The sequence below is a fragment of the Lolium rigidum genome, chromosome 6, assembly GCF_022539505.1.
Source record: "Lolium rigidum isolate FL_2022 chromosome 6, APGP_CSIRO_Lrig_0.1, whole genome shotgun sequence".
Lineage (NCBI taxonomy): Eukaryota > Viridiplantae > Streptophyta > Magnoliopsida > Poales > Poaceae > Lolium > Lolium rigidum.
The window spans coordinates 286,686,716-286,758,804 of NC_061513.1; the positions used below are offsets into that span (position 1 = coordinate 286,686,716).

At 47.6% G+C, this 72,089-nt stretch overlaps 1 protein-coding gene across 1 annotated transcript; it reads left to right on the forward strand.

The window, feature by feature from the left end:
- Positions 1-1,763: 1,763 nt before the first annotated feature.
- Positions 1,764-44,844, forward strand: LOC124664307 (cycloartenol synthase-like). The gene is made up of 18 exons (XM_047201855.1): positions 1,764-1,958; positions 13,645-13,836; positions 14,065-14,154; positions 14,230-14,424; positions 14,520-14,604; positions 17,875-18,041; positions 25,183-25,371; positions 36,039-36,152; positions 39,462-39,584; positions 39,705-39,827; positions 40,345-40,443; positions 40,569-40,625; positions 40,720-40,766; positions 40,848-40,991; positions 41,126-41,303; positions 44,172-44,252; positions 44,379-44,462; positions 44,674-44,844. The coding sequence occupies exons 1-18, from the start codon at positions 1,764-1,766 to the stop codon at positions 44,842-44,844; spliced, it is 2,334 nt and encodes a 777-aa protein (XP_047057811.1).
- Positions 44,845-72,089: the final 27,245 nt, after the last annotated feature.

Consider the following 72,089-nt stretch of genomic DNA (forward strand, 5'->3'; position numbering starts at 1 on the left):
GTAGCAGAAGAAGAAGCTACCCGATTTTAATTTGTCCCCGATACCTAGTGCAGACCGGACTTGCTTTGGTCATGCGGGTGTTACATCCCCGCTGTAGTTGCTGTCGTTTTGTTGTTTTCTCGCCGCGATCCCAGTGGTTGGGGTCGCAGTGGCGCACCCAACGACCAGAGTTTGAATCCTGTCAGGAACGAATTTCTGAAATTCTCACGTCGAGGTCCCGCTTCTACTATATCATTTAGTGTCTAGTTCCTCCTAGCACTAATTCATTTTTTCTCGCTCTATTGTTTGGGGCAGAGTCATAATCATGTTCCTGGCACGGCTTCTTGATCGCTGCGTGCTTGTATCTGTATTTGCCAAGTTTTCTGGAATTAACCTGGCAACCATCTTCCTAATTAATGGAACGGGTAAAGGTTTTTGCTTGGAGTTAAAAAAAAATGTTAGCAAGCAGACCCCGAAGCTACTGATAGCATGGGGACACACCAAAACAAACGAACCACATGGGAGCAGTCGAGCACATTAACTCCTAATCTACACCAGGTGCATACTCCTAAATATTGAACACACTTGATCATTGCTTATTTGTCTCCAAATCTAAACCAACTTGCCACGGCGAGGATAGATAACAACTCATGAACCTGTGAATACCAACGTAGATTCTCCTATAATTTTAATTTGAGCATCAATGTCAAAGGTGCATGCACGCGCGCAACCATTAAAGCAGTCAATTAACATCGGCAAGAATATCAACACCGGTATGTCACGAAATAATAACCAACTAGCCTTGTCGACGTCGCTGGAAGCTGAGAGTACAAATTACCATTGTCGAGGACGTTGCAATCAAAACAAAAAAGAATGAGGATAATTCTCCTCGCGACAACCATGAGAAAAAGATCCAAAATCAATCCGGTAAAGAAAGACCTGAAAGGAGAGTGGACAAATGGAGGCCGAGCTACATGTAGCTCTTTATTTTCAAAATTTCGGAAATCATATTTTTAAGTTTCAAAAAATTCTGAAAAGAAATTCTTGATGTAGACAATGATGAAATCTATAAATATGCAAAATCTCAATGTGAGATTCTGAGTAATTTAGGCTACATAAAAATGACAAATGTGTGGACCTAAGAATATTTCAAAACTATAAGACCTGTTAGATTTTGTCATTTTTGTGAAGTCTACAATACAAAGAATTTTACATTGAGATTTTGCTCATTTGTAGATTTTATCATTATTTACATCTACTATTTTTTTGCAGTTTTTTTAAACTTAAAACTATGATTTTTTAATTTTGAAAAATAAAGGACTACATGTAGCTCAGCCTCCGTTTGCAGTTTTCGGACCTCAAAAGCTCATATTTAAAGAATGGCAATCTTTCAACATCACCTTTGAAGACAGGCAGGAGATCTCATCCTAGCCTTCCATTGAATGAACGTGGTGTCCCTGGATTACACAGGAAGTGCGGGTTGATTTTCAAATAATGGAGGGTCCAAAGTGAAACACTGCGTGACGGACCATCATCACGGATCCAAACTTTACAGCAGAGAGAAGAGATTATAGATCCTCTGTTTTATACTTGTCGCTGATCTAAATAAGTGAAACGTTTGAAACCTGATAGCTAACTGACCCAGACAGCCGATCAATTCGGCAGTGAGTCGGTATTCCCATGTGGTCTATAAATACTGGGATCACTAGTTGCTAGCAAGTACCAACCACACCAACGACTCCAGCACCGCAGGAAGCCTGATAGCTAGCTGACCTCCTCAGGCGATGTGGCGGCTAAGGATCGCTGAAGCGACCGGCGGTGACCCGTGGCTGCGCACCACCAATGGGCTCGTCGGCCGGCAGGTCTGGGAGTTCGACCCTACGGCGGACGCCGTACACGACCTCGACGCCTCGCGCCATGAGTATTTCCGCCAGCGGCACCAGATGAAGCACAGCGCCGACCTCCCCATGCGCCTACAGGTCCGTGACTTCTCTCACGCCCACTCAACAAGTTATCATTTTTTGATTACCTTTTAGAGATTTTCAAGATCACTAGAATTTTCCAACCGAGACTAAGAATCGGGACTAAAACCGTTCTCTTTAGTTCCGGTTGCCCATGTACAAACCGGAACTAAAACCGGGGATTTGACTACAGTAGATGATATTTAACCATAAATTCGTACAAAACGATTTACAGGGTTTTGAAAAAGATTTGGAGGTACCTTGTTTTACCATATAAATAAAAAAGATGAGCCCCTGCAAAAAAAAAAAGATGAGCACATGGCTGCAGGATCCGTTTGCTTATTACTTCTAGTAACTAGACCACCGAGGCGCACTTTGTCGGCTCTCGTCTATTATGATAAAACGTAAGAGACAATACGTGAACCAAATGGAGCGGTACGAACATATGATAAAATTTGAATGTTCTTATTAGAGCGAATAAATTCCAGTTTTTACCTCTAGCTTAACAATTTTGATGCTAATTGCGCCATTTAGCAAGTTTTCATTCTAATTATACCATTTAGTTAAAACTATGCCAATTTTTATCTCCTCTAGTTTTCGTTGGTAGTGATTCAATAGAATGGTCCTGGCCACTATGGTAGAGGAGCTTTTTATCTTTGGTGAGACTGGAACCGAGCTTAGCATTAGCTAGCAGAGGCCCGATCTTTTCTTTTTCGAGGGTACGCCAACAGTGTACCAAATCTTTATAGAAGGTAGCAAAGAGTCATATACAAGAAACTAGCACCATCCGCTAACGGATGTGCCAGCACCCACTCACACACCACCTAAGCATACGGACGTAGTGTTCACCGTGTACTTTCCGGCTAGGCGCTCGCCTAGAACAACTACTAAATCATTTTTTATCCAACAAGGGGGACTGCCCAACCTTTACATGAATTGATGCATACGGTTATTGCGCTACTAAGAAAGTACTACAACTTATTATGAATCATGGATTGCATAAATTCCCAAATAATTTGGTAATATTCGTTGGTGGTGGGATATGAAAGTCATATACATAATCTTCCACAACTTTGTTTTTTTGTTGTTGCAAAAGGACAACTTATAAAAAGATGTTATATTGCTTCATCATGATCACAAAAACAACATTGGTATAGCCTTGGCACCTTCATTTTGCTAGATTGTCTTTAGTAAGAATAACCTTCTTATGAAGGAACCATTTAAAAATTCTTATATTAAATGAAACCTTAATCTTCCATATGTACTTCTTAAGGTATACTGTGTGAACATTAAGAAAATATAAATATATTGACTTAATGGTAAAATTACAGGAGGAGATTAAGCTCCAACGAAACATGTCATCTTCATCGATAGATGCACTAACATAAGTCTTTGGACCAAGTTTTGCCATATACCACATCTATTCTCGGGTTCGTAGAAAACTTAAGTTGAGAGGAACCTAGTTCATTACATTTGCCACAATGACATTCGTGTGACAAAAAAAAATCACATCGGCTCGGTTATTGCGCAAAAAGAGGCTTATTCCCTAGCCAGGTGTCTTCCCACCATTACCAACAACGAAGGACCCCCTCGCATATAAATAGTCCTTAATGTTCACAAGACCTTTACACAATGGTGAGTTGGGTTGGTTTAGTGGAAACCTAATATATTTATTATGGAGGATCTTCTGCCATACACCTTCTTCATTAGTGAGTTTATAAAATTAAACACTTGGTAAGTAAACTCTTATATTTTTAATTCTAAACCCTCCACTCCTAATGGAGCATGCTCCTTTGATCTACAGATAATATCCAACTTAGTCAACCAATATTTTTTATCCCATCATTTGGCCAAAAAAACATGGCCTAAAAATCAAGCCTTTTCCGAAGCCCTTTAGGTATCTCCAAGAAAGAGAACAAAAACACTGTGAGACTCATGAGGACCGAATTGATGATAACCAATCGATCTCGATAAGAGAGCTTTACCAAACCAACCACTTAACTTTTTTCTCAAAACAGTCTTATATAGGTTTCAATTCACCATTTCTTAGCTTACGAAAATGAACCAATATTCCTAAATATCTAAGTAGGAAGGACTCTATGTTACACCCAAATAGAGTCTTGTGCAGATCCTCAACATCTTTTTCCTTTTTAAAACAGAAGATCTCACTTTTGTGAAAGTTAATTTTAAAGCCCGATCGTTGTTCGAAGATGCATAAAACTAACTTTATATTTAGAGCCTTCTCTTAGATCATGCTCCATAAAAAAAATAGTATCATCGGTATATTGTAAGATAGATAACGCCAATCAACAAAATTTGGGATCCATCCACTCACTTCTCAATCTTCTTTAGCATGATGACTAGGACATATGCCCGTGCGTTGCATCGAGAGAAAAATATAAAATGCAGCGCTACAACTGAAAACTTACCAGTGACAAAAAAAAAAATCATATATACTTATTCTGGATACAATTGCACCACCGACAATAGTCGTCCGCGGTGTGTATTTGATAATATGCGTTAGTGCTCTTCCCATGACAAAAACTTTGTACTCCCCATAGATTCTTTTCATGATGACAGCATGCGCCTCTCTCCGTGATGACCTTTGGATTGGCATGCTTGTCACCTCGTTGTCGCTCCATGACCCATTGAGGAGCAATGACATTACAAAAAAAAATACTACTACATGAAACAGTTTCTATATTCATAGATCCCAAATAAGATGATGTGGCAATTTTAATATTCTGCTTTAGAAAAGTTATGTCGCAACTAAACAACAATTTGGGAAAAGAAAAAACATGGAGCATAAAAAAAGTGACGTGCAAGGTAGCCCCTCACGTGATTTAAAAAAATGTTGAAGATAATCACAAAGTCTCGTTTCTCCCAGTCCGATCATGTCATCTAACTGATCCAGCTATGAATGTTGAAGATGATATTACGTGTTTTAGCCTGGCCGACGGTGAACAATATGAATAAGTTCAAGCAAAATCCAACCCTCGTATTGAAGCTCATCCTATATGTAGCTTTTGCATGCGAATTTGTTAAGAGCGCGCGCGCGCGCACACACAGAGAGAGAGAGGAAATTGCTTCCAGCAAAAAGAGAGGAAATATAATTGCTTCATGTAGCCAGTGCACACTTTAAGCAGGCAAGCAGCTAAGAGAATACTGAATATGAAGCTCTGAAATTCCCTCGTTGTTCCTAGCCCGCATTGTCTCATTGCTTCGTTTTTTTCCAAGATCAGTGCGAATCCTTCCATTGAGATGGAGTAGCCTTTCAACTAAACTATGATGCAGTGACAACTTCTGTTGTCTCAAAACAGAAATATATTCGTTCCCGACGGAGTCTTGTAATTTGTTCTATTTGGCTTCCCGTGGGCACCAGCCACCGCCCACCAGGTGGAGGTAAAAACGCAAGATGCGGTGAGCCATTAGCGTGGCGCGCGCGACACCATGGTCGCATCCCTCGTTGTTCCCGCGGGGAGTCTCTCCGACATGGATCACGTACAGCCTTCCACGCATCCTGCAAGCCAAAGCTACAGCGTGAATATTGGCATCCGCTTGGACTGTCGTGGGCAGCTGCATCAGATGATTGGTGGCGAGACGCGGAGGCAACGAAGAGGTCGCGATGTCGTCTTCGCCGTGGCCTGGAAGATCCTCCCGGTCGTAGCCCTCGTCCTCCCGGTAAACCGCCGCTTCAACACGACCTCGTGGACGGACCCGGCTGCCGCCACTGCTATGCGCCTCTGATGACGCCGTCGGCTATGGTCAGACTCTCCAGCTCGTATCGCTCTTCCTCCTCGTTATGCGGCCGCCTCGTCGCCCCGCGGGACGGACCCGGCTGCCGGCTCCGCCATACCAGCTGGTAAACCCAGATCGGCGCCCGTTCCTGTCAAGTATCGAATCCAATCGGTTACGTGCGGCCTGCGGGCAGAATTTAAGGACGGTGCTATTTGCTAAGTCCTGTTCGATTTACGCTATGATGAAGGGAGGAACGATTGGCTACAATTTTAGGAAGGAAACCTCGGTATTATTGGCGCGGTGTGACAGTCGTGTGCGATCAACGTTCTTAAGTGGGCCGGTCATCCAGGCGATCTATCGGCCACGAACCGATCTATCGAGGAAACAAAACGAAGCGAACGATTAAAAAAAGGGTTCGGTGGACGAATCGTTTTTCAATAAACGGTGGCATTGCCTGTAATTTTGGCTGAAATATAGGGGCAAAAATAGACGGACCAACAAGAAACCTTATTTTCTTTATTATTAGGTATAGATTAAAACACAAAGGTTCCCTCGTTCGTAGACCTTTTTGAGGTTATAAAAAGTGACATATGTCATTGTTAACTTTAATCCCCCCCCCCCACTCTCTTGTTGAATAAACCACTCAATCCAATCACACCACTTAGAATCAAAACCTTTCATGTGTAAAGCTTGTTGTAATGCCAATTGACATTTATCATACGTCTTTTGAAAATCAATCTAAAGTTCTAAACAAAACCATCCATCTTAAGTTCATGGAGAGTTCCATGAAGAGTAACTACACCTTCTAGTATGTGCCGCTTAGGCATAAATGCTGATTGCATCGGCTGTTTTAACGTTTTCAGCACTGAGAAATATATTCGTCCCTAGTTGGTATTTTAAAGCAAGCGCACACTACGGGAGAATTTCAGTACGCCGACGGCCAGGCGATGTGCCGACGGCCAAATGTCGGGGCCGTCGGCACAGTAGCCTCCGGAGCGCGGCGATGAGGATAACCGTCGGCGTTAAATTGGCCGTCGGCACAGGCTGGAGGTGCCGACGGTCACCGTCGGCACAGCTCTGGCCGTCGGCACAACTTTTTTTTTCTTTTTTTTCCACTACAGAACTGTGCCGACGGTTAAACCGTCGGCATAGCTTTTTCCTATTTCTCAACGGCAGTCTTCAAAAAAGCATAACTAAATCATTCTAACTGAGAAAAATAAGTATAATATATCAAATTTTGCAGAAAAACAAGATCTATCATAGAAAAATATCAAAAATGGAATATTTCAAATACCTAAATAAATTTTCTTATAAATGAGCTATAATGTTCAAGGTTTCATGGCTTACACACACGCCAAAAATGAAAAAATGGTCGCTCGTGGGTCGGATTAGAAATCCGCGTCCAGGGTATTGCTTACCATCCTAGGGCCCACACACGTGCCAAATATGACCTTGTTTCGGAAAATTATGCCATGTCGAGGCCGTTTCCCACCTCATTTCCCCTGAAATCCATAGAACTCCGGACGTGATAGCTCTTTTCGTGAAGGGTTTTCCAAAATAATTGCCACATCCCAGTGTTGACAAACGAAATAGTTACTATGACATATAAAATGACGCCACGCGGCTCCGTGAGATTTTTTGACTTCGTTCAAATTGCCATCTGGCCAAAACAGCCCCCCGGGACATGCGGTATCGCCGTACCGGGCGTGCGGGTGCACCCATTCGCGAAAAAACTAAACGGACAAAAATTAGCACATATAATGATGCATCGTAGAACTAAAAACATTTTTTCTGGAATTTTTTGAGTGACGGATAGTTGAGCCCTAGTTCAAATCCGGTCAGTTTCCAGCGGAATCGGCGGGACACCGTCGGAAGCTGCATGGGTTCTCAAATAGCTAACGCGTGTACATGCCATGTGATAGGTGGTGCGTAGGTGGTCTACTATCATCGCACGAAGGTTTCACGTCATACTAAAATGCGCCCCATGTAGCTGCTTCACAAATAAAAACCGCTTGGGCACGGTAAAAATGAAAATATGGTCGTCCGTGGGTCGGATTAGAAACCCGCGTCCGGGGTCTTGCTTCCCATCCTAGGACCCACACACGTGCCAAATATGACCTCATTTCGGCAAACTATGCCATGCCGAGGCCGTTTCCCACCTCATTTTCGATAAAGTCAACCAGATTTAAACTAGAGGTAGTTGATCTATTGCTCATGATTTTTGGGTAAATTAAATTGTAGGTTCAAAATATGATATGGATTTCATATTTGTATTCCTCTTATTTTTCTGATCAATTTAGACATATTATTTGCCAAATTCGTATTTACTGATATTAATTATTCCATATTAAATAAAAAGACAAAAATTAAATCATTTAATTGTTTTTCAAATTCTATATTATTATTATTTATATTCATTATTGTTTACTTAAGTAATTGTTTAGAATTCAAAAATATAGAGATGTGGCAGCATGGTCAAAGGGTTAATATGATTGATATGGTAGTATTAACAACAAGGGCGTCATTTCTTTCATGGAAGCTCATCCGAAGAGAACAAAGAAGATAAGCGTGCTGGGGCAGGAGTAGTGTGAGGATGGGTGACCAACTGGGAAGTTTGAATACAAGTGCAATTTGACCTAAGATTAGATGTACTAAGTGTAAGTGTGATTGTGAAAGATTAGCAAGTAAAAAAGAATAAGAAGGAAATTGAAAAAAAATATTTTTTCAAAAAAATATTTTTAATCTTTTTTCAAAAAAAAATTGAAAATTTTGAAATACTATGCCGACGGTTATACCGTCGGCACAACAATCTGTGCCGACGGCCAGTCTGTGCCGACGGTGATCGGGCAGTCCCCGACCGGAACTATGCCGACGAAGCTACGCCGACGGTCACCGTCGGCACAGCCTGTGCCGACGGCCTTTCTTGCTGTGCCGACGGCTGGCGGCCGTCGGCATACTGGAGCTCTCCCGTAGTGGCAGGTAGAATCATGCAGCCTGATTTATTCTCGAGAATACAATCACACGGGATAGTAAAACTGTAATTATTGTCACGGGCAGGTATTGCACCTGGTTGCTTTCTTTCTATATTGATTTGGTTCAAAGATTATATAAGGCATACAGGAATATTTCAAGTATAAGCTAGCTGGCTTGGAACCAGAAATTCAATTCGGCACATGGGAGCATATGCTCCTGCCACCCGAAAAACAATTTTGAAATGTCGAAAAAATTCGTACAAAAATTTTCTCGCTTACGTATCGACATTTTACGTGCGCACATCAAGTTTTACGAAAAACCGACATTTTTTGTGACTTCTATGAAAAAGAGAAATAAAACGTCTCGTACACAACCTTTTTCTACATCAAAATTTGTCTTTTTTATAAATGACACTCAAAATGTCGGTTTTCTGTGGAACCACTTTGCGAACGTGCAGAATTTTGAAATGTACCCACTAAATTTTGTGTTTGAATTTTTCAACATTTTAAAAGTGTATTTAAAATGAAGTTTAACAACCGGGAGCATATGCTCCCGGGTGCCAAAACACCATTCCCGCTTGGAACGACCTTCTTACTCCAAATTTTATATACCAGTTGTGTTGTGTATGACTCGTATAATCTTACACCTTGTCAGCTAGCTTATAAAGATCAGCATTGTGAATGTGGAAAAATTCTTCCCTTGTCAAATTGTGCGTTAAAAACTTAAAATGGAAGAATAACTTCACTTTACCAACTTGTGCCCCCACTTGAACATGAACCTGTATTGCAACTTATGCATGGTTAGAAGTCATAGTAAGCGTTCTTTATGTTCTAATATGCGTCCAGGCCTAACTATGAGCTTTTGTGCTTCTTACAGCTTTCATAGTAACCGTTTTTCTCTAGAAAGGCAAAATGTAATAAATAGAATACACAACAACACATATTTTTATCGGAGTTTTATCTATTATTGATGTAAATATCGTACATCAGCAACACAAGTTGCAGAACATACATTCAACTCAACTGGCATCACCAAACAGTGTAAATGTCATCAATAAAAGAAACTTGATCAGCTGGTCGCTCGACAACATGATATATGCCTCACCGACGAATAAACAATAATTACACTTTGTTAGTTCCTTTGGGTCTCCATGATCCATGAGCTCAGTAGCAACTCGCGTGTACAATAATGTTGCATGTCTCAAGTTATAATTTTCTGAAGTTCTTTATAGGCTGTTGCAAGAAAAAACCTTTTTAGCCCTAAAAAAAAACTTTATCAACAACAACAATTTATTCCCAAACAAGTTGGGGTAGGCTAGAGGTGAAACCCATAAGATATCCTAACCAACTCATGGTTCTGGCACATAGATAGCAAGCTTCCACGCGGCTCTTTCCATGGCTAGTTCTTTGGTGATACTCCAGTCCTTCATATCTCTCTTTACGGACTCCTCCCATGTCAAGTTTAGTCCCCGTCCTCTCTTGACATTAGCCGCCACTATGCACTGGAGTTTCTGGAGGCTTGCGCTAAATATGCACAAACCATCTTAGACGATGTTGGACAAGCTTCTCTGCAATCGGTGCTACCCCAACTCTATCTCGTATATTATCATTCCGGACTTGGTCCTTCCTCATGTGGCCACACATCCATCTCAACATGCGCATCTCTGCCACACCTAACTGATGAACATGCCGCCTTTTAGTGGGCCAACACTTAGCGCATACAACATTGCGGGTCGAACCACCGTCCTATAGAACTTGCCTTTTAGCTTTTATGGCACTCTCTTATCACAAAGAATGCCAGAATCTTGGCGCCACTTCATCCATCAGGCTTTGATCCGATGGTTCACATTGTCATCAATATCCCCATCCTTGTGCAGGATTGATCCCAAGTATCGAAAGGTGTCCTTCTGAGGCACCACCTGCCCATCCAGGCTAACCTCCTCCTCCTCGTGCCTAGTAGTACTTAAACCGCACATCATGTACTTAGTTTTAGTTCTAAAACCTTTCGATTCCAAGGTTTGTCTTCATAGTTCTAACTTCCTATTGACCCCCGTTCGACTATCATCGATTAGGACTACATCATCTTCAAAGAGCATACACCATGTGATATCTCCTTGTATATCCTTGTGACCTCATCCGTCACCAAATCAAATAGATAAGGGCTTAAAGCTGACCACTGGTGTAGCATATTCTAATCGGGGAGTTATCGGTATCGCCATCTCTTGTTTGAACACTTGTCATAACATTATCGTACATGTCCTTGATAAGGGTAATGTACTTTGCTGGGACTTTGTGTTTCTCCAAGGCCCACCACATGACGTGTCGCGGTATCTTATTGTAGGCCTTCTCCAAGTCAATGAACACCATAGGCAGGTCCTTCTTTTGCTCCTTGTATCTCTCCATGAGTTGTCGTACCAAGAAGATGGCTTCCATGATCGACCTCCCAGGCATGAAACCAAACTGATTTTTGGTCATGCTTGTCATTCGTCTTAAACGGTGCTCAATGACTCTCTCTCTCATAGCTTCATTGTATGGCTCATAATCTTAATTCCACGGTAGTTAGTACAACTCTGAACATCCCCTTTGTTCTTGAAGATTGGTACTAATATAATGCGTCTCCATTCTTCTGGCATCTTGTTTGCCCGAAAAATGGAGTTGAAGAGCTTAGTTAGCCATACTATCGCTATGTCTCCGAGGCCTCTCCACACATCAATGGGGATACAATCAGGGCCCATTGCCTAGCCTCCCTTCATCCTTCTCAACACCTCCTTGACCTGAGACTCCTGGATTCACCGCACAAAATGCCTACTAGTATCATCAAGGAGTTGTCCCGTTCAATGGTAGAGCTGTCAGTCTCCCTGTTGAACAGCCCGTTGAAGTACTCCCTCCATCTATGCTTAATCTTCTTGTCCTTCACCAGGAGCTGGTCTACTCCGGCCTTGATGCATCTGACTTGGTCAACATCTCTCGTCTTCCTCTCTCGGATCTTGGCCATCCTATAGATGTCCTTTTCTCCTTCCTTCGTGCCTAACCGCTGGTAGAGGTCCTCATACGCCTAAACCCTTGCTTCACTCATAGCTCGCTTTGCGGCCTTCTTTGCCAGCTTGTACTTCTCCATGTTGTCTGCACTCCTATCCAGGTACAGGCGTCTGAAACAATCCACCTTCTCCTTAATAGCCTTCTGGACATCAGTGTTCCACCAACAGATATCCCTAACTTCGCTTCTACTTCCCCTAGACACTCCAAACTCCTCTGAGGCCACCTTATGAATACATGTCGCCATATTCATCCACATATTGTCCGCATCACCTCCTTCCTCCCAAGGACCCTCCTTAATGACCATCTCCTTAAACGTCGGAGCTACCTCTCCCTTGAGCTTCCACCACTTCGTTCTAGCAACTTTCACACGCTTATCCCGATGGACATGAAGTCGAAAGCGGAAGTCAGCCACCACAAGCTTATGCTGATGGACAACACTCTCTTCAGGTATCGCCTTACAATCTAGGCACGCATTCCTGTCTTCTCTCCTTGAGAGGAGGAATTCAATCTGGCTACTGTGGTGGCCACTACTAAACGTCACTAGATGTGATTCTCTCTTTTTAAAGAGGGTGTTAGTTATGATCATGTTGTACGCTAAAGCAAAGCTTAGGAAATCTTTCCCTTCTTGATTCCTGATGCCATAGCCAAAGCCCCCATGCACCCCTTCGAAACCTATGCTAGATGTACCCACGTGACCACTATGAAGAGCTTTTCGCCACTGGGTACACCCCTAACCAAGTCCTCTAGGCCTTCTAGGAACTCCCTCTTGGTGTTCTCATTGTGTCCTATTTGCGGGGCATAAGCGCTAATAACATTGAGAAACTAAGTCCCCAACTACCAGCTTGATCAGGATAATCCCGTCCGCACATCTTTTAACGTCTACCACTTTAGATTTGAGGCTCTTGTTGATCAAGTTGCCTACTCCAGTTTTTTTGGATCCGTTCCCGTATACCACAGCTTGAAGCCGGTATCCTCTACTTCCTTCGCCTTCTGTCCCCTTTCACTTGGTTCCTGGACGTAAAGTATATCAACACATCTCCTCACTGTTGTATCAACTAGCTCCCGAAGCTTACCTGTCAAGGACCCTATGGTCCAGCTACCTAAGTGAAACCTCCTAGGTTCGGCTAGCTTCCTTACCCTTCGCACTCGTCGAGTCAAATATGAAGACTCTTTCTCATCTTCCACTACACCTGGGCGGCGATGTAGCGCGCCACTAAGGATGCGACGACCCGATCCTTGCTCACTTGCCACCGTATCCAGATCAAGATATGGCGTGCCACCTAGGGGTGACGACCCGGCCGTTGACCATTTGACACCACACCCGGGTTCCGATATGGCGCGTCGCTAAGAGGGTTAAGCCCCAATGAAAATCTTTTGGGTTTCATCTCCATAGGAGTGGCTTGGTTTTTTTTACGCTGGCTCACCAAGCCTATCACAACCCTCCTCCTTTACCTGGGCTTTGGACCGGCTATGTTGGGACAACAAAAATATATTTAGATAGAATAAGGGGCTACAATATGTTTAATGATACGTAAAGTCAAGTAGTGAACTAGCATGTGTATGTACATTCATGAAATAATTAGTGAATTGTTGCACGTATATATGACACAAAATTGATAGAGTGTGCAAGATAGGAATATCCAACATAGGAGTAATACAAATCATATGCATTGATGAAATCGACAAGACAAAGTTTACTTCTCAATTTAGTTAAATAACACAAACAATTACTTTTAGCTACCTTTGGAAATTGTGAAAGCGAGAGAAGCTGAAAATGATGGGGCGGATATAAATTCATATTTATGTTGACTTGTAGTTTATATCAGCTCTGATGTTCTTATTAATATTTTACAGGTTCTCCTAATTCAAAAAAAAAATACTTGTTCACAGTTTACATGGAATCAATGTCAATGTCACTCACTGTAAAAACATTTGCTGCATGATGTCTATTGAAGTTTGCCAAGTTGAATCCTCCTATATTGGATATTCCTCCTGCTATCAAGCAGCTGGGTGAAGATGAAGAAGTCACGGAAGAAGCCGTGATAATCTGTTTGAAAAGGGCGATTGGACGCTATTCTACTCTGCAGGCACATGATGGACATTGGCCTGGGGATTATGGTGGTCCTATGTTCCTCATGCCAGGCTTGGTACCTCATCCTTTAGCTCAATATATGCATTTTATAGACTCCTGAGAGTATATAACTTTCTCAATCAATATACCTCTTAATTAAAGTATTACGTATACTTCTTATGGTAGTTTATTGGATGTGCCTGTTACTTCACCCGGACGTAGGAAGTATTTTACCTATATTTAGCTAGGGAAAAGTACGCATGTTCCTTATATTTCTTGTTATATGTATTATTTAATTTCCCAGATTATAACATTGCATCTCACTGGAGCATTGAACACCGTCTTATCATCGGAACATCAGAAGGAGATACGCCGCTATCTATATAATCATCAGGCAAGACTGACTTTGATATCTTCCATCTGACAGAACGAAAATTAATAAATCATGTGTATATGTGTGTGTGTGTAGAACGAAGACGGTGGGTGGGGATTGCACATTGAGGGCCCAAGTACCATGTTTGGTTCAGCCTTGTCCTACGTTTGTTTGAGATTGCTGGGAGAGGGGCCAGATAGTGGAGATGGAGCTATGGAGAAAGGTCGGAACTGGATTCGAAACCATGGGGGAGCAATTTATATAACATCATGGGGCAAGTTTTGGCTCACGGTACGGTAGGAAATTTCTTAATACTGTTTCTTGTATTGCCATCTGGTTTTACGCCCTAATAAAATGTTCCTTCCAATTCTGTCTTTTTGTTCAAGGTACTTGGTGTATATGACTGGTCTGGTAATAATCCAGTGCCACCAGAAGTTTGGATGTTGCCATATTGCCTGCCAATCCACCCAGGTTCTGCTTGCCCACGTACTTTACGCATTTAAAGACACTCTTTACTAAAGTAATAAAAAGGCCATATGCATCATTTTGATGCAGAGGCCGGGGCGACCTTTTATCTAAAAAGACACTCTTTACTGCACACTGGGGTGAGAAGAGGGTATGTGTACTTTGGAGTTTGAGCGAGTTTCTCTACTGATATATGGCCGAAGTTTAAGCGCAGATACGTACCTATATGAATCTGTGCTTTAACACGTTTCTCAACTCTACTTAAACAATTTCCAAACATACTCATCACATTGGCGGGAGGTGGGATATTAGAAGTACACTGAACAAATCTCCAAATAATATGAGCGAAGGGATAATCAAAAAATAGATGGCTGATAAATTTCTCAGAATAACATGAAACACACATTTCTTACAACCATCTAGTTCCTTTTAGCGATGTTATCTGAAACTACCGGACCCGGTAGGGGTCTAGCCTAGCACACATATTTCAATATGTAATATCACCAAACAAAGGTCATAATCTATTACATCACATGATCCAGAAAAAAAATAGTTCAATACAACTTGCGTAGCCAAAGGGCTAGCTCAACACAAATAGAGTTCGGCAACGGAAATCAAATAACATCAGGAGTCCCATTCAGTGCCACATGCAAAACATGCCGAGTGGAGACTCGAGACCCTAACATCATACCTCACTCTTATTCAGAGAAGTCCGCAACATGACAAGTTACACCCAAACGGATTTGGTCAATACTTAGAGTGCATTGGCAAGTTCACAATAGTGACAATAGACATATCATTTACATGCATATTTGCCTAAGTGGGGTTCATGCTTATTTGGCAGAAATGAAGTCTTATCCTATCTTTGCACTCATCATTTACAAAACTTCCTGGACAATTGGATAGAGTGCTCCTAGCCCATATTGAACCCATCAATTTTTAATTTAAAGAAATTAGAATGAGGAGATCTTCCAAACATTTATAGGCCTAGTTGCTCATAGTTGTCCATAACCAGGGACATGACTAAGTACTTAGTTTTCATACTCTATAGAGGTGGTACACTTTACCCACATGACTCAGTCAGCCATCTACCATGATGCTTATTTTGTTCAAATGGTCAGGTGCAGTGCAGACTAAGACAAGACCTTTCAGAAGCAATTCCCAACCACAATAAACGCGTTCCATCCTACCATTTCTACCACCCTCTCTAAGTTTGGTTGGGTTCAAGCAAACATATTTAGTCAAGATAGTACCAGAAGCTACTAAACTAGAAACACGTCTAATTAATCTCCTTACTTCCTGAGTGCTTTCCGCAGGTGTGCATAAGACATGAGCATACTTAGACATAGACTCATAGAGATGGCCACCATAGAAATGGTGGTGCGACTCATTGAAATGGGCCCATAGAGATCGTCTTGATTTCCACTTAACCAAGGATTATCAATGCCATTCACCTAGATGGTTCATTAATTAAGTTGTTTTTTGTCAAAACATATTTTTTATCTAGCACATAACCATGACATGAATTCCCTCCCACCTCACTAATCATCATATCTAAGAGACTTATCCTACGTTGGCGACAATGGAATAGAGTCATGGAATTGGATCTGGCTATTCATCCTAGGTGTCATAGCATAGCAATAAAATATAAAAAATACCTGCACATGCATTCTAAGAAAACATCTAAGTGCAGAAAAACATTAGGTATTCATGGAAAAAGTTTACTTGCCTTAGTTGAGGTTATTGGTATGATGATCCTCACAACAAAAGTGGGTACATTTCAGACAATCTACATGATCAAACAAAACAGCAATAAATACACAATAACAATCAACACACAAGAAAAGTATTATATGCATGCCATGTATGCACAAGGCTTCGTTTTCTTTTAAGATTGTTTAACCAAATCATTTCTCTGCAAGATCCAATTTGCAAAACATTTCGTGCAAATGAGTAATTAAAATAAGGTTTACATAATATTATGTATGATTAAACAAGGGCATTCAACAAGTAAATACAACTAACATTATATAAACTATGAGCCAACATACCAGAGGCATCTCTGGATGCTAGATGATTTTACAAAACTAATGCAACAAGAATTGAGAATATAGATTTTATTTTATAGAAAAATACTCAAACGAGGAATTATAAATTTGGATTAATTTTAGCTCTTTAAGTTTAAATTTTATTGTTCCACAACATTTCTTATGTTTCGACGATTCCAACGACATAAAATTTGTAAATTTTGGAGTTACAAAACTCCAGTTATGATTTTTGCAAGGCTCGGCCTAAAGAAATCCCAAGTTTTAAGGATAATATTTTTTTAAAGTCAAACTATGTCAAGTTTGACCAAATTTTTATCAAAAAACATTAATATGTAAAATAAAAAAATCATTATAATTAGATAGATAATAAAATATATTTTCATATGGTATCTACAAAATATCATATTTGTTGATAGATTCTTCTAAATGTTTGGTTAAACTTTATTTGGTTTGACTTTTCACAAATTATAAGCCTTGGGATGGAGGTAGTAAGGCTTATATGACCCTAACTCTTGGGATTTTTCTACTTCTGTATTGATCCAAGTAAACCCTATAGGGAGGGAGTAGTAACTAAGGCTAGTCATAGTGAGAAGAAACATGGAGCAGTGTGAAGGTAACATGGAGATAGTATATCATATACAGCTGCATTCATTAGCTTGTATAAACATTATATCCTGAAAAATGTAATGTTATGGTAATACAGCTAGTTACCACAAGCGTCTCTCTCTCTATTTAATGATATTTCATGCCATTAAAATGTCTAGTTAACATTGCATGTAATTTTATATTACTACCTACGTTACACCCACCATGGCTAGTCTAGAGTATCGAATTAATTTTGGCACTCACAGAAATATGTGCCAGACTATTTATTCTTACATCCATCCCAAAGCTTAAGGCTTATATTTTTTCTGAAAATTCAAACCAAGTAAATTTTGACCAAACCTTTAAAAAAATCTATCAACAAATATAGTATTTTGTAGATACCATATGAAAATATATTTCATTACCTATCTAATTATATTAATTTTGTATTTTGCATGTTAATGTTTTTTGGTAAAAACTTAGTCAAAATTGATATAGTTTTACTTTCTAAATATAATATAAGCATTAAGCTCTGGGATTTAGGTAGTATTGATAAGGACCATTACCATATAATAACATTTTTTGTTATTCTAGATGTTGATAGGATATTCCTTGATTGTACGGGCTTTACACTATTGTGCAGGTCGGATGTGGTGTCATAGCCGAATGGTGTATCTTCCCATGTGTTATATGTATGGAAAGAGATTTGTTGGCCAAATTACACCGGTTGTATTGGAACTAAGAAAGGAAATTTACAATGTCCCATACAGTGAGATTGAGTGGGAAAAGTCTCGGAATCTATGTGCTAAGGTTTGTTAATATTTTATAATCATCTTTATTATAAATTTTTGTAACTAAATTGTTTGACAATAGGATTAAATACATTCATCTTACGGGTCATATTGGACCAAACTCTATAGTGGAGCTTTTGGGGTCAACACTTTGAATGGAAATTTTGGGTGTGCCAGATTTGAGTAATACTGTTCCCAATAGATTTGTTTTGACGTCAGGTAGTTTACTATGTTGGAGGTTTAAATCATGGCCTTGACTTGTTTTCAGGATACATTTGTTGCATGTAAAAGTATTGAGGAAGCTTGCATTACCTTTGGTCTTTGCATCGACCCATGCATATAGCCTAAATCAAGAAGTGCGACATGCCACACCTAAACAAATCATAGCCCAATAATAAATGTGGCATGCCTAGGGTTTTCTGGTAATGTTCCACCGTAAACAAAAACATGGCCCATCGTTCAGTTTTACCTCTCTTAATGGATATAAAGTGCACCTGCTGGTTGCCCTAACAAAAGTGCCACCCTGCACACAATATAATTATTGATCCTACTTCAACCAAGATAAATATGTGAAAACACATAGCACACACTCAAAAGCATATACGCCGCACAAATTCCAAAAAATACATAAACTCACTGGTAATCCATTCCAGCTTCTTGGTGCCATTCCACATACGTTCCAGGGTAGAGTAACTCCAACAAGTGAATACAAAAGAACACCAGATGTAAAGAAGCATACCACTATATTTAAAAAAAAATGAAAAACTGCAGCTCCCGCATAAAGGGGAGGGTCTCCTTATTACAGATTTGGGCTAGCTCGAACAAAAATATCTCTCTTAGGTCAAGTTGTGCGGCACCATTGGCAAAAACTACAACACACTAAAATCATAACACTGTTCCTATTCATTGTGGGAACCTCAACCTTGATAACATTCTTCATGGTATTCGGTCAATGCGTGCTTCCTTCCCAATGAAGTACCTTGGGCCCCCGTTGTCGATTTGTAGTCTTTGTGGAATGGACTTTCAACACATTGAGGGCTTGTTCCGTTAATCCCCTGCCTCGGGAGACTAGAGTGTATTGGAGTCAATTGGAGTGTATTTTAACTTAAAAGGGATTAAACCTCCATAAATACCTTGCAATCCACTCTCTGAATTGAATAAGTCCCAAGGATGAATGCACCAAGAATCTACCAATTTGGAATGGAAAATTTATTACCATGGCCGGTCATGATTCGCTTGTCAAATTGGTCATCTCATCGCAAGCACTCTACTATTTTCATGCCACTAGTTTTCCCAAAATGAACTTCATCATGAAGCTTGAGAGAGCTTTTCTTTAGTCTCCTAAAGATACAACAAACAATGCAAAATGCAAGGTGAATTGGGACTGTGGTGTGCCGCCCCAAGGAGTTTGTTGGGTATGGAGTGATTCACTTGGAGAACTATGCGATGACGCTAAGGCTTCGTTGGCCTTGGTTAGGGTGGAAGGACCCCCCAAAATTTGGGAGGAGTCGAGAAACCCTTGCACCGGTAAATATACAGAGATTTTTTACACCGCCACTTCAATCACGGCTGGCAATGCTCGCAAGACGCCATTTTGGAAAGCACCATGGTTGGATGAAAAAATCAAATGGAAATTGCACCTCTCATTTTTGAAGAAATAAGTGGAAGGTCTCTCAAGCCCTAAATGTTGACGCTTTATTGGGAAGATAAACTTGGGGGAAAACGTAGACATTGACCATCTTGTGCAATTTGTTGAGCTTCGGGCTCTTCTAAACAAACTTCAACCTGGGGAAATACTAATGATGACATAGTTTGGAGGCTAACGCCATGTGGGCATTATTCGTCCAAGTCAGCTTATGAGGTGCAATTAGAAGGCTCTATATTATCCAACATGATCAAAATGGTTGGGATGGCATGGGATCCTCCAAAATTCAAGTTCTTTTCTTCGCTTGCAACACAAAATAGAATTTGGAAGCAAGGGTGGCAAAATTGCCCTCTATGACCACTATGCAAGCAAACTTCTGAGTCGGTCACACACCTATTCGTTAAGTGTAGGTACACCATTCGTCTTCGGAGTTCTGTTAAGGATTGTCTAGGCATTCAAGATACCTGTCTGCAACAATGGCAAGGGAAAGATCAAACAATTGCAAGTTGGTGGATGAAGATGACGGTTAAACTGATCCCAAGACACAAAGCTATGGCTTCCCTCCCCTTGCTCACTTCTTGGGAGGTTTTGAATGATTGCAATGTAAGGGTCTTTCATAATAAGCATGCACCACCTATTTTTATTTTAGATAAGATTAAGAAAGAAACAGTTTGTGGCTTATCACGGGTGCTAAGCGGTTATGCCAAATGATACTAGGGAGTAGGCATTTGTAATAATAGTTTTAAATTTCTTGTCAATCTCCTTAATAAATGGATTGAGGCAAAGCATTTTCCCCATTAAAAAGAAATCACTTATTTTGGAAATTTAATTTAAAGTAAATATCAGACTTAATAAATGCAATAATATTATTCATCAAATAAAATAAACTCCCATTAAAGTCCCCATGAACTAAAAAAATATCCACCAAGCAATGCATCATAGAAATTTTTATGCATGGGAAGCTGGGAATGGCCTGTCATGGCAGAGCCGATCTGTGTAACCGCTTCTTCAACAGCGGCGCCATGGCAGCCATTCACAATGCATCATGCATCTAAGTTTTGATTTGCATGGCTTAGTGCAGAAAAAACTATGTTTGTGGCATTAAATGAGCAGTGTAATAAGATTGTTTATATTACACTGATTTTGTAAAACTGATCTGCAATTCTCTTCTTAATTAATAGGTTGAGGCAGAAATTTTGCATCCATTTAAGATAAATACTTATCTAGGTATATCTTCCCTGCAAACATGGTCAAAGTCTTTTTGTTTATACACGCCACAAGTCAAGAAATGATGGGATTGGAAAACTATTTTAGTGTCCACAAGTTGGTATCAGGCTTTTTTTTCAAGAACATGCATGAGACTTGTGTCTCCTCTATATTAAAACAAACAAGGTTTTTGTTACAAGATATTTAGTGAAGGAAGTATGCATCCTTCGATGAAGAGGATGGGGAGGATCCATCCAATTTTGAAAAAAAATGTTTCAAAACATTTTGGGGCAGATGAACAAAAGTGATTCATCTCCTCCTCTCCACAACACGACCAAAAGCTAACTACTCAATGCTACCTACCACTCTACGAATCTTAATTTTCTTCCACAACTAGTACTTAGCCTTCATGATCCTGCTCACTTCCCAGGGCATGGTAGCAACATTGTCAAAATCCCTCTTGTTCCGCTACAACTAGAGGCGGGGTGCAATCAGTATGACAAGGGAAATAAGTTCCTTGTGATTTCCAGTTGGTACATCATCCAGAGTCCTTTGGTAACCAACTAGCGATTGTCTCTCCTGCAACCAACATGAACTGATGAAGGAGGTATGGAACCAAAAGCGAGTACCAAACCTACCGTGAAAAGGAGCATTGCAGGGTTAGGTGTTCGTATGTCTCTCACATCTGAAAACACATGAGACACTGGGCCAGGTGATCTAATCCATGAGCTTCCAACCTTTCCACCGTCCACATCCTGTCTTGACCATGAACCGTATGTAAACTTTATGTAGCAGTAGTGAGCCGGTTAAATTTCATTATACAGTGCAAGGGATGTCCCTTTGATGGCAACAACTCTGTGTGTACCAACTTGTTGGAACTCAAAATGCAGAGTGTTATAGCAAGGGTCGTTTTCCCACAAGGGTGACTCAAGGGTTTATATCGAACTCTCGGAGAATTGGCTAGACACAAGGATGACTCAAGGGTTTATACCTGCAAAGCAAAGTTTTTGTCTTGTGTCCCCAACTCCATCATGTGGTTTTCAAGAACTAGATTTCGCAATATGAAATATAAATATAAATAAAAGCAAAGTAAAGCAAGTAAACTAAGCAAGCAAGATAAAAGCAACAAAGGATACTTGTTTTCGACTTTTTATGTGTTTGCAAGTGAAGAAAATATTCTTGTATTTTCAGATCAGTAAATTGCAGAAAATATAAAGTGTGATAATTGTGTTGGAAATGTGTTCTTATTATTTAAAATGGACCGAGGTTCATGGATTCACTTGTCTACTCTATTTTTAAGTTGTAGTGGAGACAAACAATTTATCAAGACATAATATAGGTGGAACTTGAACATGTGTTTGATAAGCATTCATATGGGCATCATGTCCGAACATAGAGATGATGCAACACATCTCTCTTATACTCCTTAAGAAAGGGAAATGTCCAAGAAATCTTGAATTAATAATCAACAGAGTATATCCTTAAGTAATTTAACATGATGTTTGAATCACATATATGCTATGTTGACCAAACAAAATTATCTAACCATCACAACATAATTATAGCACATGAATTCACTTTATCCCGAGTGAGGCAGCAAAATAAAGGTAGATACCATAGTAGATCTTAATTTTTTTAATCACTATTCAATCACTACTGCACTGCTATTCCATCTAATACACACTTCTCCTCACACATGCTCTTGCATACAAGTTGGATCATAACAAGTACTTAAGAATGGGGTAAATGATATGCATCTATAAAAACATCTTACACATAATAGGCTCCAATCTCATATATCAAATCATAGAATAAAGATCCACCACATAATAATTACATATATGACCATAATCATATTGGGAAGCTTATATTGTACTAGATCTATGAAGAACAAGAGAGAGAAATAGATCAAGCTACTGCCACAAACCTATAGCCCAGAGGTGGACTACTACCTCTTCATCATAGTGATGATGGTGGAGATGTTGGAGAAGGTATAGATCCCTTCAGTGGCGGCTCCGGCGGAGTTTTCCCCTCCGATCTTCGCTGGTTCCGGCACCATTTTAGTGTTTCGGCGTTTCCTTTATATAGAGGTTTTTAGATCAGATGGAGTTAGTGGGAGAAATAATCAAGCGAATTGGATGGCCGAGGATCAAAATAGACTGGGTGGAGCGCCCACCCTAACTGGGCGCGCCATCTGTCCTCTTTTGACCCTCCTGTCCTATCTCGTGAGGTCCAAGTGCTTCAGATGCTTCTCTTGATGAAATATTGACATCTCCAAAGTTCTAGCTCCATTTAACTTTGTTTAGGTCCCTGAAAGCTAAAAATACACAAAACAGGGTTATAACTAAAATAAAGAAAATTATTAGTAAATCTCCAAAAATCAATCAAACATTGATATTACATCATATATGTTGCAACTATGTGAGAATATGTTTCAACAAACTACAAATTTCATGCATGTATTTTACATACATCACCCGTCCAGTCTCATCCGTTGATTTCATTAAGTTTGACACAAGGGACATTGGGTCGGGTGATGTAATCCACGAGCTTGCAACCTGCCCGTTTTCCATATCTTGTTCTTGATCATCAACCACATGTTAATGTTGTGTAGCAGTAGTGCCCTGGTGAAATGTATTACTACTATGCACGGGAGGACTCGTTGAGTCTCCTCCATCGATTTCATTCAGTTTAATGCTTTACGATTCGTGCAATATGTTACCACTTAGTTTCATTGTATTTCAAGAACTTGAATCGCATTGGAAGAACCGAATGAAACATGATGATTCAATGGCGGGATGTCCCGTGCACAGTACTTTTGCTACTCTCTGGTGCCCAGCCTTCAACAACTCCTTTGCACATCGAGTCGCCAACCTACCCATGAAAAACTTCTCATATGCGTACTTTATCAAATTTTAGGTGAACTTTTTTTTTTGATAAAGGGAATATATTATTATCAAAAGATATCAATTACACTTATCCTCTGTAATAACGCAACACCCTAATGGCAGTACGGATGCACATAACTAAAAAAGAGAAAGAAAACTAAGAAATAAAAGTCCCGCCACAGTATGTCAGGTCTAGCAACAGCAATACATCCGCCACTAAGACAACACCTGAAATACAGAATCTCCAAAAGCAACGCCTCCAAAAAGGGAACAATGCACCAGCGCCGTCGTCACCCGATCAAAGATCTTAGGTTTTCACCGTGAAGATAGTCTCCACTCTCAAAACAATGCCTCAACCAAGGTCATTGCCAGACACAACCAGTTAATGCCAGAGCTTGGATTTCACCATGAAAGGTAGAACTCTGAACTTCACATGTGCTACTGCCCCCACTTTCATACCACGGCTGCGAATCCCGGAACACCAAGCAAGTTCCTCAACATCGTGAAGACTTGGACCTTCTTTAGCTAATCCCCCAATCCCTTCTTAATGATATTCTCTGCTTATTACTTCACCATGTACCAAAAGTCTTTTGATGTCAACACGCCGCCCCCTCCGGAACTAAACGGTTGGAATAAAAACATGAACCGCTCCCTCCGGAACCAAAAGCATAGGTGAACTTGTCTTCTGAATCCACTGAAACCTTTCTCTTGAGGATCTCCCACAGCTCCATGAATTTGGGATGGTGGCCATGGAAGGAGAACTTGTACCACGCAACACTGTCTTCCGTGAGGGCCTCGGCTACTGTCAGTTGACGAGACGTTGGACGTTAGAAGTTGGAATTACATCAGATTCAGAGCATAAACACTACGCCCATCCAACCACCTATCTCACCAAAAACTGACCCTCTTTCCGTACCCCAACTCACAAGTTGTGCGACACATAAACACCTCTTATGCTTCTTTCGCAATCGAAAACTCCAAACCTGGCCAGGGCTTGTCTGATTCCTCTTTCTCAAACCATATACGAATCTGAAGTGTAGGGCATGATTAAGTAGGCGCATGTTCCTTACTCCAAGGCTGCCCAGGGTTTTGAGCGCACACACTGCGTCCACACGACTAAGTACTGGCATTTTCGTGCCTCATTGGAAGCAGGCCAGAAGAACCCTCGTAGTTGCTTATTGATACAGTTTCTTGATACGGTATATTTTATTGATACAGTTGAACAATCACGAGGGCAAGTCCGGGGAAAAGCATATGATAAATCGTTGTTGCCGAGATAGTTGTGTCCACCAAAATTAACTCCCGCTCCTCTAAGACACATATTAAGATCCTGTATACATATATTGCTTTGTCTAAAAGATATCTTGTTATGATCTATGTTTTTCTGTATTGAGGTTTTAGTTAATATGCATATATTGCAGGAAGATCTGTACTATCCCCATCCCTTGATACAAGATATTTTATGGACCGCTCTCCATAAATTTGCTGAACCTGTTATGATGCGTTGGCCTGGGAATAAAATGAGGGAGAAAGCTTTGAAACTTGTCATGCAACACATCCATTATGAAGATGAGAACACTAACTACATTTGTCTTGGTCCCGTAAACAAGGTAAAATAAACGATAATGTATGATTGCTTTTCTTTTTTACACAAAGTAACTCCACTTGATTCATTTATTTTTTTCGAAATGGGAAAAATCACCTCAGCTTCTACATCCAAGGGATGCACACGGCTTTTTTATTAGATTATTCACAACACCTTACAAGAGCAATACAAAAGATCAAACTCGAAGCCACATCGCTAAACCTACAGAAGGATGACGGGGGTGACAAAATACCAACTCACATCATCCAAAAAACTAAATGTCTTCCCAAGCCGCCCAATAGCAGGTGAGAAGCACATCCAGTCAAGCAGACTTTCAGCGCATGCCAACACACACACCACAGAAGTTGCTACCGCCATCTTCCTCGACCCCATCTTCCCGAGGGATCATCGCATTAACCTTGCAAGACCTGCCGTCGATGCCACCATGACGCCAGACGACTCCACAATCCTGCACGCACACATCATCCCGCATCCGTCGTCGATACCCCGCAGCACCATGCCACCGAGACTCAGCGCCATCGATGTGGTAGATGAATAGCACTCCACCAACATCCACCAACATCTAGCAGCTGGTCCAAAAATGATGCCCCAAGAGGTAGAACGACGCAGGTAGCGCCGCCATCGTCCGGTTCGGGAGACCCAGATCTAGGGTTTCCTCGGGAGCAGCACGAGTGTGTAGATGCAGGCTGCGACGACGATGCCTTCAAGAAGGTTACGACATGTGACGCCGCCATCACCCGCCAAGACCAGAGTCGGAGCACGGTTTTCACCGGTATCCGCGCATCCCCAACTCGCCGAGTGTAGTGCCAAGGCAAGCAAAGATGATGCCTTCTACAAGGTAACGACGCCAATCGACGCCACCATCATCCGTCAACACCGAGATCGAAGCACGGTTTTAACAGGCTGCCACAACACCCCCAACTCGACATCGACTGGATCTTCACCGCCAGAGATCGATGTGGGATCCCGAGATCCTCCACCCAGATCCTAAGAAGGTCGTCCACCTCCGGAGAGGAGGAGGACGCCACCGCCGATTCTGAGGCCGTCGCCCCGACGCCCAGGTGATGTGGGCAGAACCACCCTCGTTGCAAGCCACGGGATACCGCAGTGCTCAGGCCCTCACGAGCCCGCCCCACCGCCGCATCACCGTCGCCGCGCCTCAGGCAGTTGCTGCCGCGCACCACCGCTGTAGGAGATGGAGAAACGGGCGCCGCCGCATCTCCGCCTAGCCGCTGTAGCAAAGTCCCCTCCGCCGCCACGTCGCGCGGGCTTTGCCCAGCAACGTCACCAGCGGCGGTAGTGGAGAGGGAGGTGGGAGGGAGGGTCGGAGGCGATGGGTTGGAGGGGCCCCAGTGTGGGCGGCGCCGCCGCACGGGGGCTAGGTCGCGAGAGGGTTAGGTCAGCTAAGATGTGATATGTGCCTATCTCTGACTAGGTAAACGATAGAATGTGATAGTTTATGAATTTTTTTTAAAATAGAATGTGATAGTCTAATGATTCTTTATAGAAAGATATGGGTTCTTTTATTTTCTTGTTGTAAGCCACAAGAAGGTCACGTCTCTTTCAATTTTAAGTGGAGAAATTGCACAATTATGTAGTCATGGCATCCTGCATTATTATATCTCGCAATTTATGGAATTCAATTGGTTGACTAGAATGCCAAGCCATAGATCCCATAGGCCAAACTATATATGTTCGTAAAACACATGTGTATTGTTGGGAATAAGCAGCTATCCTTTATAGGGGCTGAATCACCGGAAAACCAAAACTGATCCCGGGTGCATTTGCACCCTATATGTATAAAACATATTTCAAAATGTAAAAAAATTTGGGAAAAAAATTTAGCATGTAGAGAGACATGTTCTATGTGTGCGCGTCAAGTTTCACATAAAACCGACAATTTTTGTATCCTGTGTAAAAAGACAAACAATGCTTCGAGAAATAGACTATTTTAGCACCAAAAATTTATCTTTTTTGCACAGTGCACAAAACATATCGGTTTTTGCTGAAACAACTTTATGAGCATTTAACATGTCAAGGTATACGTGAGGCATTTTTATTTGTATTTTTTGACATTTGTAAATATGTTTAATATGCATTTCAAATAAAGGGTGCATGTGCACCCGGGTGCAGAAACACCCTGTCCTGAATCACAAAACATGTACACGTTGGACAATATGGAGGGAACCCCTTATACACTGAGGATATACAGGAAAAGGGTTCTATACATTTCTAAAAAACCCCTCAAACTCATGGTGGATCAACAACATCGAGTTTCTGGCGGATCAACAACACTTACTTTGGAGAGAAAGAACCCATGATGATCTCTAGTCTAGGCCTTCGTGAATAAATCATCAAACAATAACTCGGAAGGAACATACTGATGAGCGAGAACCTTATCCTGCACAACATTGCACACAAAGGAGGCATCAACATGATGTTCTTGGTCAGCCCATGCGCTATCGGGTCACACGCAATGGTAATAGAGCATGTACTGTCAGACAAGAGAGGAGTCGGTGCGGTAGCAGAAACCGCAAGTCCTACAATAACTAGCGTAACCAAGTCACCTTTACTAACAATCGTCAATAGAGGCATAGCTCGCAACTAGGCCTCTGCACTCGAACGGGAGACCGTTGTCTGTTTCTTCATTTTCCAAGCAATGAGGGAACCACCAAGAAACACACATTAGGTAGAAAGTGACCGGCAATCTGAAGGATCACTAGCCCACATAGCATCAGAGTAGGCCTGGATCTGGAACAAGGGATGAAAATATGGCATGATATAGTGTCATGAAGATATCGCATGACACAGAGGAGGTGACTGTAGTGGACTGAGGTGGGAGAAACGACAAACTGACTCAGAATGTGAATATGATAGGAGATATCTAGGTGTGTAACATCTAGATAAACAAGGCTCCCAACCAAGTAAATATAGTTTATCTGGGAGATATAGAAGCTACAAAGGTAGAAGAAATCTCAATCCCAATGAAGTAGCAAAGAAGACCAAGGCCAGTCATGAGAAACTGCTCACGGATACGGGCCTTCACAATGGCAATGTACTCAGAGCCGTAACTAGTGATGATCATGTCATCTACATAGATCGGAAGGAGAGTCCGACCACGAGAATGGATGTTGACGAAGAGCACTGGATCATGTTCGCTAGGGGAAAACCAACAACAGTCACCATAGAGGCAAAGCTCTCAAACCAAGTGCGATGGACTTGCTTAAGGCCATAGAGGAAGCATCGGAGACTCAGACCATGCCATAAGGAATAGAGTGCTGAGTAATCAGGAGAATTACCAAACAAGCAGAGTGCTGAGTAATCAGGAGAATGACCAGAAATACGCATACACTCGAGAGGAATGCCACCCTGCATGGAATTTGAGAGATGAATATTTATGAGATATGTGGAAACAGACACAACTTTAGGACAAAAGTGAGGAGGAAGATCGAGAGGTAGAAATCATCGTCGCATGTGCCGTATCAAGTAGGTGCCAATGCCTGCGCTCAGTCATGTCATTCCGAGCATGAGTGCCAGGACAAGAGAACTGGGCAAGATCGAGTACCTTTTCTCTTCAAGAAAACCATGCAACATGTGTGAGACATACTTGGCAACAGAGTCAGCTCGAAACACACGAATAGGCATGTAAAACTGAGTGTGAACCTTCACAGCAAAACTCTTATATAAGAGAGTACCCCGCTACAAGAAATCATAAAATAAAGCCAAGTGTAGCAAGATAATTCATCGATAAATATAACATAGTAATGGTGGCCCCCTTCGAAACGAAGGGATCCAGACCCCATATATCATAATGGATCAAGTCAAAAGGACGCTCAGACAATGACTCTCTGGTGGGATAAGGTAACCGAGTCTATTTGCCAAGTCTACAACCCTGAAATATCGATACATCTCCTGAGACATGCCCAAGAAGAGCCCGACGAACTAAAGACGACAAACTAGAATCACAAAGATGATAGTCAATGATGCCACTGCTGAAACGAGGAGAGTACGTGGAGTGGTGGGTGGAGGCAGTGGAAGGAGTACGAAAAAAGTCGAGCTCCCAAAGAACCTGGGAGTAACGACACCGAGGGCCAGCCCCAACCAGTGTCGTGGTGTGATGATCCTAGACAAAACATGAATAAACATCAAGAACGACATGAAAACCAGAATTAGTAAGCTGAGTAGTGGAAAATAAATTCATGGTAAGACATGGAACATGAGAAATATCGAAAACGGAGAAGGACAGACTAAAAAAGATTGACGCGACTAGTAATAGGAAGAGAAGTACCATCAATAGTGAGAACCTTAACAGGAAGATCAATAGGTTCAATAGAAGAAAAAGCGGAAGAATCAAAAGACAAGTAAAAAGAAGCTCCAAAATCTAGAACCCACGAAGATGTACTATATTGTGTAGACGGTGGATGCTCAGTGTGGGAAGTACTTGTCTTAGATCTTGCAGTACTCGTCAAAGAAGTTCTAGAAGAGGCAAGCATGAGCTTAAGCCTCATAATTTCCTACTCAGTGGGAGAGGCCGTTGAAGGAGGAGCACGTCTACCAGTATAGGTGGTAGGCACACCGTGGCGCAAGTCCAATATCTTGGTGAAGCAATCAGGTATCCTGGCTTCTGACAATATCTGCACAATATACAAGATGAGACGGTTGCTACCACGAGAAAAACAACCTCTGCTTATAGGCGGTATGTGTAGGAGCCGTGAGGGAGCACTGCGGCGAGAGGGCCCTGGTGCGGCAGTTGGCAAGGCAGGAGCTCGAGAGACAAGAACAGAGGGTACCGCAATGCAAACCAACACCACACAGACGAGTCTCCTCAGCCCGAAACTCAGACAACACCTCTGAAATAGGAACACAGCAAACAACATATTGAGCACATCGGGGCGAAAACTCTGAGCGAGGCCAAGACAGGAACTCATAGATCTCCTGAAACTCCAAGTGTAATAGTCCATCAACACGGACAAGAACCACAAACAACACTATGGAATGAGTGGAGGTGATGCTATATAGCAGAGCTCTATGTATATAACTAATCAATAGTGGAGTCACCCTGCTAAAGAGCATACTTCTGACGAACCATAGACAAATAGAGAGAATATCTAGAGTGTTGATAGACTACATCTCGGAGACATACGTGAGGCCCACTAACTTATAAGCAAATTGAGGCTGAACATTCTTATGGAGAACTGCGGCACCCTTAGAATCCTCATCACACCACTGATTGCAAGAAGCTAAACCATCACGGTAAGCACCAAGAGGAGCTGAGTAGTCAAGTACCCGCTGATCATAAGCATCATTAGTAGCCTGAGAAGCATCAACCATAGTGGAACTTTTTTTTTTGAGAAAACTCACATTTAGGGCATCTCCAGCGAGCCGACGCATTTCGGACGTCCGAAATGTCCGTTTGCGTCGGCCCGCGGACGCGTTGTGGCCCAGAGCGACCGTTTGCGTCGGGGGTAGCTCCAGCGGTGCGGACGCATATTTTATCCCGGGACAGCGTCAAGGTCGCTAATGGCGTTTTACGTCCCGCCGAGGACTGCCGCCAGCGATTAACTGTTCCCGCACGACGACGATCGTTCCCGCGCGTGCCCAATACATTGGCAAGTTTCGCCGGCGTTTCGCGCGCGCGGGAAACGCCCTGCGCGCCAACGCCGTTTTCCCGCCCCGCCGTGGCTACATATGGTGGACACCGCCGGGTGCGACGGGCACACCTCGAGCTAACCCTACCATCCATCCATGGCGGACCACATGAGTTGGGAGCACGTTGTTCAAATGTGCCGCCAGCTCCACCCGGAGAAGGAGGAGGACGAGGTAGCCGCCGCCGGCGTTGAGGCCCAGCAGCTGGACCTGGAGGTCGCGGAGGCGGAGGCGGAGGTCGCGGAGGCGGAGGCGGCAGAGCGCGCGGTAGGGCGCCTCGCGGCGACCAGGGGGGAGATCGCCAATGCCATGGCCGAGCTCGCCGATGCCAGGGCCGAGCTCGCGGAGGCGCGGGCGGCCATCGCGGCCCCTACGGCCGACGCCGTCATCCACGACATCGCGGACGACGAGCCCCCCGTGCCCAGTCGCTTCGAGTTCGCCGGTGACCAGCGGGTTCTGCTCGCGTCCTTCGAGTCCCTGGCAGGGGACGCCCAGCGCCGCCAGGCTTGGGTGGCGGAGGAGGAAGCCGCCAGCTATGCGACGGCCATGGATAGGGGGTTAATGTGCTCCGACCTGGACTCGCTCCAGCGTAGGGGCCCTTCTCCCGCGCGGGTCGAGCAGGAGAACCGGGTGCTGGAGGTCGCCATCGCCGCCAGGGATGAAACTGTGGCGGCGGCTAGGGACAGGGCCCGCTTCGTCGCCGACGTGGCGGCGATCCTGGCGGCGGTGCAGGCGGAGGAGGACGCGGCGGCGGTCCAGGCGGCGGCGGAGGAGGAGGCCCGGGCGGCGGCGGTCCAGGCGGCGGCAGAGGAGGAGGAGGCCCGGGCGGCCCTGTGGGACAGCTCCCTGGCCGAGGCCCTCGAACGCCGCAGGCGGCAGGACGAGATTTCCGTTCGCCGGCGTGAGTGCAAGAAGCGCTCCCGCTTCGACGACGGCGGCGGCCCATCCGGCGGCCAGTAGTAGGGCGCGCGACTGCGAGTAACCGAGGCCGGTGTAGGCCGCGCGACGGCGAGTAGGTACGGACGTTGTAGTTTTAGGTTAACTCGACTAACCATCTCTGTAAAGATGGTCCTATTGGCCAATCAATAGTAATGGAAAAATCTTTTGCTTACCTAATCACTGCCGACTGGGCCCGGATGGACCCAACGCGGACATTTTCCGCGACCGCCGAGCGTCCGCGGAGACGCAAACCTGGCGCATATTTGGGTCTCCGCGGACGGCCCGGTCACTTTGCGTCGTCCCGCTGGAACAGGCCCAGACGCATTTCCGGTCACGGCGGACGAAAACGGTCGCTCAGCGTCCGTTTGCGTCGCGCCGCTGGAGATGCCCTTAGCAAAATATACGGCACCAGATCGGGGCGCCGAGGCCGACCAAATAGGCGCACGGCCGACTGAGGATCGATCCGCCATGGATCGGGGCCAGGGCTGGCCGAAAAGACCATGGCCTGCGAGGATGGTCAGCGGCCGCCCGTATCGGGGCTGGCCGCCCCCGGCGACAGTCTGCCAAATCGGGAATGGCGGCGGCCTGACAAGGTACGGCGGCGGGCCGAATCCGGATGGAACAAGGCAGTGGCTGGCCGAGTCGGCACAGGATGGAGGACGGATGTGGAGTTGAGGTGGTGGCCGGCCGAAATGGAGGGGGTTGCGGCAGAATGATCTCGCAAACACAGCGGGAGCGAGCAGCTCTGATCTGGTACGGACAACTTAGATCCAAATCCAAAACTTGCGGTCAATCGCCGACAAAGGAGAAGTAGCACACGCCAGTAAAGGGAAGAGCAACGGTTGGCAACGGTGGTGGAGAAAATGCACGGAGTTGCACCATATCTGAGAGACCCTAGCCAGAGCTGCCAGGCTTTGATATCATATTGGAAATAAGCAACTATCATTTACATGGGACGAAGGCTAATACATGTATACATGGGACAATATGCAGGAACCCCCCTAGACACTGGAGATATATAGAAAAAGGGTGTATGTATATCTCACAGATATGTCAAACAATTTTTACTTGAACCATTTGTTAACCTTAATATTACAGGACTTCTCCTTTTTGATAAGGGGTGGCCCGATCTCTCAGTAAGTAACGGTGGTGATGATGATTACGGGATGAACACAACGGAGATACACGGATGATAAAGTGGATGATAACTTGTATGACGCAACGAGATCTCTCGATTGGTTCCTGTCGCCAATGCAACAGCTCTCAACTCTGCAAGATATTCGCAACTTCACACACTTCGCACATAGCCGCCGATCACGAAGCGGTAAGTTGCAACCGTCTAAATCCAAATGGAACAGCAGATCACACAAGACTTTTCAGGGTTTACACCAAATCAATGCAATATGGTGTAAAAATTCAACAGAGTTGCAAAGCAATCAACTATGAACTAGGGTTTATCTTAAACATGGTCTAAACCTAATTTGAGGGCGTCCTGAGCACTTATATAGGGGTTCAGGACGACCAGGGTTCGAGAAAATACAAGAATAACCGACCCAGATCGGGATCTGGTCGAGACAGAGTCGGACACGACCGGCTCAGGAGACGGTCGACCGGGCCTGGGACCGGGTCAGGCCGTTTGAAACCGGGCCTGGCGCCGGGTGGTGACCGGGCTACGGTTCCGGGCATACTGGATAGTGCCCGGTTGGCACCGGCTGGGGATCCGGTCGGTGTCGGGCTGGGTCGGTCGGGCGCCCGGTTGGACCGGGCCTGGGACCGGGCGCGCCGGCGTGGCGGCCGGTCTGACCGGGCCTGGTGCCGGCCTGGACTTCTTCTTCTCCCCTCGCGCATGCCTCCCTCTCCTCCCTCGCTCTTTGCTGGTGTGTAGTTGACACACGTCTGTTGGGAACCCCAAGAGGAAGGTGTGATGCGTACAGCAGCAAGTTTTCCCTCAGTATGAAACCAAGGTTATCGAACCAGTAGGAGATGAAGGCCTCGTGAAGGTTGTTGGCGGAGGAGTGTAGTGCGGCGCAACACCAGGGATTCCGGCGCCAATGTGGAACCTGCACAACACAATCAAAATACTTTGCCCCAACTTAACAGTGAGGTTGTCAATCTCACCGGCTTGCTGTAAACAAAGGATTAAACGTATGGTGTGGAAAATGATATTTGTTTGCGAAGAACAACAAAGAAGAGAGTTTGCAGTAGATTGTATTTCAGATGTAAAAGAATGGACCGGGGTCCACAGTTTACTAGTGGTGTCTCTCCAATAAGAAATAGCATGTTGGGTGAACAAATTACAGTTGGGCAACTGACAAATAAAGAGGGCATAACAATGCACATACATACCATGATGACTAATATGAGATTTAATCAGGGCATTACGACAAAGTACATAGACCGCTATCCAGCATGCATCTATGCCTAAAAAGTCCACTTTCAGGTTAGCATCCGCACCCCTTCCAGTATTAAGTTGCAAACAACAGATAATTGCATTAAGTATGGTGTGTAATGTAATCAACACAAATATCCTTAGACAAAGCATTGATGTTTTATCCCTAGTGGCAACAACACATCCACAACCTTAGGGGTTGCTGTCACTCCCCCAGATTCAATGAAGGCATGAACTCACTATCGAGCATAAATACTCCCTCTTGGAGTCACAAGTATCAACTTGGCCAGAGTCTCTACTAGCAACAGAGAGCATGCAAGAACATAAACAACACATATATGATAGATCAATAATCAACTTGACATTGTATTCCATATTCATCGGATCCCAACAAACACAACATGTAGCATTACAGATAGACGATCTTGATCATGATAGGCAGCTCACAAGATCTAACATGATAGCACAAGAGGAGAAGACAACCATTTAGCTACTGCTATGGACCCATAGTCCAAGGATGAACTACTCACACATCAGTCCGCAGGCGATCATGGTGATGTAGAGTCCTCCGGCAAATGATTCCCCTTTCCGGCAGGGTGCCGGAGGCGATCTCCAGAATCCCCCGAGATGGGATTGGCGGCGGCGGCGTCTCTGGAACTTTTCTCGTATCGTGGCTCTCGGTAATAGGGTTTTCGCGACGGAGAGTTTAAGTAGGCGGAAGGGCAGAGTCGGGGGGCTCACGAGGGGCCCACACACTAGGGCGGCGCGGGCCCCTCCTTGGCCGCGCCGCCTTGGTGTGTCGCCACCTCGTGGCCCCACTTCGTATCCTCTTCGGTCTTCTGGAAGCTCCGTGGAAAAATAAGACCCTGGGCGTTTGTTTCGTCCAATTCCGAGAATATTTCCTGTGTAGGATTTCTGAAACCAAAAACAGCACAAAACAGGAACTGACGCTTCGGCATCTCGTTAATAGGTTAGTGCCGAAAAATGCATATAAATAATGTAAAGTGTGTATAAAACATGTGAGTATTGTCATAAAAGTAGCATGGAACATAAGAAATTATATATACATTTGAGACGTATCACGCTTCCATGGGATGTCATCATGTCCAGCTTCATGACCTGCTCCATGTCCAGCTTCACGTCTAGCTTCTTGTCCAGCTGCTCCTCTCCTCCTCGTGCGATGCTTGCTCCCTCTTCATACCTGATCATACATAAGTAATAGGACTTAGGAAGTATAAAGTTCTCATCGATCAAAGTATCATTTAGGAACAAGTTCACATGTTGTTTGAGTAGCTTCGCACGAGCTCCTGTCATTGGTCCAATCCTGACTTCATTGGACTTGAACTTCACATCAGCATCGTCTTCATCTTGTAATGATGGAGATATTAGTGTAGTAGAGATGTCCTCATCACTTTTTCTTTTCCTTCCTTGTACAGAGACTCGTCTTTGACAAACCAGACGCCTTTTCTTTTTACGAGCTAATTTTCTTATGCACGTTCAGGAATTTTGCTGATTGATTGCTTCATCCATACGTTGTTGATTTAGGAGACAAAGTATCCTCATATTCTGACCATGTGTTCTTTCTTTTTTGTAGCTTGTGGACTTGTATTTCAGAATTTTATACCTTAATAGCTAGATCAGCTTAATGTTTTCCCACGCTGCAGTATCTCATCTGGTGTTGATTTTTTTATACGCAGGCATTGAATATGCTTGCTTGCTGGATTGATAATCCAAAGTCAGAAGCTTTTAAGCTGCATATTCCACGAGTCTATGATTACTTGTGGCTTGCTGAAGATGGCATGAAGATGCAGGTGACTTTTTGGTCTATTCTTTAATCCACTATATTTGCTCTTAGACTAGTCAAGTATCATGCACATGATACTAGTTTTTATGATACTACCCCATAATGCATAGTATCATAAGATAGTATCATAGTTTTTAATGTTTTGTAGAATCTCAATGCAAATTTGTGTACATGATGTGTTTTCCATTAAGTTTTCTAGTTTTGCGTGCTATGATACGGTATCATATTATGATACCACTCACATCTGTCACCTCATTAATTGGCGAGCCACATCAGATTTTTGCCAAAATGGCATGGATGATACTACTTATAATACTCCCATTGTGTCTAGTCTTAGCCGAGGCCATTGGTACACTTATTTGCATGCTCTGTTTAACTCATATAAACAAATAGAAATCCATATTAATATAATTGGTACATTACTGATAGTTTGGAAAAACCACAGAAAAGGCCCCCATGTCGCTCCCTTCCCTGGGCGACACGGGCGGCGAAGGAAATCTGGCTAGCCACCACCACAAGCTCAGCCACCTCCTCCTCTGCCGCCATCGATGAGCTCCGCCGGGCAAAGCCCGCGCGGAGCCGGTAGCGGCAGGACCCGTTTCTCCTTCGGCTGGGAGGGGCTGCTCGCGGGATCGGGGAGCCCGTGGCGGCGGGATGTGTTGCGAGCTTCCATGGCGGCTGGGGCGGGAGGTGGCGCTGGGGACGCTGATGATGGACGGGGCAATGTGGCGGCTCAGGCGCTGTGGCTGGCGGCGGCGATGCGATCCCGATCTGGGCTCGGCTTGTGCCAGGGGGTCGTGGAGGATGCGGTTGCTGGGCGGCTGGCCTTGCTGCTTGGCGGCCGGAATTGGGGAAGACGGACGCTGGCCGTGCGTCTGGCGGAGAGGCGGCAGCGGTCTCGACCAAGTCCATGGGCGTGCTAGCAGGGGTGGGCGCGAGGAGAGCCGCTGCCATGCAGAGGTGCAGGGGCAGGCGTGTGGAGGCCTATGCGGGGAGGAGATGCAGGGGTGGATGCCCTCCTCCTTCAGCTGGCATGCTCCAGAGGCTGGCGAGGATGCCGGCGTGGTGGCCCCGAAGCAGCGGTTGCGGCTTCGGGCACGGCCTAGCAGGGCATTTTCCGTGGCGTGAGGTGCAGCGGTGGATGGTCTTGCGGTGGAGATCGGTGGTCGACGACATGGTCTTGCTGCCTTCCAGTGGCTCCCCATGCTTCGCGTTCGGGTCGAACTCCGGGTGAAAGACTTGCACCGACTCTGGTCTGTGCCGACGACGGCGGCGCCTTCGGGCGTTGTATCCCTTCTTGTTGGCGTCGTTGTGGAGTTCCGATCCCGACCGACGCGAGTGGCTTCAAGTTCTCCGGGTGAAAACCTAAGCTCCTTCGGGAGCGGGCGACGGTGACGGATGCGTCATTACCTTGTTGGAGGCGTCGCCTTGGAGCTCTTGGCCTTTGCGGTGCGACGGGTTCTCGGAGGTGGGGTGCATGGCTATGTACGTGGTCGAGGGCAGCGGACACCGGGGCAGCGGCCCTGGACGGTGGTGGCTCTTCGAGGTGGCGGCCTCGATCTCCTTTGCGGCAGTGGCCCTATGGGGCGGGGTCGTGGCACCACTTGGTATTGGGTGGCGTTTCTGGGGCTGCGTGGGCGGCAAGGTCATCGACCCGGCTGGTTCGTCTTGAGGCTATGCGAAGGTCGTCCTGGTTGCTACGTCGGGGCGGCGGCCCCGAAGGCAAGGTGCTTGGGTGGCGACTTGGAGAGCTGTGTGGACAGCGAGTTTGTCGACCCGGCTGGTTCGTCTTCGGATAATGCGAAGGTCGTTCTGGATGGTACGTCGGGCCGGCGGCCCCGGAGCTAGAGGTGTGTTTGTTGCGTTGGTGCCTGTGTTGTGTGGATGACGGGGCTCCTCGCTTGTGCGGTTTTTTGTCTTGGTTTTCCTTGTAAACAGGGCAATGTATGGCTTTCGGACCCGGTTTTTCTTATAAACTGGGTCATTCTGTGCATAGTAATTGGACGGCAGATTCGACTGACTTTTCCTCAAAAAAATTAATGGGTACATTACTCCAGCCGTTTAAGTTGACAGTTCACTCGACAGCGTCAATTTATCAATTCAGTTCAGGTACAATATATTTAGTTAAAATTATATTGCTCTAATATATGTTTTGAAAATTATATAGCTCTAGTCTAATCTTGAGAGATACTAAGGGCGTGTTTAGTAGACTGGGGGAGCTCAGATTTTCCCTCCTCAACCCACCTTTTGTTAAGAGGTGTTGTTTGTTAGGTCGGCTCGGCCCAACTCGCCACTGCTCAGCTCATACGAAAAACGGGCGAGAGCCCTGCCCGAGAACGAAGCTCAAATCGAGCTTCGCTACTCATCCGGGGCGAGCTCATCCCGCAAAACACTATTCTACCGATCCCGCAGATCCCGCGAGACCCCCAGACCTCCACCCGACGTCTCATTTCCCCTCCTCCTCCTCTCACGTCTCCTCTCCCGACCCTCCTCCTTCTCCCCTGAGAAAATCCCAGGTCGCCTCCTGCCACGGCCGCCCGCCTCGGTGCCTCCAGCCACGGCCGCCCGCCGCCTCCAGCCACCGCCGCGAGGGCGGATGACCCAACGCCACGGACGAGCGAGGGACAGCATCACCAGGGGCCGCCGGCGAGCCCAGCTGCACCATGGACGAGCCAAGCCAGGGGCGAGCTCCGCCACGCCATGGACGAGACAAGCCAGGGGCGAGCTCCGCCACGCCACGAACGAGGGCAAGCTCCGCCAGGGGCCGCCAGCTCCTCGACGCCCGCCTGCCTCCTCCTCTTCGCACGAACGAGGGCGAGCTCCGCCACGCCACAGACGGCTCGTCGCGCCACCACGGGCGCCGCTAAGGCCAGCTCCAAGCCCTGAAACGGCCGCCAGGGACGCGCCGACTCTATGGCCGCCAGAGACGCGCCGCCATGGCCGGATTCTCCACGCCACGGCCGCCAGATACGCGCCGCCATGGCCGGATTTCTCCACGATGCGGTCGTTGGATGAACCAAGGACTCGATTGCTTTTTATTTTTCTCTTTAGGGACCTATTTGTAAATTTCTTGGCTCAACTTCATCTCTCCTCATACGAGCCACCAAACAACTTCTTGGTTCAGCGTGGGTGAACACACCCAACCCACCAAACACATGAAAAAATCTGAGAGCAGCTTGTATGAGGTGAGCAAATCTCAGCTGAGAAACACAATCTGAGGGGGACCGATCTACCAAACACACCCTAAGAGTACGTGGACTTATTTATTCGTGCTTTGCTAATGCAATCTTAAGAAATTCTTATTCTGCCATTGTAGGGTAATGATGGTAGCCAGCTCTGGGACACAGTTTTGACAGTCAAAGCTATATTGTCTACTGGCCTTATACAAGAGTTTGGTCATACTCTGAAATTAGCTCACAACTACATAAAAAGTACACAGGTAAGTGCTTAATACTCTCTTTTTTCGAAAAGGGGCATCGCCCAGCCTCTGCATCAATGTACTTAATACTCTGACGAGATTAAGTATCATTTGATTCTGACATATCGTCTTTTCTGGAAGATTCGTGAGAACTGCCATGGAGATTTGAGCTCCTGGTATCGCCATATATCTAAAGGTGGATGGACCTTTTCTACTGCTGATCAAGCTTGGGCTACATCAGATTGTACCGCAGAAGGATTAATGGTAGCACCTCCGTTCCTAAAAAAGATTTCTCCGTACCATGAATGCAGTATTAAGACTTTTAACTTGTTAATTAATGAAAATAATAGCTTTGTTAGTTGATGGTCTCCAAAACATTTTATTCTTTATAGAACCTTTATCCGAATCTCAAAGCAAAATGAACTATGACGGAAACACCCACACCCATGTGTGTAGATACAAAAGTATTTCTAAACTTTTAATAACTTATCTATTGAAAAATGGGAGGTTGGAACCGTGTATCGAAAGTCTAAACGAGTAAGAAATGATATTCTGACATGGAAGCAGTATATAATAAGGTCGTCAATACTTTGTATTAGCATAATTGATAGATGTATTCTTCAAAAGTTGTAGATTGCTCTGGTTCCAGGATCAGAGTAGGAACTCCTTTATATACTATTGTGTCAGATTAACTATATTCTGCCGTGCTGTCAGGCGTTCACTTGAACTCTGGATGCATGTTCGGATTGTTGAAATTTTCCCTCTCTCTTTTCTACATCAGACCTCACTGTTGTTGTCAAAGATTTCTCATGAAATTGTGGGCGAAGCACTTGAAGAGAGGAGACTTTATGATGCTGTCAATTGTTTGCTTTCTTGGATGGTATTTATAATCAGTTTTTATAGTTATCAATCACTATCTTTCGGGTCTATGTTCTTATGAATCTATTTATGTTTTTAATACTTCCCAAATAAGCGTATGATAATATTGTTTCTTGTTTTTTAAAGAATGAGAGTGGTTCATTTGGAGCTTATGAACTCGTAAGGTCTTATTCCTGGCTAGAGGTGAGTACTAAATTTCTTTCGAGTGGGTGGGCCGCTGTTCTTAGGTATTCATGTTTGCATACTATGCCTTCTAATATATGCTTTCTTTGTTTAGCTTCTCAATACTTCTGAGACCTTTGAAGACATAATGAGTGATTATCCGTAAGATGAATAACCAATTATATTACTTTACTGCTTTGTCATGTCAAAGAGAACTGAAAATGTTCGCTCATCGATTGGCAGTTCTGTCGAATGCACTTCGGCAGTGATCCAAGCCCTGGCAATGTGGAGAATGCACTACCCGGATCATCGAAGAGAAGAGATAGATAACTGTATCCATAAAGCTTGCAACTTCATTGAGAGTCTCCAGACAAGTGATGGTTCATGGTTGGTATTGAAATTCCATTAAAGAAGAGACTATATGCGCATTGTGATACAACTTTGTATGCTTTAGCTTTGGTGTTTCCACTCGAAGTACAAGACACTCCTTCTATCATTGATTAAACGTTCTCTTGGAACAGGTACGGCAACTGGGCTATTTGTTTCACCGAGGGGACATGGTTTGCAGTAAAAGCATTAGTTATTGGAGGGAGGACATACAGGAACTCTCTTGCAATCAGGAAGGCGTGCCAATTTTTGTTGTCAAAAGAGCTTCGTTCTGGAGGTTGGGGAGAAAGCTATTTGTCGTGCAAAGATAAGGTAGATATATACTATTTGTTTGTGGCTTATGCTTCGGAACACCCTCTCAAAGTTAAACACAACAAGTACTTAGATCGCCTGCATCTCTTCGTAACTAGGGTTATACTCCCTGTAGAATTCCGTATGGCTCAATTAGATATGGACGTATCCCCTTTTCGGAAAAATAAAGATATGCACATATCCGTATATGTAACCAATCAGTGCATGAGCAAATCTACTAGAACCCGTATTTTTCAGCCCATAAACTCGCAAGTAAGGGGCATGCTAAACACAACTCCGGAGCTCGCGCGCGGCGGAGCCGATTGCCGCGCGCTAAATGATATGTAAACATCAAAGAGTTTCGACAACAAAAGCGACTTGTTCACAAATTTGACAGCATAGTTCGCAAATAAAACGATCCAAAAATATGTGCAAAACATGTTTTTACACACTCATCAACCAACACGATATAGAAGGAAGCTCAAGCAAGGTCGACGTCACCGGTTGCACCTGCACCGACGCCGCCAGTCGTCGTAGCCGAAGAACCATCTCCTCCGCCTCCACCTCCACCTCCAATCGCCATACCCGAATCAGTAGCACGGGTTTGCCTCCTTCTCGAAATGATCTCAAGCATTCTCATATGCCACCATTCCTTAGTGAAATCATCCATGGTGGAAGGATCCATCATCATCATCATCATCCTATTCTCCTCGGCAACGACATCATTCAATGCCTTCTTCTCCTCAAGTGCTAGCTTTCTCTCTTCCAACTCACGAATTGATTTTCACCTTGGTTGCTTCATCTCATTCTTCTTGTCGGTCATGATAGCCTTGACTTCCAAAGTCTTGAGCGTCATGCTTTCTTCTGACTTCACGAACTCGTCGATCTTGGAAGCCAAGTTTGTTGCATTGGCTTCAAGCTTAATCCTCTCTTTTGCCTTCTCGTTCCCTTTTGGCTTCCCCTTCTTCCTACCTTCTTCTTCATTACTTTCAACATCCAAAAGAAGCAAATGCTCCCTTATTTGGTGGTGCCTCTTGGTCCCTCAATTTTCACTCCTCCATATGCTCTAGTAGCTTTCAACAATGTTGTAGGGTGAATGATATTTTCTTGGAGGCTGCCATCGCTCTATACCTCTCCATGAAAATCCTTTCCTACAATCGCATCCGAAAATGCAACATTAATATGCAATGCACATATTAACACAATCACAAAACCTCCAATATGCAATGAAATTACATAGTCATCGATAGAGACACCACTTGGAGGTGCATTGCGGACTTGCTCCATTGCTCCACTCCATCGGCTAAGGGCATCTCCAGCGGGCCGACGCATTTCCGATGTCCGAAATGTCCGTTTGCGTCGGTCGGCCCGCGGACGCGATGTGGCCCAGGGCGACCGTTTGCGTCTGGGGTATCTCCAGCGGTGCGGATGCATTTTTTAACCGGGGACAGCGTCAAGCTTGCTAATGGCGTTTTACGTCCCGTCGAGGACTGCCGCCGGCGATTAACTGTTCCCGCGAGAGTCCTCTTGCACAGCCTAATCACCAGGTGTCTCCATCATGGGCCGCCTTCATTGCTATGCGCCGGGAGATTCGAGACTCCACAATGCATCAGCAGCTGCAAGATGATCTGGTGGAGCACATATGGACGCTCCGAGGCAACGCCAACGCCGACGCCAACTAGTCTGTCATAATTTGTTTCAAAAATTGTGAAATTGTGTGCTTCATTTGTTTCAGCACTTGTTAAACATTGTACTGATTATCGCCGAATTTGTTTCAGCAATTTTCGGACTCTTGCTCGCCGAACTTGTTAAATTTTATGTCGAATTTGTTTGAAATATGTCAAATGGTCGAGGTTGGGGGTTTCCTCCCGGGGGGACGGCTGGAACTTCGGCGCTCCCCAGGGAGCACCAACGAGTGGGGATGCTCTTAGCTATGGTGTTGGCCTGCCCTGTCCAATCCGTCGGCGTTGCCGCGTGTTGGCTAGGTCATGGGCTCGAGCTCGTGGGATGCCAGGGCGGCGGCCCCGGAAGGCGGACTGCACGGTTGGCTCTACGGCGGGCAACGTTGCGGTGGTGGTGGTCCCACTCTTCGGTCATGGGGATGTCGTGGAGCGGACGATGGGTGTTCCTGGGATTGGAGGCGCTTCGGCTTTGGTAGCTCCCAGATCTTGTTTCGGAAACCTACCTCGGTGGCGGTGGGCGGCTAAGTTCTCTGGGCGTGGTGTGAGGATGCTTCCGGGCAAAAGCTCAGCGCCTCGGCGCCAGCGACGACGAGGCCTGCGGCTGTCGCAACCCTCTTGGGGGCGTCGTTGTGGGTATCCTCCCTGCGTGATGGCTCCGGGTGAAAACCTAGACCTTGCGATGTCGCCGCAAGTTTTTGGTTTTCGTGTTCTTTTTTGTTTATTCTTGATCTGCTTTGTAAGAGGTTCTCCTCACCACCTTGTATCTGTTCGGCCGTTGCGGCTTTATTTATAAAGCGGGACAAAAGCCTATTCGCGGAGGTTAGGACCTTCGGCGACTGGGTTGTACCTGTGAACCCTTTTGAACGGACCATTTACAATAGCTAGGCCAGGAACAACTTTCCACGAGGCGCCACCGCTTCAGAAAACAATTTCCAAATTCATGATATATCAGGTGGTGGCTGTGATATATGTAAACTTATATTGCCCCCTGGCTTTTTGTTTTAAGGGGCCTTGTTTAACAAGGTTGAAGTATTAGGAGTAAAAACTAGAGTTGGAGATGATTTTATGAAATTAAAACTGCATTTGATATACATGAAATCAGCGTTTCCCATTGATGATTTCACTTTAGGCTTTTAACATTTCCTCCCTTAAAACAACTTCATACCATTGCTCATATTGTATTTCTTTTCTATTTTTCCGCAAACAGGTTTACACCGAACTTCAAGGAAAACGCCCCCATGTAGTCAACACTAGTTGGGCCATGATGTCCTTAATTGATGCTGGACAGGTTTTCTCCCCGCTTCCCTCTTTTTCTTTCATGTTTAGTATTATTAATTTAAGTGTGGATTAGTAGTATACAGAAACTTGTATATGACATATATGTAGTCATGCACTTATATTTCCACTGGAACAGGCTGAGAGAGATCCTGAGCCTTTGCACCGGGCAGCTAAGGTTTTGATTAACCTACAGTTAGCTGACGGGGAGTTCCCTCAGCAGGTAATTTAATCATAACCAGTTTTATAGAACTAAGAGTGATGCATACTTGTGTGTAAGTTACCTTAAACAGGCATTGGTATAATCAATGAATCGTCCCCCGGCCAGTTATGATACAGGAATCTCTACTTGCATACATCACTTGGCAATTGCCCATGATTTTCTCTTGTATTTTTCTATGACTATTTTCCTGACGCGCTTTGACATATAACAGGAGATCATTGGAGTCTTTAACAGAAACTGCACGATCAGCTACTCCCAATACAGGAACATTTATCCTATCTGGGCCCTTGGAGAGTACCGGGGGCGTGTCTTGTGCACCGAGTCTCTAAAGAAGAACCTTACTGATGCTGGTGATCTTGAAGGCAAACACGAGAACGATTGATTTTGTATGTCATGTTTTCAGACTTATGCATTTGTTGTCAACCAAGAAATTGAACAATGGGTTAACCATTGACTATGGCTTGTATAACTTTGGATTTGAACTAGTACTCTATGTTGAAGTCATATGACGTTGATCTATTGCTTGTAATGCTTGCAACCTAACTAACTATTTTTCAACATATTCGCTAAACCACAAAAGAAAATTCCACCAATTCAATTGGTTGTCAAAAAAACTTCTAGCAATAGAAGTCTATTGGGAATGGTTTATTCTAACTGACCTTGTTTTTCATCAAAGTCCTGGCCCGGAAAGGCCTTTGCCGACCAACTTTTGTTCACAATACCGATCTGGTCGGCCGTTACCTACTATGTGCCGCACACCCTAGGTTGGAGTGTTGGGCTGGCCTGGTGCCTTTGTTTATATTTTCTATTATTTACTTTTCCTTTTCTATTATTTATTTCCCTTTTTTCTTATTTTAAGATTTTTAAAAATTGAAAATTATAAATATAATTTTTTTTAAATCTGCACTACGGGAAAAACTTTCTTTGCTGTGCAACTATTTGCACGGCAAAGGGCCTTATATGCACGGCAAAGGCTTTGCCGTGCGTTGCCGCACTGCAAAGACCGCACGGTAAAGCAATCGACGGCAAAGGCTTCTTTGCCGTGCGTCTCGCCAATGTTGCACGGCAAAGGTCTTTGCCGTGCGACGCCGCACGGCAAAGGTTGCTTCTTTGCCGTGTGCTAAATATGGTTTATCTAAAAAAAAAGCTCCAAACTGATCGGTCTGGGATTCGAACCTAGGACACAAAGTAGAGAAAGCATGCAACCTTGCCACTGAGCTAATCGTTCATTTGTTGATAACTATACCACGCCACACCTTTTGAGCTGAGAAGAAATCCAGTTTTTATATCTTTGCCGTGCGCTTACACTAGGCAAAGGCTTGCTTTGCCGTGTGTTTGTTAAAAACACTAGGCAAAGACTTGCTTTGCCGTGCGTTTGTTAAAAACACTAGGCAAATGCGTGCACAGCGATGCCTTTTGTCTTTTGCCGTGTGCCAGCGTCTTTGCCGTGTAGCCTATCTTTGCCGTCCGCTATGTTGGTCCTTTGCCGTGCAACTTTCTTTGCCGTGCGCTCTCTTCCGTCGTTGCCATGAATCAAATCTTTGCCGTGCGCTCGTGTCTGTGTTTGCCGTGGCCAAAATCTTTGCCGTGCGTTTTTCTACGTGCGCACGGGAAAGAAATCTTTGCCATGCGGAAACACACGGCAAAGATGCAATGCACGGCAACTGCAGTTTTTTCCGTAGTGCTGATCATTTTTATAAAAATTAGTTTTTAGAAATTTAACTTCTTCTAGATACAGTAGTTTTCAAAATTTGAACAGTTTTCAAATTTTAATATTTTTTTATTTCTGATTGTTTTAACTTTTTAAAAATAAAAAAATCCAGTATGGATATTTTTTATCGAAGCATTTTACAAATTTATACATTTTTTGAATCTAAAAAATAAATAAAAAAGAAAGAAAGAAAGGGATCAAATGAAACAGAAATGATTAAAAAAAAGTAGAAAAATAGAAGAAAAAAACATCAATGCCTACCTGGGCTAGGCCCATACAACCCACAATTTGCTGGGAGGATGACTAGTTTCTAGCCCGTACACGCCAACCTGGTCGCCTATCTTGGTGGGGCTGCCCTTGTCAGCCAACACTGGGAAGATGACTAGTTTCTAGCCCGTAGCTCTATGTTAGGGCATCTCCAGCGGCGCGACGAGCCACCGTTTTCGTCCGCCGTGACCGAAAATGCGTCTGGGGCCTGTTCCAACGGGGCGACGCAAAGTGACCGAACCGTCCGCGGAGACGCAAACCTGGCCCAAATATGCGCCAGGTTTGCGTCTCCGCGGTCGCTTGGAGCGTCCTCCATTTCTTACCCGGTCCCGCATGTCAGGGACAGCGAAATCGACCGCTTCGATTTGCTTCTTGGTCCCCGTCTTTCCTGCCCTAGTGCGACGCCACCACCCCCACCCCTAGCGCCGCCGTACGACCGTAGCGTCGCAGTAGTCGGCGTCGGCTCCGTTCTTGCCACGCGGGAGAGCAGGAGCGTGCTCCGCCGCGTACGTGCCCGGTGTAGGGGGGAAGACCCCGGGTAGGGCAATGGACGTGGAGCAGCCGGCTAGAGGTTGGCCGGCTCGCGGCAAAGGCCGGCTGAGGAGGAGCCTGCTGGAGCCGTGGCCGGGCTGCTCGGAGCCGGGCGGCTCTAGAGTCCTAGTCGGCTCGGCTACGGCCGTCCGTGTCTGTGGCCGGGCCGGCTTCTACAAGCCATATCCGGCCGGGGTTTACACTCTAGACCGACTCGAGGCTGGCGAGTCTTGCATGAGAAGGAAGCCGGGTAGGTGGTCCGGGTTCGCGAGTCCACGCCGACCTCATCTCCCGTAAGCGCGGGGCACGCGTAGAGCAATAGTGCCACGCGGCGGACAGGCCATCATGGCGTACGTCGGTCCGTACCGGCTACAGGGCATGATGGCGACAGGGACGTCTCCTCGCCATGCCGCTGACTCCCGCTGGCGGACAAGACAGGCCACTACGCCTCAACGGCTCCATGACGTCAACGCCTCGGGAAGGAGCGGAAGCCGGAGCCGGCCAAGCCGGCCACTAGACTATAGGGACTTCTTTGTAAAGTGCCAGCGCCTATATAAGCTGCACTACCCCCCTCGTGCGGGGGACGATCGATCATTCTCACTTCATTCTAGACTTAGCGCTACTCGAGGAGAGAGACCTTCGTCTACCTTAGCCTCCCCGAGCAGCCGGATACAGCTCTAGGAGCACCATTGTACTTGTGTGATTACCATATACACTCATAGCAGGAGTAGAGGTGTTACCTCCATCGGAGGGCCTCGAACCTGGGTACGTCGCCGTGTCGCTCGTGCCCATACCCGCATCCGGATACCACCGTGAGACCATCTAGGAACCACCTTCGATTAGCCACCCTATGGCATATGCCGTGACGATACCACGACATTTGGCGCCCACCGTGGGTCCTTCAGCATCCGCGGCCGGTGTCTTCATCCGGACGGGCCTCACCATCACCACCGGCGAGCGGGTCGCTTCAGGCTTGATCTGGAGATTCGGCTCCCTCGACTGCGTCAGCGACAACGCTGGCTGCTTCGCCGATAGGCCCTTCCCTGCCGGCGGCAGCGTCATCTCCTTCGGCGGCCACGACGTCTACGTCACTACCGTCGCACCGCCGCGCTACCCGCGACAGGTGCTGCGCTGTGCAAGCCCTCCTCCCGGAGCCGGCACCAGCAGCGCTCTCGCCGACCCCTGCATCGTGCAAGTCATGGCGACCGGCGACGAGCAGCCCACCAAGTCCGCGCGCGTCCGCGGCCCCAACTTGGAGCGCAACGTCTACGGGCACGCGTCCGCATCAGGCGCGAAGCCGCCACCACCACCATCTCGGCTGGAAGAAGTTCGGGCGAAGCTGAGCACTCCGCTCACGACCGGCACCGACCCCACCACCGTCGAGGCGGACCTGGAGGCACACCGCGTGCTCCTCCTCAAGCAGACCGAGGAGCTGGCTGCTGCCAAGCGCCAGTGGGAAATCACCCAGCGCGAGTACAACCGTGCCCACGGCCTCACTCCAGGCGGCGACAACCCCAGCCGAGCCGGCCAGATCCGCCGCAGAGGCCGCGACCTAGGCGCCGAGATCGACCGCGACGGCGCGGAAGCGCCGGCTCCATCAACGGAGCTGCCCCTCTACAACACCCCCGACAAGAACATGCTCGCCGCGCAAGCCGCCACAGAAGAGCTGCGCGGCCTCGAAGGCGAAGAGTTACGCCGCCAGACCGAACGGGTGACTGAGCTGCTGAAGGCTGCCAACCGGCAGTCGAAAGACCCCAGGTACGCCCAGGATCCCAGAGCTTCTCACGCTCGTGGTGCCGCGAGCAACGCCGGGGACACGGCCGAGTCCACCTCCCCAGCGCCAAGCCGGCGCAACGACTCCCGCGCTACGCACGCGAGCTCAAGCCGGACGAGCCGCCAGCTAGGCGGCAGCAGCAGCCGCAGCCGGCCTCCACCAAGCCGGAACCAGGAGCAAGACTCCGAGCCTCGACGCCAGCATCGGCCGGCTCCAGAAGCCAGCGGCGCTCGCCAGCCGGCACCCTCCCGGCTGGGCCCGCGCATCGAGCCGGCAGACGCCCGAGATCGCCTCGATCGGGTGGTCGAATCCCGCATCGTGGAAGAGGAGGATCCAGCCGGCCCAAAATGCTTCGGGCCCCGCATCGCCAACGAGCCCATGATCGACGGCTTCCAGCTCCCGCGCGACACCCCCAAGTACGACGGCACCGCCAAGCCGGAGGACTGGCTGCTGGACTACTCCACCGCAGTCGGCATCGCCAGGGGCAACAAGCGCCGGGCGGTACGCTACTCCCCCGATGCTTGGTTGGCTCCGCCCGCACCGGCTCAACAACCTGCCGGCCCGGCGGCATCAACGGCTGGCTGGACTTCCGGGAGGCCTTCGTCGGCCAACTTCACCGGCACCTACCGCCGGCCGGGTCGCCCTCGGCAGCTTGAGATGTGCAAGCGGGGCCCGGACGAGACGGATCACACGTACCGACGCGCCGGTGCGAGATGCGCAACTCTTGCGAGGGTGTGCACGAGATCCGGGCCATCAGCTTCTTCATGGGAGGCTGTCGGCCCAACACCATGCTGTGGCACAAGCTGCGCCGCAGCGAACCCAAGACCATGGCGGCCCTGATGGCCATCGCGGACAAGTACGCGCTGGCTGAGGAAGCCGGCAAAGCGCCAGCTGACACATCGCCGGCTCCGCCCAGGCGGGACAACAACAAGCCGGCCGAGCACAAGACGGCCGAAGGCGCCTCTCATGGCAGCCGCCAGGACAACTACCGCGGCAAGCGGCACAGCGACCAGCCGGACCGCCGGTACGGTTCAGCCCACGTGGCAGCCGTGTCGGACCATGCGGCGGCTGGCGGCAGCCGGCGCCAGAAGCAAGACCGGCCCTTGAAGCCGAAGTACACCTTCGAGCAGATGCTCGACTCGCCGTGCAAGTACCACAGCGGCAAGAACCCCTCCAACCACACCACCCACGAATGCCACTTCATGAAGCGGCTGACAAGCGGCGAACCCATCCCGCCTCCACCCCCGCCTCCTCCAGCCGGCGGGCCGGGTGGCCAAGCCGGCGCAGAGAACGCCAACCAAGTGCACCATGGCCGCTACTTGGCCGAGGATGCTACCTACATCATCTTCACCTCCGAGCCCGAGGACAAGACGAGCCAGCAGAGCCGTTCCCTCGAGGTCAACGCGGTCATACAGCCGGTCCCCCAGTACCTAAACTGGTCAGAGCAGGCCATCACTTTTGATCACCGCGACACACCGGTTGTCCTTCCGAAGCCGGGCAGCTACGCCATGGTCCTCGACCCCACCATCGGCACAACCCGCCGCAGCGTGCGCTTCTCGCGCGTCCTCATCGACGGGGGCAGCAGCATCAACATCCTCTACCGGGACACCGCCCGCAAGCTAGGCATCCAAGAAGCCGAGCTGCGTCCCACCCCCACTGTCTTCCATGGCATCGTGCCGGGCCACTGCCGCCAGCCGATTGGCCGGATCACGCTGGAGGTGATGTTCGGGAAGCCGGATCACTTCCGCACCGAAAGGATCGAGTTCGAGGTGGTGGACCTCGTCAGTCCCTACCACGCGCTCCTGGGCAGGCCGGCCCTGACCAAGTTCATGGCGGTGCCCCATTATGGGTACCTAAAGATGAAGCTGCCTGGCCCTAAAGGGGTCATCACCGTAGCCGGCGACTACCGCCGCTCCATGGACTGCGCCACGCGAGCTCCAAGATGGCCCGGACGCTGGTCATCGCCACCGAGAAGCAGCTCATCCACGACACCGTCGCCCGGCTAAGGCCGCGCGGTCGGACATGCCGGCTGTGGGCAACCCGGCTGGGACGACTCACTTCCGGCCGGCCGACAACACCAAGAAGATCCTGCTCGACCCGGCGCAGCCGGACAAGTACGTCACCATCGGTGCCGGCTTGAACAGACAAATAGGAAGGCGAGCTCACCGGCTTCCTCCGTGAGAATCGGGACATCTTCGCATGGTCTCCAAGGGACATGCCGGGTGTGCCGAGGGAGTTGGCTGAGCACCACCTCCACGTCAGGCCTGAAGCCAAGCCGGTGAAGCAGCCCCTCAGGCGCTTCGCCGAAGAAAGAAGGAAGGCCATCGGTGAAGAAATCGCCCGGCTTCTCGCAGCCGGCTTCATCATGGAACTGCTGCACCCGAACTGGTTAGCGAACCCGGTCCTGGTTTTGAAGAAGAACGGCTCCTGGCGCATGTGTATCGACTACATCAGCCTCAACAAGGCGTGCCCGAAGGACCCCTTCCCCCTGCCACGCATAGATCAAGTTATAGACTCGACTGCCGGCTGTGAACTGTTGTCTTTTATAGATGCCTATTCGGGCTACCACCAGATTCCTTTGAATCCGGCTGATCAAATAAAGACTTCGTTCATTACCCCGTATGGGGCTTACTGCTACACGACTATGCCATTCGGCTTGAAAAATGCAGGCGCCACCTACCAAAGGTGCACGCAAAAGTGTTTGCAGGATCAAATCGGCAGAAATGTTCACGCATATGTGGATGATGTCATTGTAAAAACCTTCACCATCTGCGAAGATTCCGGATGAAGCTCAACCCGGCCAAGTGCACGTTCGGCGTGCCAGCCGGCCAACTCCTGGGCTACCTCGTCTCTCAGCGAGGAATCGAAGCCAACCCGGAGAAGATCGGTGCCATTGAGAAGATGGAACTGCCGCGGTGCCTCAAGGACGTCCGGAAGTTCACCGGATGCCCGGCCTCCTTGAGCCGCTTCGTCGGCCGGGCCGGGGAGAAGGCACTGCCCCTGTACCAGTTGCTGTAGAAATCGGACAAATTCGTCTGGTCACCGCAGGCGGATGAAGCCTTCCGTGACTTAAAGCGCGTGCTCTCGACCGCGCCCATCCTCGCATCGCCGGCTTCAATGGAGCCGATGCTGTTATACATCGCTGCCACCAATCGAGTGGTTAGCATTGTCCTGGTGGTGGAGCGCAAGGAGGCCGGCAAAGAAGCCGGCAAGGAGCAGTCGGTCCAGCACTCAGTCTACTACCTCAGCGAAGTGCTGTCCCAGTCGAAGCAAAACTACCCCCACTACCAGAAGGTCACCTACGGCGTGTACATGGCGGCCAAGAAGCTCAAACACTACTTCCAGGAGCACCCCATCAAGGTGGTGGCCACAGCACCCTTGGCGGAAATCATTGGCAGCAAAGACGCCAATGGCCGGGTTGCCAAGTGGGCCACGGAGCTAGCCGCCCACACCATCATCTACGAGCCGCGCACAGCCATCAAGTCGCGGATCCTCGCGGACTTCTTCGTCGGCCGGGCCGAGATGCAATACTGCCGCTGTGCCCGACTCCACGCCTTGGAAGCTGCACTTCGACGGCTCGAAGATGCGAAACGGCTTGGGAGCCGGCATCGTCGTCACCTCCCCCAAGGGAGATCGGCTGGACTACGTCCTGCAGATCCACTTTGCCGCATCCAACAATGTGGCGGAGTATGAAGCGCTCATCCATGGGCTGAAGCTGGCCAAGGAGATAGGCGTGCGTCGCATCCTTTGCTTCGGCGACTCCGACTTGGTTATACGACAAGCATGCGGCGGCCGGGACGCGAAGGACGCCAACATGGCCTCGTACTGCTTCCACATCCAGCAGCTATCCGGCTTCTTCGATGGCTGTGAATTCCATCATGTGCCGCGAGCAAACAACGAGGTGGCTGACGCCCTGTCCAAGATCGGCTCAACCCGGCAAGCTATTCCGCCGGGCGTTGCCCTGGCAGTCCTCAAGAAGCCGTCCATCATACCGTCACCGGACTCGGATTCCATATTCGTGCCGGCTGACCCGGGGGCTTCTCAGCCGAACCCGGGGGCTTCATCGCCCAAGTCGGGGGCTTTTCAGCCGAACCCACCGGCTCCACAGCCGAACCCGGGGGCTTCTCAGTCCAACGCGGGGGCTTATCAGCCAAATTCGGGGGCTTATCAGCCAAACCCGCCGGCTTGACAGCCGAACCCGGCGACCATGCAGTCAAAGCCGGAAGCTCCGAAGATGGAGGCCCTGGTGGTCAGCGTGTTTGAAATAAAATGCGTACCATCATGGGCACAAGAATTCCTCTCCTACCTCACCGATGGTGTGCTGCCCAATGACAGAGTTCAAGCCAGGCAGATTGAGAGAAGGGCCAAGGCCTATACCATCATCAACCACGAGTTGTACAAACGCAGCGTAAGTGGGGTGCTCCAGCGGTGCGTAGAGCCGGCTGAAGGGATTGAACTCCTACGGGAAATCCATCAGGGAGAGTGCGGCCATCACGCCTCCTCTAGAGCCATAGTGGCCAAAGCCTTCCGGCACAGTTTTTACTGGCCGACTGCGCTCAGAGACGCAGAAGAGCTGGTGAAGAAGTGCAACGGCTGTCAGCGCTTCGCCAAGAAAAGGCACTCGCCGGCTTCCGCCTTGAAAACCATCCCCATCACCTGGCCATTCGCCGTGTGGGGCTTGGATATGGTGGGCCCATTCAGAACCGCGCGAGGCGGCATGACACACCTCTTGGTGATGATTGACAAGTTCACCAAGTGGATCGAAGCCAAGCCGATCAAGAAGCTGGACGGCTCCACAGCCGTCACATTCCTCAAGGAAATAATTGTGAGGTACGACTACCCCCACAGCATCATCACCGACAACGGCAGCAACTTCGCCGAAGGCGTCTTCAAGCGTTACTGCGGAGAAATGGGGATCCAAATGGACCTAGCATCCGTGGCGCACCCGGAGTCCAATGGACAAGTGGAGAAGGCCAACGGCTTGATCCTAGCCGGCATCCGGCCCAGGCTGGTGGAGCCGCTCGAACGAGCAGCCGGCTGCTGGATTGAGGAGCTGCCCAGCGTACTGTGGAGCCTGCGCACGACGCCAAACCGCTCAGTCGGCTACACCCCCTTTTTCCTCGTATACGGGGCCGAAGCCGTCCTGCCGACTGATATCGAGCACGACGCGCCAAGGATCAAGCTTTACACAGAAGCTGAAGCCAAATAAGCTCGTGAAGATGGAGTCGACCTAGTCGAAGAAGTCCGGCTGATGGCCGAGTCCAGGTCTACCGTATACCAGCAAAGCCTCCGACGCTATCATAGCCTGAAGGTCCAGTCCTTAGCATTCCGAGAAGGAGACCTAGTGCTCCGGCTGATCCAACGGACAGCCGGACAGCATAAACTGTCATCCCCATGGGAGGGTCCCTTCATCGTGAGCAAGGCGGTAGGCAATGATTCCTACTATCTCATAGATGCCCAAGAGGCTAGAAAGAACAAGCCGGACAAGGCTGACGAGGAGACAAAACGTCCCTGGAATGTCAACTTGCTCCGCCTATTTTATACTTGAGAGCAGGAATGTATGTATCCCTTGTACTTCTTTTGTAAGGTATGAAAAAGCAAGCGCCAAGAGCGCCGATTTCGACAAGTTTTTCGCGTACTCTATTGTTCTCGCCAATTGGCTAACACCCTCTCACGTGGTCGGCTTAGTAACGTGATCCGATTTCCGACAGCCGGCTTCCGACCAGCTACAGACCGCAACCCGCCTGTCCGGCTGGCGGGAGTAAGTGCCTAGGGAGCCGGCACGCGAAAGACGGCTAAGGGAAAGAGTGAAAGCGAATTAATTCTTGCACAACTCTTCATAAAAGTGCCGGATTTCCGAACTCGGCTCGTTCGACTGAAATACTATCGGCCTCGCCCAGCGGCACGCTCTTGATCCGGCGACGGACCGCAAGTCGGACGTACGATCGGCAAGGGCACAACCAAAGAGTGGGGCGGATGGGAAAAAGCGAACAAGTCGGAAGAAAGCAAGCCGGCACAAAAATGATTAAACAAACACATTAAAGTGTGCTCTAATAAAAGGATAATAATATTGTCTTACATATGCACCCGGCATCCCGGGGATTTAACAAATTGTCTTGCAAAAGCGAAAGAAAGACAGGTAAAGCTAAGCACCGGCTGGATCAGGACCAGCCGGGGGAGCATCAGCGGAGCCGGCTGCCGGGTCATCCTCAGGCATGTCCTCTGCGTCATCATCTTCCTCCTCCTCGTCGTCAGACGGCGGATTCGGATCCTCGACGAAGAGACCCTTGTCGACGAAGTCGGCAATGGCGCAGGCACGGGCAAGCCGAGCGGTCTTGTTTTCCGCTGGAAGCGCGTCCTCCACGCCGGCTCGCCGATTCTCCAGCTGTTCGAGGTTGACCTCGTCATACCAGGAGAGGACGAAGGAGAGCGCCATGTCGGCCCCAGCGCGCGCAGCAGACTCCCTCAAGTCGAGGAAGCGGTCAGGCGCCCTCTCTAGCCAGGCGATGAGGTTGGAGAGGTCCTGCGGCAGCGTCTCAGTCGGCCACAGCAGCCGGATCAGCTCCTCCGCCGCCTTCCAGAGCTCCCAGCCAAGCTTCGCGATGGGCCCTACGCGGGCGGCCATGGCCGCCAGGTAGTCGTCCATGGAGAAGTAGTCTCCGCTCTGCTCACCAGTGGCCTGCCGGCATGCATCTCGCGCCTCGCCGACTGCCTTCAGCGCCGCATCCTGCGCCTCAGGGAAGGCCGCTGCAAAGAAGAAGCACGTCAGAAATCTATTGAAGCCGGAAAAAGGCAGAAAAATGCAAATTTTCGAAGTCCTAAAGTAAGCTTCGGCGGCGGCCGGCATGAACCGATCGCCCCCAGCTCGAAGATGGAGATATTGAAAAAATCAAAGTTTCTGCCGCCGGCTGCCAACCTAAGCCGGCAGCCGACGGCCGAAAGCCGGCAAAGGGGAAGGAAAAAGGAAAAAATCCAAGGACTCACCCGCCAAGCCGCGGTCGAGCCGGCTAATCTCATCCACCCACCGCTTGGCGGTGGCCGACGACTCTTCGGACTTGGAGGTCACCTCTTGGCGAAGCGCAAGCCGCTGCTTGTCCACCTCCTCCAGCCGCTTGCTCAGGGCCTCCACCTTCTCCTCCTCAGCCTTTTTGAGGGCGGCAACCTCCTTGAGGTGGTTAGCCTCAAGCAGGCGCAGCCGCGTCAGCTCCCCCTCAGCCACCTTTAGCTTGGCGGCAGCAGCCCGGCCCGTCTCCTCGCTCTCGGCGCATTGGGCGCGGGCGGCCCGAAGATCCGACTCCAGCTGCGGGACCCGGGCGGCCTCAGCTACAAGTCGGCAAAAAGAAGCCGTTAGCCAAAAAGAAATCTAAGAGAAAAAGAGTAAGTCAAAAGGAAGAAAACCCTACCCTTGGCGTCCTTCAGCTCACGGGCCAAGCCGGCCATCTCAATCTTGGCCTTGTGGTAGCTGGTCACGACCCGGTTGTACAAGACGGTACGCCGCTCCGTAACCGCCTGAGAAAAGTAAAGTCAGATGTCTAGGCGAAACCTGGGCCGGCTCCAAGCAGCCGGCCCATGCCTCGGAGGGCTACCATGATAACAACAATCGCAAGAAACAAGACAAAACACTTACCTTGTCAGCCTCCTCCAACTTCGCCAAGTTGGTTAGGGTCTCAGTGGCCCTGGCCTTGAGGTTGGCACGGAAGCCGGAGAAGAACATCTTCATGGGCGCCACGCCTGGCTGCCCCTCCCGGCTGGTCACCTCGCAGGCGTCCGCCTGGTGCCACGCCTTTTCCATGGTGCCAGCCGAGCCCAGGCTGGAGTCGGAGGCGGATGCCACGTTCAGCAGCCGGGCGCCCTTGGCCACATGGAGGCCTTCAGTCGGCTCCGACGGCCCCTCCATTCTTACCAGCGCCCGGGAGCCAGTGTCCCTCGTGCGCGCCGGCTCGTCCCTAGCCGGCTCCTCCCTCGACGGCTCCGAAGATGGAGGCGGCGCGGTCGAAGCATTCGGCCCGGTGGGAGCCGTCGTCTCCGGCGCCTGAGGTGCTCCCTCCGGGCTGTCCTCCAGCACCACGACGCTGGGTGCGGCACCGCCGACTCCAGTCGCAGGCGGCGCAGCCCCGCCAGCTCCAGCTCCGGTCGCAGGCGGCATACCCATGCTAGCTCCGGCTGCTGGCTCCACAAACCGAGCCCGGCGTGGAAACATATCGTCCAGGGTAGGCCGGCGTACCGACTCACCCTGGGCGCCGCCGCTAGGCGCCGCAGAAGGAGGTGCAGCTGAAGATGCCCCCTGCGGAAGGCGGCGTAGCCGCAGGCGCCATGACAACGACGGGCGGCGTGCCCGCACGTGTCGAAGGTGTCGGGGTCGGCTCCCTCGTCTGCCGCTGGAGTGGCGACGTGATGCGGGGAGCCTGCCGAGAGCCGCCGCCCTGGGTGAACTTTATCGCGGCCTGATGTCTGCGCACACTCCTTTTCCTGTAGACAGTGTTGGGCCTCCAAGAGCAGAGGTTTGTAGAACAGCAGCAAGTTTTCCCTTAAGTGGATCACCCAAGGTTTATCGAACTCAGGGAGGAAGAGGTCAAAGATATCCCTCTCAAGCAACCCTGCGATCACAATGCAAGAAGTGTCTTGTGTCCCCAACACACCTAATACACTTGTCAGATGTATAGGTGCACTAGTTCGGCGAAGAGATAGTGAGATGCAAGTAATATGGATGAGTATGAGTGGTAATAGCAATCTGAATAAAATATGGCAGCGAGTAAACATGCAACAAAACGAGTAAACAAACGGAGATTCGATGCTTGGAAGCAAGGCCTAGGGATCCTGCTTTCACTAGTGGACACTCTCAACAATGATCACATAATAGAACCACTCTACACTCTGTTGTTGGATGATGAACACCACTAATTGTGTAGGATTACACGAACCCTCAATGCCGGAGTTAACAAGCTCCACAATATTCGATATTCATGTTTAAATAACCTTAGAGTGCAAGATAGATCAACACAATTACACCGAGAACTAACATAGCATGCACACTGTCACCATCACACTATGAAGGAGGCATAGATCATATCAATACTATCATAGCAATAGTTAACTTGATAATCTACAAGAGATCACAATCATAACCTACGCTAAGTACTACACGATGCACACACTGTCACCATTACACCATGGAGGAGGAATAGAGTACTTTAATAACATCACTAGAGTAGCACATAGATGATATTCAACTAGATCACATAAAGATAGATGAACCACATAGCTACAGCGGAGCCCTCAGCCCCGGGGGTGAATTACTCCCTCCTCATCATGGAGATAGCGATGGCGGTGAAGATGGCGGTGGAGACGGCGGTGGAGATGATTCCAGGGGCAATTCCCCGTCCCGGCAGGGTACCGGAACAGACTTCGTCCCCGAATTGGAGTTTCGCGATGGCGGCGGCTCTGGAAGGTTTTCTCTGGTTTCGTCGAACGGGGTCGAGGATTTAGGTCAGGGACGACTAAATAGGCGAAGAGGCGGAGTCGGAGGGGCCACGGGGGGCCCACACACTAGGGCCCCCCCTTGGCCGCGCCGCCCTGTGGGGTGGGGCCCCCTGGCTCCCCTCTGGCCCTTCTTCGGTGCTCTGGAAGCTTCCGGGAAAAATAGGATGTTGGGCGTTGATTTCGTCCGATTCCGAGAATATTTCCTTTCTAGGATTTACGAAACCAAAAACAGCGAGAAAACAGAATCGGCACTTCGGCATCTCGTTAATAGGTTAGTTCCGGAAAATGCATCAAAGCGATATAAAGTGTGAACAAAACATGCAGGTATTGTCATAAAACTAGCATGGAACACAAGAAATTATAGATACGTTTGGGACGTATCAAGCATCTCCAAGCTTAGTTCCTACTCGCCCTCGAGTAGGTAAACGATAACAATGATAATTTCTTAAGTGACATGCTATCATAATCTTAAGCAATACAATTGTAAAGCATATGTAATGAATGCAGCGATTCAAAGCAATGGTAAAGATAATGACTAAACAATTGAATCATATAGCAAAGACTTTTCATGAATAGTACTTTCAAGACAAGCATCAATAAGACTTGCATAAGAGTTACTCATAAAGCAATAGATTCTTAGTAAAAGGCATTGAAGCAACACAAAGGATGATTAAGTTTCAGCAATTGCTTTCAACTTGTAACATGTATATCTCATGGATAATTGTCAACACAAAGCAATATAACAAGTGCAATAGGTAAACATGTAAGAATCAATGCACGATTGACACAAGTGTTTGCTTCTAAGATAGAAAGAAGTAGGTAAACTGACTCAACAATAAAGTAGAAGATAGGCCCTTCGCAGAGGGAAGCAGGGATTACTATATTTGTGCTAGAGCTTTGGTTTTGAAAACAAGAAACAACTTTGTCAACGGTAGTAATAAAGCATATGCATTATGTAAATTATATTCTACAAGTTGCAAGCCTCATGCATAGTATACTAATAGTGCCCGCACCTTGTCCTAATTAGCTCGGATTACCTGGATTATCATCGCAATACATGTGTTTTAACCAAGTGTCACAAAGGGGTACCTCTATGCCGCCTGTACAAAGGTCTAAGGAGAAAGCTCGCATTGGATTTCTCGCTTTTGATTATTCTCAACTTAGACATCCATACCGGGACAACATAGACAACAGATAATGGACTCCTCTTTAATGCATAAACATTCAACAACAGTTAACATTCTCATAAGAGATTGAGGATTAATTGTCCACACTGAAACTTCCACCATGAATCATGGCTTTAGTTAGCGGCCCAATGTTCTTCTCTAATAGTATGCATACTCAAACCATTTGATTGTGAGAACCGCCCTTACTTCAGACAAGACGAACATGCATAGCAACTCACATGATATTCAACAAAGGTAAAAGTTGATGGCGTCCCCAGAAACATGGTTACCGCTCAACAAGCAACTTATTAAGAAATAAGACACATAAGTACATATTCTTCGCCACAATAGTTTTTAAGCTATTTGTCCCATGAGCTATATATTGCAAAGACAAAGAATAGAATTTTAAAGGTAGCACTCAAGTAATGTACTTTGGAATGGCGGAGAAATACCATGTGGTAGGTAGGTATGGTGGACACAAATGGCATGGTTATTGGCTCAAGGATTTGGATGCACGAGAAGAATTCCTCTCAATACAAGGCTAGGCTAGCAAGGTTGTTTGAAGCAACTCAAGTATAAAAGGTGCAGAAAAACTCACATAAGAACATATTGCAAGCATTATAAGACTATACATTGTCTTCCTTGTTGTTTAAACACCTTTATCAGAAAATATCTAGACTCTAGAGAGACCACTCATGCAAACCAAATTTTAACAAGCTCTTGCAAAGTATATGATGCAAGAGCTTAATCATGAGCACAACAATTGCCAAGTATCAAGTTATTCAAGACATCATACCATTTACCACATGCAGCATTTTCCGTTTCCAACCATATAACAATGAACGAAGCAGTTTCAACCTTTGCCATGAACATTAAAAGTAAAGCTAAGAACACATGTGTTCATATGCAACAGCGGAGCGTGTCTCTCTCCCACACAAGCATGAATTTATTCAGAGAATGAAAAAAACAAAACGAAAATAAAAGCACACAGACGCTCCAAGTAAAGCACATAAGATGTGACGGAATAAAAATATAGTTTCACTAGAGGTGACCTGATAAGTTGTCGATGAAGAAGGGGATGCCTTGGGCATCCCCAAGCTTAGATGCTTGAGTATTCTTAAAATATGCAGGGACGAACCACTGGGGCATCCCCAAGCTTATACTTTTCACTCTTCTTGATCATATCGTATCATCCTCCTCTCTTGACCCTTGAAAACTTCCTCCACACCAAACTCAAAACAAACTCATTAGAGGGTTAGTGCATAATCAAAAATTCACATATTCAGAGGTGACACAACCATTCTTAACACTTCTGGACATTGGCCAAAGCTACTGGAAGTTAATGGAACAAAGAAATCCATCCAACACAGCAAAAGAGGCAATGCAAAATAAAAGGCAGAATCTGTCAAAACAGAACAGTCCGTAAAGACGAATTTTTTAGAGGCACCAGACTTGCTCAGATGAAAATGCTCAAATTGAATGAAAGTTGCGTACATATCTGAGGATCACGCACGTAAATTGGCAGATTTTTTTGAGTTACCTACAGAGAACCCTGCCCAAATTCGTGACAGCAAGAAATCTGTTTCTGCGCTGTAATCCAAATCTAGTATGAACCTTACTATCAAAGATTTTACTCGGCACAACAATGCAATAAAATAAAGATAAGGAGAGGTTGCTACAGTAGTAACAACTCCAAGACTCAAATATAAAACAAGATTGCTGTAGTAAAATAAACACATGGGTTATCTCCCAAGAAGTGCTTTCTTTATAGCCATTAAGATGGGCTCAGTAATTTTAATGACGCTCACATAAGGATGAGAGTTGAAGAAAAGAGAGCATCAAAAAACAAGTATGAAACAAATTTAAGTCTAACCCGCTTCCTATGCATAGGAATCTTGTAAATAAACAAGTCATGTAGGCATAATGCAATAAGCATAGAAAGGCAAAACAAGCGCAACTTCAAGATTCTCAACATAAAGAGGGGAAACTTAATATTATTAAGATGCATATAACCATGTTTCCCTCTCTCATAATAACTTTCGGTGGCATCATGAACAAACTCAACAATATAACTATCACATAAAGCATTCTTATTCACATGCATAAAAGTATCATTACTCTCCACATAACCATAATCAATTTTATTAATTGTAGTGGGAGAAAATTCAACAAAGTAGCTATCATTATTATTCTCATCATCAAATATAGGAAGCATAGTGTAATCATAATAAGCTTTATCCTCCATAATAGGTGGCACCAAAATACCACTATCATTATAATCATCATAAATGGGAGGCAAAGTATCATCAAAGTAAATTTTCTCCTCCATGCTTGGGGGACTAAAAATATCATGCTCATCAAAACCAGCTTCCCCAAGCTTAAATTCTTCCATAGCATTAGCAACAATGGTGTTCAAAGCATTCATACTAATAACATTGGCATTATCATGCATATAAAGTTCCATAGGTTTTTTAATTTTCTCTTCAAACACCTCATGTCCTAACTCAAGATAGATACTATAAAGATCTCTAATATTTTTGTTGTTTTCCATTAAGCCTAACTAGTGTAAACAAGAAACAAAAAGATGAAATTGCAGGATCTAAAGGAAATAGCTTCGAGCACTCACACACCGGCAACGGTGCTAGGAAATAGCTTAGTAGTCGGAGGATGTGAATACCTTTTACCTTACCTCCCAGACAACGGCGCCGGAAAATAGCTTGATGTCTACGCACACTCCTTTTCCGTGAGACGGTGTTGGGCCTCCAAGAGCAGAGGTTTGTAGAACAGCAGCAAGTTTTCCCTTAAGTGGATCACCCAAGGTTTATCGAACTCAGGGAGGAAGAGGTCAAAGATATCCCTCTCAAGCAACCCTGCGATCACAATGCAAGAAGTATCTTGTGTCCCCAACACACCGGCCTAATACACTTGTCAGATGTATAGGTGCACTAGTTCGGCGAAGAGATAGTGAGATGCAAGTACTATGGATGAGTATGAGTGGTAATAGCAATCTGAATAAAATATGGCAACGAGTAAACATGCAACAAAACAGTAAACAAACGGAGATTCGATGCTTGGAAGCAAGGCCTAGGGATCCTGCTTTCACTAGTGGACACTCTCAACAAATATCACATAATAGAACCACTCTACACTCTATTGTTGGATGATGAACACCACTAATTGTGTAGGATTACACGAACCCTCAATGCCGGAGTTAACAAGCTCCACAATATTCGATATTCATGTTTAAATAACCTTAGAGTGCAAGATAGATCAACACAATTACACCGAGAACTAACATAGCATGCACACTATCACCATCACACTATGAAGGAGGCATAGATCACATCAATACTATCATAGCAATAGTTAACTTCATAATCTACAAGAGATCACAATCATAACCTACGCCAAGTACTACACGATGCACACACTGTCACCATTACACCGTGGAGGAGGAATAGAGTACTTTAATAACATCACTAGAGTAGCACATAGATGATATTCAACTAGATCACATAAAGAGAGAGATGAACCACATAGCTACAGCGGAGCCCTCAGCCCCTGGGGTGAATTACTCCCTCCTCATCATGGAGATAGCGATGGCGGTGAAGATGGCGGTGGAGACGGCGGTGGAGATGATTCCAGGGGCAATTCCCTGTCCCGGCAGGGTGCCAGAACAGAGACTTCTGTCCCCCGAATTGGAGTTTCGCGATGGCGGCGGCTCTAGAAGGTTTTCTCTGGTTTCGTCGAACGGGGTCGAGGATTTAGGTCAGGGACAACTAAATAGGCGAAGAGGCGGAGTCGGAGGGGCCACGGGGGGCCCACGCACTAGGGGGGCGCCCCCCCCTTGGCCGCGCCGCCCTGTGGGGTGGGGCCCCTGGCTCCCCTCTGGCCCTTCTTCGGTGCTCTGGAAGCTTCCGGGAAAAATAGGATGTTGGGCGTTGATTTCGTCCGATTCCGAGAATATTTCCTTTCTAGGATTTCTGAAACCAAAAACAGCAGAAAACAACAACTGGCACTTCGGCATCTCGTTAATAGGTTAGTTCCGGAAAATGCATCAAAAAGATATAAAGTGTGAACAAAACATGCAGGTATTGTCATAAAACTAGCATGGAACACAAGAAATTATAGATACGTTTGGGACGTATCACTGCCCTAGTCGAACAAGCAAGAGAAGATAAATATAAAAAGAAAGGAAAGAAAAGGAATCAAACAACGGAGAAAAAAGACTTACCCGGCCTGCTCCGGAACCTTCTTGGGCGCCAGCCGGCGTTGCTTCTTGGCCTTCGCCTCCACCGCAGCCGTGGACCCGCCGATGGCCCGCTTCTTCCCCTTGGGCGCAGAAGTCGCCGAGGCGGCAGGCGGCCTCGCGCGCAGGGGCACCGCGGGGATCGGCCCCGTGGTGGACGTCGCCGGCTCCTCCTCCTCCTGGTGCTCTGGCGAGGGCGGCGGGTTATGCTCCCCCTGGCCGCCTTGGTCGGGCACCTCCGGCAGCTCGTCGTCGCCGGCTTGGTCGCCGGCTTGGTCCGCCGGATCAACATGATCCGGCGTCCAGATCTTCTGCGCCAGGTCGCCGTCCTCGGTGCCCTGGCGGTCGAAAAGCTGAAAACAAAACAAAGGAAGTAAGTAACAAGTCGGCCACGCAGCTGCAAGCCGGAAGTCGGCCAAAACACAAAACTTACCAACTCAGGCGGCGACGCCCGGTTTTAAGGCGGCAACCCCCAATCCCAGTTCTCCGGCATGTTGGCCTTAGTGATGTTGTTCACTCGGCGGGCGACCTGGGCCTTGGTGAGCTCCACCTTCGACGTCCGGGTCGGATCAAGCCGGCCAGACATGTGCCCGATCTTGTGGACACGCCTGCGGAGCGGCAGCACCCGGCCGCTCAACGTAGGTGCGAGAGGAGATCCTCGGCGCTCAGCCGGCCCCCGTGACACACGCTCCCAAGAAGTCCCACGAGAAGATTTACCTCCGCGTTCGGGTCCGTCGTCCCGGCGTTGTGGCCCCGGTTGATCCGGCCGACTGGCGGGGCCGGGTTGTACTCCGGCAGGTTGAGCCGGTCGAAGGCCGGGTTCTCGTTCCGCACATAGAAGAACGACATCTGCCAATTCTTCACCGAGTCCACCGTCGAGATTCTCGGGAAGGGCGTGCCTGGGCGGGAGTAGATCGAGGCGGCGCCGCAGGCCCGCAGGTGGCCGTCAGTCATCTGCGCCTTGATATAAAACAGCCGGCTCCAAAACTCGACATCCGGCCACAAGCCGGTGTAGCCCTCCATGAAGGCCACGTAGCAGCTGAGGAGGACGCAGGCGTTGGCCGGCAGGTGATGAGGCTGCAGGCCGAAGAAGTCCAGGAACCGGCGGAAGAAGGGTGAAGCCGGCAGGCCCAACCCTCGGTCGAGGTGCGCTCCGAAGACCACACGCTCGCCGGGGTTAGGCCTAGGCTCCATCTCGATGCGAGGCGCCCTCGTGATCAGCTCCGCCGGAATCCGGCGGAGGCGCACAAGCCGCTCAATGTCATCCTCCCGCATATAAGAGCCCCTCCAAGAACCGCTTGGTTGGGCCATCGACGAGGAAGAAGAAGAAGAAGACCAAGAGAGGCGAAACGGCGAGGAAGAACCACGAGACGGCGGCGACGGCGGCGGCGGAGAGCGTACCGTGGAAACGCGGGGCCCCGTGGCGTCGGCTTGGCGCGCGGACGGCTGCGGAGAAACCAAGGGGTGCGGTCGCGCTCGGTCGCCGGAATTCGCCAGGATGACGCCGGAGAAGAAGCGCGGTGAAGCGTGCGCGAGCGAGGAAGAAAAGAGCTTGGGCGTGAAGACGAAGTGCGTAGGAACGGCGCCTCGATACCGCTCCCAGGGGCATTTATAGCCGCTCGTCGCGCCCGATGTGCTGCCACGTGGCGATCGTGGGCCACGATTGGGATCTACTACGCCATAACTTCCCCCCACGACAGCAGCAGTTACTGGAAACGGACACGCCACTTCCCCCACGACCGCACCGGATCCGGAGAAAACATTGATGTGACCAGACAAAACGGCAGCAGGAGCCAGCCGTCAGACCAGTCAAGTCGGGCACAGGGCCCGAGGCGGCGGAAACTCCGGTGCGCCCAAGCCGGAGCCGGACATTAAATTCAATCCGGTCCCAAACTCTCTTAGCAAGGCGGAGACATCGTCAACACTTGTAAAAAAGCAAAAGCTGCAGAAGCGAAAATAGCGTCCGGCTAGAAGCAGCCGGATGGGGCAAGCCGGATGAGGGCGCAGCCGGCTGAACGGAAATTCTCAGTCGGCCCCTCCAAGGGCCGCCCAACACATTCAAGAGATCTAAAAGCCAGGAAAACCTGCCTAGGTCCCTCTTAACGCAGCACCTTGCCAGCTTCGGGGGCTAATGTCGGGGGGAAGACCCCGGGTAGGGCAATGGACGTGGAGCAGCCGGCTAGAGGTTGGCCGGCTCGCGGCAAAGGCCGGCTGAGGAGCAGCCGGCTGGAGCCGTGGCCGGCTGCTTCGGAAGCCGGCTGGCTCTAAGTCCTAGTCGGCCTGGCTACGGCCGTCTGTGCTGTGGCTGGGCCGGCTTCTACAAGCCATATCCGACTGGGGTTTACACTCTAGACCGACTCGAGGCTGGCGAGTCTTGCATGAGAAGGAACTGGGTAGGTGGTCCGGGTTCGCAGGTCCACGCTGACCTCATCTCCCGTAAAGCGCGGGGCACTATAGAGCAATAGTGACACGCGGCGGACAGGCCATCATGGCGTACGTCGGTCCGTACCGGCTACAGGGCATGATGGCGACAGGGACGTCTCCTCGCCATGCCGCTGACTCCCGCTGGCGGACAAGACAGGCCACTACGCCTCAACGGCTCCATGACGTCAACGCCTCGGGAAGGAGCGGAAGCCGGAGCCGGCCAAGCCGGCCACTAGACTATAGGGACTTCTTTGTAAAGTGCCAGCGCCTATATAAGCTGCACTACCCCCCTCGTGCGGGGGACGATCGATCATTCTCACTTCATTCTAGACTTAGCGCTACTCGAGGAGAGAGACCTTCGTCTACCTTAGCCTCCCCGAGCAGCCGGATACAGCTCTAGGAGCATCATTGTACTGTGTGATTACCATATACACTCATAGCAGGAGTAGAGGTGTTACCTCCATCGGAGGGCCTCGAACCTAGGTACGTCGCCGTGTCGCTCGTGCCCATACCCGCATCCGGATACCACCGTGAGACCATCTAGGAACCACCTTCGATTAGCCACCCTATGGCATATGTCGTGACGATACCACGACACCCGGTTGCGCCGCCCTTCCGCGCCGCCCACGACCTGTTCGGTCAATTGCGCCGATAGGTTTCTACTCGTGTTTTTGGCGCTATTGTGCGCGGCCATTGATCCGCAGTTTGTACCCACGCAGATGGGCATGTGGCAGATGTTGGACAAGTTCCGCGCGGAGGTTGTCGACTCCTCTTCCGACGAGGAGTCCGATGAGTCGACGCAGACATTGGCAACTACTGCGGCCTCCATGATCCACGAGTTCACCTCTAACTCGGGGCCGCAGCACCGGGGCTCTGTGAAGGGCCGCACAAAAAAACTGCCGCGCAACAGAGTGGAAGGGCAGGCCCGCCTCCACAAGGACTACTTCCACCTCACCAATCCGATCTTCCCGGAAAAACTGTTCCGGCGCCGATACAGGATGTCAAGGGACCTGTTCTTGGTCATTCTACGGGGCGTCAGAAACTACGACCCCTACTTTCAATGCAGGCGCGATGCAACAGGTGCGTTAGGCTTCACCTCGTACCAAAAATGCTCCGCGGCTATTCGCATGCTCTCATATGGAATGGTTGCGGATATATTCGATGAGTATCTTCGAATGGGTGAGAGCACCTGTCTTGAGGCCATGTACAGGTTTTGCCGAGCCGTGATTGCCGTGTTCGGAGAGTATTACTGTAGGGAGCCAACTGTTGAGGATACAAGGCGCCTCCTGTCTATCAACGAGTCTAGAGGCTTCCCAGGAATGATTGGCAACATAGATTGCATGCATTGGTAGTGGAAAAACTGTCCATTTGGATGGCAGGGTGCGTACAGCGGGCATGAGGAGGGAAAAACTGTCATTCTTGAAGCTATCATATCTCAAGATTTATGGATTTGGCATTCATTCTTTGGCATGGCCGGTTCCAACAATGACGTCAATGTGTTGCACCGATCACCGGTTTTCAACCGGCTCATGCAAGGCAAAGCTCCCCGAGTGAGCTATGAGATCAATGGAAATGCATATGACAAGACATATTATCTTGCTGATGGCATCTACCCTGACTGGGCCACATTGGTGTAGACTGTCCATAATCCAAACTCCGAGAAGACGAGAATGTTTGCGAAGATGCAAGAGGCTTGCAGGAAAGATGTGGAGCGCGGGATTGGTGTGCTCCAAGCTCGGTGGGCAATTGTCCGTCACCCGTCAAGAACATGGTCGTTGAAGACCATGCATGAGGTGATGACATGTTGCGTGATCATGCACAACATGATCATTGAGAATGAGCGTCCTGATGGCCGCAATGAGAACCACTGGGAATTCCAATGTGAGCTGGTTGCGCCACTTCCTGGAGCTTCATCTTGGCAGGACTATCTACATAGGAATGTAGAAGTCACTGACGAGAACATCTTCAGAAAGCTGCAAACGGATCTGATTGAGCATCAATGGACATTGGCTGGCCATGTAGATCATGCCTAGAGGAGTACTATCTTATTTGCATGCAGACTTTTTAAAATTTAAATGTAATAATTATGACTTCGTTGAATATTATTTTGTTGTTTCGAAACTTCATATTTCATGCAAACGCGGAAATGTCGCGCCGCTGGAGCCACCCCAAGGTGCAAACGAACGCGCGGACAAAAACGGTCTGTCTCGCGTCCGCCGCGCGACGCAAACGAACATTTCGGACGTCCGAAATGCATCGCGCCACTGGATATGCCCTTAGCCCATATTTTGTGTGGTCCGCCTCGCCGGCCTTCTTTATTTCCATTTTTAGTGCTTTGCATCTTTTTAACGTGTTTTCTCCTCGTACTATATTTCCGATTAACCAGATTACCAGACTCAGCGGTCTTCCTCTGATATTTAAAAGACGAAAAGCAAATAGGCTGATCATGCAGCCATACACACTTCTACGACCGTCGGTCACGACTAACAAACACGATTTTTTATGTGACCACTAACTCTTGACTCCACACAATTAGGGGTGGGTAGGATCTGGTTTTAGATAGGACGATATGAGATCAATCTTTTTCCAAAACAAAAAAACATGTTCAAATATTATCAAAAAGGTCGACAGCATACTTTTGTGTTATACTATATGCAACATGTATTTTTTTCTTCGAATTCAATCTACATTTAGTCACTACAGGAATGGCTCGCTGCGCCGACAGCCGTGGCGTACGCCGACGGCCAAATGTCGGGGCCGTCGGCGTACGTCCGGTCCATGGCAGCGGCCCATCTAGACCCTCGGCGTAGACATACCCTCGGCGTAGAGACGGATACGCCGACGGCCACCCTCGGCGTACTGAAGGCCGTCGGCGTAGCACTAGCATGTGCTCCGGTCCCGCTCCGGCCGTGACGGCCCGGTCACGGCGTCAGCGAGGCGCCGAGGGCCACCCTCGGCATAGGGCATCACCCACCTATGCCGACGGCCACCCTCGGCATACACTTTTTTTTTCTTTTTTTCTTCTCGGTCATTAACTTTATATTATGTTTGTTTTATTTATGTACTAGTATGAATTATGTAAAAATAGTTACTTTTTTAAAGAAAAAAATGGTAGATGGCTTATGTAGATCCCACGAGTGACGCTCTTCGTAGACGGGTCGACGGGATCCGATGAGGCTCAACATCTGCTATCGATGTACATATGTCCTAAAACAAAGAAAAAAAGTCCATTGCTAACCCTAACTCTAACCCTAACCCTAACCCTAGGGTTAGATTTGCGGGGTCCCCGCCCCCTAGGGTTTCCCTAGATACAAACCACCGGAGCGTCCGAATCGCCTGGAAACTCCTCGCTACGGCTCATCCGGGGCCTATTTCATTCCAAACCTATGGTTTCCATGTGCATATGTCCTAAACAAAGCAAAGAAATTAAAAAAATCCATTGGTGAACCCTCGCACGAAAAAAGCTATAGGGGTAGATCCGCAAGGTCCCCGGCCTAGGGTTTCCCAAGATACGGATCACCGGAGCGTCGGAATCGCTTAAAAACTTGCATTTGTCCCTAACATATGTGTACAAGTGTGATGTAAGGTTTGTCTAACCTTGCATGTACCCGGCGTTGATGATTTCCGCATACATGGGCCCACACTTGGTAAAATCCAGGATTTGTATGTGGAAACTCCTGCTACGGCTCATCCGGGGCCTATTTCATTCCAAACCTATGGTTTCCATGTGCATATGTCCTAAACAAAGCAAAGCAAATAAAAAAAATCCATTGGTAAACCCTCGCACGGAGAAAGCTATAGGGGTAGATCTGCAGGGTCCCCGCCCTAGGGTTTCCCAAGATACAGATCACCGGAGCGTCGGAATCGCTTGAAAACTTGCATTTGTCTCTAACATATGTGTACAAGTGTGATGTAAGGTTTGTCTAACCTTGCATGTACCCGGCGTTGACGATTTCCGCATACATGGGCCCACACTTGGTAAAATCCAGGATTTGTATGTGGAAACTCCTGCTACGGCTCATCCGGGGCCTATTTCATTCCAAAAAAAGATAAATTTGGTCTCTAAATGTAGATTGAATTTTGAGCTGAATATCTTTGGAGTTGAAGATAAAGCCCATACGTACGCTGTATAAGCTTTTCTCATATTTCTTGTGCATTTTCAAAATATAATTTCGATGAGCTGATATCAAAATCTCACCTAATGAAGAGATCGTACACAAGTCTCCCCACACAATTGGTCTTTCTGCAAAAACAATGTTCTGGAGATTTGGTTTCAGGAGCAGTCCCGTGAGGAACCGCCCTACACTAGAGGTACATACACGTACATGCCAAGACGAATATCAACACCGCAAGCCAGGCCAGGGTCCATCGTCACACCATGTGGAAGCACGGATAAACAAGGGCCAAGTTGCCGATCACGTCCAACCTCTCTGGCCAATCAGCTTGCGTAAGTATTCGTCGCTAGCTTGATATATGCAATAATAGAGTTTGGAATCGACCTTGATCTTGGTGATGCTAATGCATGAACATGACGGGTGAACAAGAACAACCCAACCCATTGTCACTATGCGAACCGCTGAAGAACCTACAGACTACAGTGATGAAGCGCTGAAGAACGAAGAGCTGCAGGCGACAGATGCCCATTCGTTGTGGCGATGAAGAGGGCGATTGAGAGCTTGTGCCCGTTCGTGTCACACGTTACTGTCTCGCTTTTGGCTCTTTCGCTGTCCCGTATTGTCGTGTCGCGTGTGCACCTAAAGTTGTGGCGCCTCTCGTTTCCTTGTCCGGAATGGTTGTTGTATCGGCCTATAATAATTGCTACCTACTCCCTCCGGACGGATAAAATTGAAGCGGAGTGTTAACAGGAATTACTTGTCGATTAAACATGTCCAGAGGGAGTAGCTGAGAATTACTTGCCGATCACCAAGTTCAAAATTAACAGATTTGTATCGCGATTCCTATGTTTCAAAAGTTGCAAGTGCAGTTGTAAATATTTAGTTGTAAACAAGGTGGAAACTGAGATTTTTCATATCACAAGTTAAGTCGCAACTAAAAAAAATTAAACGCAAGTAAGTTGTTTGTATCTGAAAATTAGTTCACACAATTAAAAAAAGATTCATATAGTATAAATGGAATGGCATCGCTCGACCAGATAATTAACCACACCATCTTGGTTTCTCGTAAATAAACTGCAGCGGCATCCTGGGAAAGGTTTCAGAAAATGTACTCCACACAAGAGACTAAAACTGAAGCAAAGCGTAGCATCAGTGATATCACGACTAAAAGTGTAAAACCCTTTACTTGGCAGCAAAGAATTACGCGTGTCGCTTCCAAAGTATATCTATGGATATAAAAAGTATGACAACAAGATAAAGGTATATTGCCCTTTTCTAGCTGTCAACTACCCTAATAAATTTAAGTTGGAGACGACGTTTTCGTTGATAACGAGACATTTGTGATAAATTCGTAAACCTCAAGACCGATTGGATCAGTTTCTTAGACTATGTCTTTCAAAAATGTGCATAAAAATAAAGTATACGTCATATATTTATTAGGTAGTATATGTAGGTGTTTGCCTTTATATGTGTCTAAAAAAAGTTATCAAATGCGTACGGTGGTCCACACCAAAGAAAAAAAAACAGATCAACATGCAATCATTTTTCTTTCCTATTCCATGGGCCCAAGCCCAACTGGATTTGCACGGATGAGGTGATCCTCTGCTGTCAGATTAAAGCTTGCCCATCATCGGACCGTTCAAGATAGCTTTTTATTATTATTTCCCAAACACAATTAGTTCGATCATGGATGGCTGCAAAAAAATTGTGAAACACAATACGAACGTAGACAATCACAAGCACGTACATACACTCACCCATATGGTTGCAATTCCTACGAGCAGCACATACATGCACCAGAAGATTGCAAAGATCAGTGTATACGTCAAGGGCCCATAGACTTGAAATGAGAAAGGTTCACCTAAGGTGGCACCTTGGGAGAGCACATCCTCTTGATTTATGAAATATAA

Excerpts from the sequence above, each read along its gene's own strand:
- LOC124664307 (XM_047201855.1), top strand. The coding sequence starts at position 1,764 with ATGTGGCGGCTAAGGATCGCTGAAGCGACCGGCGGTGACCCGTGGCTG. Across the intron at positions 14,605-17,874 it reads TTGCCTGCCAATCCACCCAG|GTCGGATGTGGTGTCATAGC; the intron begins GTTCTGCTTGCC and ends ACTATTGTGCAG. Across the intron at positions 40,992-41,125 it reads CAGACAAGTGATGGTTCATG|GTACGGCAACTGGGCTATTT; the intron begins GTTGGTATTGAA and ends CTCTTGGAACAG.